The 72,089-nt window shown below is 35.4% G+C and overlaps 3 protein-coding genes across 6 annotated transcripts; 2 read left to right on the forward strand and 1 right to left on the reverse strand.

Moving 5' to 3' along the window:
* Positions 1-10,012: 10,012 nt before the first annotated feature.
* Positions 10,013-30,521, forward strand: LOC110927134 (inositol hexakisphosphate and diphosphoinositol-pentakisphosphate kinase VIP2). 4 transcript variants are annotated; one of them, XM_022170748.2, is made up of 31 exons: positions 10,013-10,148; positions 10,253-10,360; positions 10,543-10,602; positions 10,924-10,970; positions 11,457-11,540; positions 12,650-12,713; positions 12,885-13,038; positions 13,750-13,820; positions 13,963-14,067; positions 20,884-20,976; positions 21,175-21,249; positions 22,231-22,316; positions 22,805-23,011; positions 23,113-23,212; positions 23,935-24,005; positions 24,139-24,220; positions 24,367-24,519; positions 24,732-24,774; positions 24,865-24,947; positions 25,698-25,760; positions 25,855-25,929; positions 26,611-26,736; positions 26,839-27,080; positions 27,167-27,211; positions 27,277-27,343; positions 28,016-28,087; positions 28,186-28,439; positions 29,055-29,112; positions 29,185-29,352; positions 29,942-30,016; positions 30,114-30,521. In XM_022170748.2, exons 2-31 carry the CDS (start codon positions 10,274-10,276, stop codon positions 30,372-30,374), a joined length of 3,171 nt encoding a protein of 1,056 aa, XP_022026440.1. In that variant the 5' UTR covers positions 10,013-10,148; positions 10,253-10,273; the 3' UTR covers positions 30,375-30,521. The 4 variants fall into 4 exon arrangements, with proteins under 4 accessions (XP_022026440.1, XP_022026442.1, XP_022026439.1 ...); XM_022170750.2 differs by having other exon boundaries at positions 10,253-10,342; XM_022170747.2 differs by having other exon boundaries at positions 10,056-10,360.
* Positions 30,522-49,550: 19,029 nt separating this feature from the next.
* Positions 49,551-52,242, forward strand: LOC110927133 (serine/threonine-protein kinase D6PKL2). The gene is made up of 2 exons (XM_022170746.2): positions 49,551-50,436; positions 51,262-52,242. Exons 1-2 carry the CDS (start codon positions 49,808-49,810, stop codon positions 52,139-52,141), a joined length of 1,509 nt encoding a protein of 502 aa, XP_022026438.1. The 5' UTR covers positions 49,551-49,807; the 3' UTR covers positions 52,142-52,242.
* A 12,993-nt stretch (positions 52,243-65,235) lies between these two features.
* Positions 65,236-69,480, reverse strand: LOC110927132 (mitochondrial outer membrane protein porin of 34 kDa). Its single transcript, XM_022170745.2, has 6 exons — positions 69,327-69,480; positions 67,895-67,962; positions 66,983-67,093; positions 66,700-66,786; positions 66,395-66,603; positions 65,236-65,787 (listed from the first exon to the last, which is right to left on the reverse strand). The coding sequence occupies exons 1-6, from the start codon at positions 69,373-69,375 to the stop codon at positions 65,481-65,483; spliced, it is 831 nt and encodes a 276-aa protein (XP_022026437.1). The 5' UTR covers positions 69,376-69,480; the 3' UTR covers positions 65,236-65,480.
* Between the last annotated feature and the right edge of the window lie 2,609 nt (positions 69,481-72,089).

Here is a 72,089-nt window from a genome sequence, read left to right on the forward strand (position 1 = left end):
ACCAAATAGCTCAGGTATGAAACAATGGTTTCAACTTAGAGCTCTAAGATCTGATTTTGTGAATTTTACACTAAAGGGGGGGGTATTTATAGGAAAGGTGGAACCGTTAGGATCGTTTTATCGAATATCGTGCCTTGATCTCGTGCGTACATGTGTCCAGGGGTTAAATTCAGTGAACTTGACCCTTGGCCCTTCATTTGGGTGAAAAGGCATCGCCCTTTGATCGAACGAAAGGCCAGATTCTGCATTAAATGCAGAATCTGCTGTCAGACATGTTCACGCGGCCCGCGTGAAAGTGGGTGCAGGTCTTACGCGGGTCGCCTAGCCCCGTCTGATCTGCACCACTTGCAGAATTTACGTATTTGGCCCCTGTTGCGTTTTTAAGCTATTTCCAGCCCTTTTAAGACCTGTAAAGCCATCTTTAAGGCCCCAAAATGATGCCTAAACATTGTGGACATGAAACATGCCCAAAAATATGTCGGATGTCGGTTCGTTTGGCCGTACGATCGCGATGTTCGCTTAATTACGACGGAATGCGCATAAGCGTGAAAGACGATCCAAATGACGCGACGAATGGATTTTTCTCATGCCAAACACTAAGGCATAATATAAGGATGCTTACATAAATTTTTGGATGTCCGGATGTATTCAGAACGTAAGTTATGCGCGAAAGTGCAAACTTATGCACTTTTTGACACTTTTAGTCCCTGAATGATCCAAAAGTTTATTTTAGCATACCAAACCCCTCAAAGCCTATTTCTAAGCTATGTAAAAGATATTTATGGTATGTTTAACTTATGGACATGTTCCGGAATGTTCGTTACAGTTCAAATTGGCATACTTTCGCAGTTTGTCAAGTTTAGTCCCTGTAAGTGAATTAACTTGTTTTTGCTATACCAAAGCCTTCAAAACTTATTTCTAAGTTATGTAAAGGTTATTTAAGGTATGTTGAGTATATGTTGATGTTCCGGAGTATTTGTCGCATTAAACTGAGTACGTTTACGCACCAGTTTGCGTATAATGCTCAAGAAAGTGATGTAGAGTTTGAAATTGAACGAAAGTCAAAACACGAAAAATGTAAAACACAATGAAACAAACATTGGGATCAAATAACATTATTTTATTGATAATTGAACTGTTCATGATGAATACAAGCACAAATGTTACAAATAGAATCTTAAATCCTAACTAAACAAGTTTCGAAATTCATAATAATATTAATATGTTAGACTAAATATATTATTGATCTGTATAACTAAAACTATTATCAATAATATTAATAATAGGTTTAGAAGTACAAAGGGTATCAAATAGACTCTGATTGACCTCATTCAACCGACATTAGAGCCGTCTTATCGAACTCTACGACATTAATTAATATGTACGAGTTGATGGGTTACATTTATATTAACTCATTTATGTCAATATGGTATGTAAATGTCTCTGTCTTTGTTTTGCATTTACAGGAAATATCTATATTATATAGTTTAAATTGTTCAACCCGTGTAACACACGGGGAACTAACCTAGTTCTAAAATATGAGATTTTAATACAACATTAGCTTTAAAAGATGAGATTTTAATACAACGTTCGTTTTTTATTTGAATTAATAGTTTCACATGTAACATTCTAAAAGATGCGATTTTAATACAACATTAGCTTTAAAAGATGAGATTTTAATACAAATTATTTTTTTATTTGAATTATTTAATACAACATTAGCTTTAAAAGATGAGATTTTAATACAACATTCTTTTTTTATTTGAATTATTTAATACAACATTACCTTTAAAAGATGAGATTTTAATGCAACATTCTTTTTTATTTGAATTAATATCATATTTATAGCTTTGAAAGATAAATATACATTCCATATTAGATATAACAAATTTAGTTACTTATAATTAACCGGGTAGATATGTAATACATTACTATGAACTAGGTTATATATACCTGTGTATTACACGGATGAAATAAAAGAAATATTTCAGGTAAGTAAGGTAAACTAAAACAACCAAGTAACGTAAACTAAAACAACTTATCAAATGTAAACTCAATGAGCTATGTAAATATATTCTATCGTAATGGGACTGACTTTAAGTGGGGTACTAGTATTTACAATTGTCACTTCTTTATTGTATTACAAATTTCTTCGGCTTGAATGGTTGCCATGAGTATGTTTTAATTCTTATTCGCAAAAATAATAACCTAAAACTTTTACATGGTTATAGAAATAGATATTTCTATTATACAATCTTGTATGATACATGGGTCTATTACCTAGTTAGTTATTATATACATATTTGATTATTGATCTGCAGGGCCGGCCCAAGGGTAAGCCAAATAAGGCTTGGGTCTTGGGCCACCAAAACTATAGAGCCTCCATTATTTGATGAAACCACAGTCCATTTATAGAAGATTTAGAGTGTGGGTAATCAACAAATCGATGGTTGGTAGTGTAGTGGTTTTGTGTATGTATGGATGTTAGTGAGACTCAGGTTCGAATCCCTTGTTCACCATTTTTATTCTTTTTTTTTAAATTTTAACACAATCTTTCAAATAATTACAATTGAGCCCTTCAAGTTTAACTTACAATTACATACATTTTTTTGGGAAAAAGGCCACAAGATTTTACTTCGCCTTAGGCCACCAAAATGATTGAGCCGGCCCTGTTGATCTGGTTCTAATCGTATCATATTATATAATCGATTTCAGATATACATATGTATAATCGATTTCAGGTATACATATGTAAATACAATCTTTGTATCAAATTTAGTTTCTTGTATATAGTAGAAAAAAAAACGTTGTTCATGGAATGATATCCATCATTTGATTTATTTATTTATAATAATTTACTGAATTGTTAATATTGTTCATACTTATACTTCTAAGATTTTATCTTTGTCTTTGAAGATATCTATAAGTGACATTATATTAACTTTTTTTATTAGAATAAGAATAATAACCATATAGTAATTATTTAAAAAAATTAAAATCTTTCTATACTAATAAATGAAAATCTTTTTAGTTTTAAACAAAAAAATAGATAAAAATATAAACGTTTGTTTTATTATGATCATATTAAATAATAACAATAATAATTTTAAACAAAAATTTAGATAAGCATAAATGTTTGTTTTAATAAATGTAATTTTATATACTAAATAAAAAACAATATTTTCTATAAACCTCATTTATTACACGTGTGTTGAGTAATTATAATTTAGGGCCAGGATCATTTCAGAACCATAAATATTTACAGAACTCGCAGAACTCCTAATAAACAATCTTTTTATTTATATATTTTTATGTTTAGGATAATTTTATCATTTAATATGTGTATTTTTACGATTACATACATGTTAAGAGTAATTTTATCATTTTTTATATGTAATTTTATAATTACGCATATGTAAACTAGTTTTTACATATATGTAATTAGTTATGACACATATATATAATTTTGACAATTAAACATATGTAAACTACTTTTAATATGTATGTAATCAAAGAAATACATATAATACATGATAAAAAGATACTAAATACAAAAACTTATATATAAAATGATTGTTTATTAGGAGATCTGAAAGTTCTGTAGTTATTTAGAGTTCTGAAATGAACTCAACCCTTATATATTAATAATAAAAAAAATATATATTTAAGAACCTCGTGTATTGTACGGGTTGAATAAATGTAATTTTATATATCAAACAATAAAAGTTATATTTAAAAAAAAAACTCGGTGTATTGTACGGGTTGAATAAATTTAATTTTATATATCAAATAATAACTAAAAAATGTTATCACTTATTTTACTAATAATAGCAAAGTCTTAATTTTTTTTAAATTAGATTTATTATGGATTTTTATAAATAGAATTTATATTTTATCACTCAAATGGTTACTTATTTGCTTCTTGAATAACATGTTTGACCGTTGTATCTTCTTTTCAATAATTAATCTCCACAATCACCGTATCTTTCGCGTACCGAGTATTAGTTTTTTAAATATAATTTTCTTATTATTTGGTATATAAAATCATATTTATTCAAGCCGTGTAATACACGAGGGTTTTTAAAGATATAACTTTTTTTATTATTTGGTAAACAATATTACTTTATTCAACATGTGTAATACATGTGATTTTAAAGATATAACTTTTTTATTTTTTGGTATATAAAATTACATTTATTCAACCTCGTACAATATGGTTCCACAGATATAACTTTTTATTATTTAATATATATAAATTAAATTTATTTATTTAACCCATACAATAAAAGAGACTTTTAAAGATATATTGTTTAATTATTTAGTATCAAAAATCAATTTAAATTTAGGGTAATAATCAAAATATATTTAAAAGCTTACGATTTTTTTATTTTTTATTTTGGAAAAGCAAGGCAAATGCATTTAAAATCAACATATCTCAACAAGATGTTGGGACTAATACATTTAAAAAAATATGTTTAAATCTAGGGTAAAATAAACATAACTAAAATTATGCGCGTACAAAAAGCATCCAAACTATTATTTAATATTTAATTCAATTAATATTTAATAATTTAAATTAAATAATAATTATCTACAATTAAGAATAGTCTACAATAATGACAAGTGTCCCTTTATTGGTTTCTTTTATTATACAGTATAGATGAGTGTGTGTGTGTGTGTGTGTGTATATACAGGGGAAAGTTTAAATGAGAACGCTAAATATTGTGAGAACCGTGAGAACAAATGAAAAAACCGCGAGATCTTGGTCAAAAACAATTCAAATTCAATTTTTTTTCTACAGTTATCATTATTATTATTATTCGAATACAATGTTAGAAATTAATTTACACGTTTAAATTTACGTGAATTCTTAAATAAAAAAATTAAAGTTTGCCATTTACACATGTGTAAATCTGTTATACTTACACATGTGTAAAAAATCTAAAAAGAGTAATTTTGAAAGGAGAAATGAATTATTTGATATTTTAAATTCTTTTTGTGATATTGTATCTTAATTACAATGAGGTTTGTATTAAAAAAATTGGTTTTGATTGGTTTTTTTCATTCGTTCTCGCGGTTCTCGCAATATTTAGCATTCTGAAGATAACCCTCCCATATATATATATATATATATATATATATATATATATATATATATAGGGTTGAGTTCATTTCAGAACTCTGAAAATTACAGAACTGCTAATAAACAATTATTTTACTTATATATTTTTATATTTAACATTATTTAAGGATATAATATATGTATTTTTATGATTACATATATGAAAAACCAAATTATTTATGTACAATAACTAATTTACATATGTGTAACGGAACTAGTTTACATATGTGTAAAGGAACCAATTTACGTATATGTAATTATAAAATTACGTATGAAAAAAATGATAAAAACTATTCTTAACACACATGAAATCATAATAAATGATAAAACATACCCTCAAACAACGTTAAATATAAAATATATTAGTCGAATGACAGTTTATTAGGAGTTCTGTAATCTGCAATTATTTAGAGTTCTGAAATGATCCTTACCCTATATAGGCTACAAAGTCCATTTTCCCTACAAAGTGTAAAAAGTCATAAAACACCATAATGTCGACCATAAAACACACCCAATACCCACAAATAACAAAGTGAATATTACTAAAACGCCAAATTTATGGGTTTTGTGTTGTGTTTTGAATGATAAGACCTTGATTATCGAATGACTAACATTAGTGTGTTTTATGTTGATTATCATGTTGTGTTTTATATTCATAGTTCTACGATGGTGTGTTTGAAGTTTTTATGGAATGTTAGGGTTTGGATATTGTGTTTTAATGATTTTCACTTTGTTATTTGTGGGTTTTAAGTGTGTTTTATGGCTTAAATTGTGGTGTTTTATGACTTTGTACACTTTGTAGGAAAAATGGACTTTGTAGCCGAACCCCATCATATATATATATATATATATATATATATATATACTTTGGAGTTCGGTAATTGATATCATGGTAAATTAGGAATCGAAGGTTCCGTTTGATATATACTTAATAATTGTATTATTATTTTTTTCACTATAATTAAATAATTATTCTAGGTCGGGCATATGATTCTATCAAACTGTAAGTGTTTTTAGACGCATCGCTATAATGGTAAGTGTACTGTTATAATTGGTTTAAACTCATCATTTATCGCACATTGCATCAACATGTAGAAAGAACACAATTTTGTAAATATAACAATTTTATATTCCATTCAAATAGAATTTAATTATCAATTTTACAGTGTAATTCATAAATTATTCAACACTTACAATATACGAGATCTTTTAAAAAAATATTTTTTTATTATTTATTATATAAAATAACATTTATGCAACCCGTGTAATACACGGGGTTTTAACTTAGTAAAATATAAGTAAAAATTTTAAGGTTGAAGGAGAGAATGTCATGTGGCATTAATTGGATTCCTTTATTAGAATTTAGATTAGATTAGATTAGATTAAATTCTATCAACTTTTAATTTTATATTAGAGTTAAATGTCATTTTAGTCCATGTGGTTTGGGTCATTTCAACAGTTTAGTCCAAATGTTTCATTTTTTTTTTCCTGTGAGTCCAAAAAGGTTTCACCATTTATTACACTAGGTTAATTTCATCCATTTTTTTTGTTAACGAGAAGGACAATTCGGACATTTTATATGTAATTTTGTTAACTAGAAGGACAATTCAACCATATAAAATGATCGAACTGCCCTTTCTGTTATATAAATAATGTATGAAGTTAACCCAGTGGACTAAAATGACAACGGTGAAACCTTTTTAAACCCACATACGAAAAATGAAACATTTGGACTAAACTGCCAAAATGACCCAAACCATAGGGACCAAAATAACATTTAACTCTTTATATTATTATTATTATTATTATTATTTGTTTGAGTAAAATGCACGGATAGTCCTTGTTGTTTGTCAAAGTAACACCTTTAGTCCTTAACTTTTAAAAATTATATTCGTGCTCCCTGTTGTTTGCTCGGTTGTTACTCGGATAGTCCCTAGAGTGGATGACAATTTGTTTTCTCTGTTAATTCCATGTAAATTTACAAAATTACCCCTACAAATTAAAAAACAATAAAAAACTAATTAATTTGTGTGGCCCACCACCACCACCACCTCCAATTTCATCTTTAGTTGAGCTGCTAGATCAATTGGGTGGTCGGAGATGTCAACGAAGACTGGGAAGAAAGAGGAGGAGGTGAAGGGTGGGGAACTGTTGTTCTGTGGTATGACGGCGTGGGACACCATTGGCCGCCGCAAAGGGTTACCGGATAGTAACTTGGTTTCTCCGACGAGGCTCCGGCCACTCATGGGCATTGGCATTCGGTTTGTTGCTTCAGGGTGTAGTGAGTGTTGTTGAGTGATGCGTCGTCGTTTTTGTGTTTAATGAGTTTTTAAAAAAAAATGTTTTGTTTGTGTAGCTTCCTGTCATTGTATTGCTTTGGAAAATGTTTTATTAAATATGAAATTGGTGGTGGTGGTAGTGGTGGGACTCACAAATAATTAGTTTTTTTTATTGTTTTTAATTAGTAGGGGTAGTTTTACATAGAATTAAAAGAGAAAACTAACTGCCATCCACTATAGAGACTATCCGAGTAACAACTGAGCAAACCACAGGGAGTATGAGTGTAATTTTTAAAACTTAGGGACTAAAGGTGTTACTTTGACAAACCACAAGGACTATCTGTATATTTTACTCTATTGGTTCTAAAAACAAAAGCTAAAATTGTCTTATCCTAAAAGAATCACCCTAACACCAAGCAAGAAATTCCTCACCAAGCAATGCTGGCTAGATTACACCGGGCTAGAGTTGGCTATGACATTGCCCCGCTGGCGTGGGGATTGAGGCTGGCGTGGGGGGGGGTGTGACATGGCTGACTTTGATTGGCTGGGTTGATGTAGCCATTGGGGTTGCGGTTATGGTATGGTAAATCAAATTTTTTAAAAAAGTTATATTTATTTAACCTATAAATACTCAACCCAAATTACATATTTTCCCATTCTTCTTTAACCAATACCCAACACAAATTACACATCTTCAACCAAACACCCCCCCCCCCCCCCAAAAAAAAATACAAACGAAAATGGTGCATTGGACCAAAGAGGAGTAAATAGCACTAGTGACATCGATTGTTGACGCACAACGAACCCTACAACGCGGTCAAACCGCATATTGGGGTCAAGCGTTTCAACAATACCAACAACACGTCGGGAACATGCGTCACAACTTTAACCCGTGTCAACACATATGGTGTGAGCTCAAACCGAAGTTGGATCGGTTTAAAATTTGCTTCGACCATGTCCCTGCGGGCGACTTGACCCACGACGATCGAGTCAAGATCGTGAAGATCGAGTACAAGCACGATGGGAATACAGATTTTAAGTGGGTTCCCCACTTTAATATTTACCGTACTTTGTAATTTTTATTTTTATTTTTATAGGATTTAATAAGTATTTTTTTTAGGATTTATTAAGTAGTTTTTTTAAGGATTTATTAAGTAGTTTTTTTTAATTTTTTAGAATTGACTTTTATGTAACTTTTTTTTTAAATTAATACAAGTGCTATTTTATTTTATTCTTATAAAGAAGCAAGTTCAATATGCATACATGTGTTGTAACATGTGCTTAGGGAGTTTTTCAAAAAAAAAAAAAAAAAAACTAGAATTTTCCTTTTTAACCTTCAACTTTTAATCTATAACAATTTAATTTTCAAGTTTAATCTTTGTTTCCTTTTTATCCCTAAACTTTTAATCTTTGATAATTTAAGTTTAAAGTTTTAATCTTTGGTAATTTAACCCTTTTGATTAATTTGATTTTTCCTTTCTAATTCAAAAGTTTCTATCTTATACGATTTAACCCCTTTGATTAATTTGATTTTTCACTTCTAATTCAAAAGTTTTCATCTTTTGCAATTTAACCACTTTGATTTTTTTTTACTTATGTGTGGTAATCTTGGTTTTGGGGGTTTTTCAAACAAAAAATGGTTATGCATATGGTTGTTAAAACGTTGGCTTTTGGAGGTTTAAAAAAATTGATTTTTTTTACTTTTCACCCAAAAGTATTTCATAAATTACTTTTAACCCAAAACTATTTGTTTTTTTTTTTTACTTTTAACACAAAACTTTTTACTTTTTGCAATCTATCATCACAACTTTTTTTTACTTTCAGCTTTGGTCCTTTGTAGCTTTTGTTTTCCGCAAATTTTTCGCTTTATGCTTTGTTCTAAATTTTGTGACTTAACACATCGCAACGTGCGTCTTTGGTTTAACGTTTTTACGTTTCGTCTATTTTTTCCCGTTTGACAGGTTCAACATAACGTGCGCGTCATAAATCGACTTAGTTATAACTAAAGAATTCCCGCCGCATTGCGGCGGGTCGTAATTCTAGTTTTACATAATTATCAACTATAAAAAAATTAAATGGCAATCCACACTCCGGCCTGGTCATGCCGCTACCACCTCACTTTTTTGGATGTGGACTGGTGGAGCCACATCTGTCACGTGTCGAGCAATGTCCCTAAACCAACCCCCTTCAATGAGGGCTTGGCCCGGGGTTTTACCCGGGTTCGAGTCCGAGGGGGGGCGCGTTTTACCTATTCCACGGGGTTTTCACGCATCTGGGGTGTGCTACGCTTTCTAGCGGTGGTCGAGTAGTCGGCCTTTGGACATAGCTCCGAAAGGGTGAGTTTACACGTGAAAAGCAGTTAGCCGTTAAAAAAAAACCAACTCCCTTCACACCCCATAGTCTAATAAGTGTGGTATCAACGTACCGTACCGTAACAAAATAAATCGATACTAACTGAATTTCGGTTACCTAACACGTGTTAATCCGCACACACATATTATTTTATATAAATATAAAGAAATTTAAAAAAGAAAATGATATGATTACAAGGAGAAAAAGGATTCATCCTTTTCCCCAAAAAGTAAAACATATCTTTTTTCACGGATATTCCACAAATACAGATTAATTTACTTTATTTCGGCTGAAGTCGGTCTTACTCGTTTATTCTCGTGCTATTTGATAGCGAAATCACAAAGATCTGATTTGATTCGTGTTTCTTTCAACAAACCTTCATTTTCGCATTGACAGTACACTCATATACACGTTTATAGTATACGTGTAGTAGTTTCTCTACTCGTATATCAATAAATATCTCTATCTAACCTATAACCGTTTCTATTTTTGAATCTAGAGAGAGAAAGAAGAAACAGAGATGGTAGAGAGAGAAAGTAATGGCGTCGGGAAGAAGATAATAGTCGGTGTTTGTGTTATGGAAAAGAAGGTGAAATGCGGCCCCGAGGTTCTGTTTCTTTTTATTGATTTTTTCACACAAATCCAGTTCTCAGATGGATGAGTTTGTTGTAACTTTGCATAACGAATGTGTTATTTCACTATTTCACTGATTTGTTCAACTGTTTTTCACTTGATTTGATTCGATTTGTGTTTTCAGTTTTCATTTGTTTGTTTATTAACTTTTGTTAGGTTTTTTCGGCTCCGATGGGGCAAATACTGGAGAGGCTGCAAGCATTTGGTGAATTTGAAGTAAGTGATGAACTAGTGGTTGATTGTTGAGTTGTGATTTTGAATTTGAATTTGTTTTGTTACGCTTTTGAATGAATAGAAGTGAGATTCGGATATTCTGGTGTTATTATAAAGTAATTGTAAAGTAGGAAGGGGTACACTTTAGGTGTAGCTATCGGAATCTTTAAGAAAAAGTTGGTGTTTAGAATTTAGACTTGATGCTATTCGTGGTTTTGTTGACATGCAAATATGTTATAAGTGATTTGAATGAAATTGTTGATAGTGTCGGTTTGTAGGCTAAATTTTTCGATGATGACGTTGTTTTGTTGTGTAATCGTGTAGATCGTCTATTTTGGGGACAGAGTTATACTGGAGGAACCTATAGAGAGGTATATTTAATATTTTTATATAGTTTTGGTTTGAAAATGTCAACTGATTATTAGTGGATTATAGTCTTGATTATATGGCTTACTGTTAAAAATTATCATTTATGTACACAGTATTAATGAAAATAGTTTTAATGAAATATGTGTTTTTAGCTTTTTGGCTAAATTTCAAATACGCTAGTCCCGCATTTCATTATCTATAACCAAAACATTTCAAATATATGTGTTTTTAGCTGTAAGCTCTTCACTTATCTATAACCAAAACATTTCATTGGTTTTGCTGTTGGAAACTGGAGGATAAAAATGTTCACTATATAAAATGACATATAATTGCTCTCCGGTCGCAAGTCAGATAGCAAGTCAATAATCAATATTCATCATCTTGAAAACATATTGGTTTTCTCAAATAAGCGTTTTGGGAAACAGTATTGTTAGGATATTCTGCTTTTACGTGCTTGCTCTTTCATAGCCTTGACTTTGCTGTTTCAGGTGGCCAATATGTGACTGTTTGATTGCTTTTCATTCCTCTGGATATCCGCTTGAAAAGGCTGAAGCTTATGCTGCACTAAGGAAGTATGTGGTTTTCGTTTTTTTTTTTCTGTTTTAAATATCTCCTCTTCTTGTCGGCATGTATGATTAGAGCTGCCTGCTCATGCATACCCAAGTAACCCAACTAGTTTAGGGATAAAAGTCTCCTCATGCTAGTTGGACCACCGTTATTGTATGATTATTCATTAGGAAGTTTTAGCGAAGTCGTTGGATTAATATCGGTAGCGCATGTGCTACACAGATATAGGTATATGAACCCATCAAGAGTTCTGTGAAATTTTCTGGCATTACTGATGGTCAAGGTTTTTTCTCCACTAAATCGACTTCTAGAAATGTCCTGATTGTTGAAATCCAGGATATCGTTGTTTCTTTAAAACAGCCGTCATATTTTTTTTTAAACTGACATCGTAACTTGTCTTTTTTCCTCATTCTTCTTGAGTTTGCTAGTTGTTAACTTGTTACCTGTTTGATTATTTACCCTATTAATTCTAGATGAAAGTTTATCATGCCATCATGATAAAGCACTTTATTTGAACGCAATGCCCTTTCTTCTTTATGTATTTTGATCTCGCCCAAATAGCAAAACATGCCTGAAGTATATCTCTTAATCCTTTTGAGTTTAGTTTTTTAGTAATTAGTATGCTATGCAGTTAATGCGGTAAAATATCGGATATCGGTCAAGGACCGATATTTGAAATATAGGTCATCTCGGTGAGATATCGGTGGGATATCGGTAATTTTAATATAATGCAGAATTTATATATATAATAATTTAACACCAATAATTCAGTGATATATCAGTGATAATATTGGTACCGATATTTTGACCGATATTTGACACCGATATTTTACTAAGGGACCGATATGACCGATATAACCCCGTCATATTGGTGATATATCGGTCAAATATCGGTCAATATCGCCGATAATATCGGTACCGATATTTTGACCGATATTTGACACCGAGATTTTACTAAGGGACCGATATATCACCGATATTAACTGCATAGTTAGTAAGGAGGTAACACTAGTTTTCTTTATGAATTTACCATGTGTGATTTGCTTATTATATGCCGATACCTTTTGTGACATTTTACGTTTTTTCAAGTTACCTTTTACTTTTTTTTCTTCAGGCCTTACCTTGTAAATGAATTGGAACCACAACACCTGCTTCATGACCGGAGGAAAGTATACGAGGTATGGTGCTTAATGACCTTTTATAAATAGCATGTTTCTATACATGATTTTGGATATACTTATGATGTTTCTATGTTCCCTATGAAGACACCGATTGAAGTGTTGTCATTCTCTCTTATTTTTTATTTTTTAAATTTGAAATTCTTCCTTTTTCCGGAAAAAAAAATCAAGTGCCTTGAAATGTGTGGAATTCCAGTTCCAAGATACGCATTTGTAAATAGGGACAAGCCAGATCAAGAGTTGGCCTATTTTGTTGAGGAAGAAGATTTTGTTGAGGTTCATGGGCAGCGATTTTGGAAGCCTTTTGTGGAGAAACCGGTTCATGGTATGCGTCTGCCGAAACCCTTACGGTTTACCTTCTTTAACTACTGTTTTGTTCTATGCAGTTAATGTGGTAAAATATCGGATATCGGTCCGATGTTTGAGATATAGGTTATCACGGTGGGATATCAGTGGTATATCGGTAATTTTAATATCATGAAGAATTTTTATATATAGCAATTTAACACTAAAAATTCAGTATACTCTTCTACCAATAACAAATTAACCTTTTGCAACTTGTAAAACACTAACAATTTTTAGCAAGTAGGAACTCATTAATACTTAAAACACTAACATTTAACACCAACAATTAACAATTAAGACTTGAAACACTAATAGCGGCAATAAGAAGAAGGACGAATGGTAGAACTAAGAAGAAAGGTACTGATATCGGGAAATTAGTGATATATTGGTCAATATCGCTGATAATATCGGTACCCATATTTGACACCGATATTTTACATGGTGACCAATAACTGATATATCACCGATATTAACTGCATAGGTTTTTTTTTTGTTTCTATGCTTTTCATATGTGCCTCAAAATACGGTTATTCTTATCTTTGTAAGCTTTATGTAGAACTCCGTTAAACTTTTTTTTTTTTTTTTTTTTTTTTTCTGTAAAGTGAGAATTATGCATACTTTTGTAAAAAATTGTTTTACACTGTCCATAACTAATAAGCATTGCTGCTTTTATGTTTTACATTGCTTAAAGGTGATGACCACAGAATAATGATATATTACCCCAGTTCAGCAGGAGGTGGCATGAAAGAATTGTTTCGAAAGGTGTGCTTTCTATATCTCTATTAAGTGATTGTTTAAGCTGAACATTTAGGTGTGTAACATGTTTCCATGATCTTCCATATTTCGCTTTGTGTGTTTAGTATTTAATTCATGATTAGTTCTCACTAGTGTGGCTTTCCTTCAGGTCGGCAACAGATCAAGTGAATTTCATCCAGAGGTCAGAAGAGTTAGACGTGAGGGTTCTTATATATACGAGGAGTTTATGCCAACTGGTGGAACAGATGTTAAGGTTGTTTACATTCTTGACAAAACATGTCTTCATTTTATATTCTCTAGGGGTGTAAACGAGCCGGGCCGAGCCCGAGCTCGACCAGGCTCGAGCTCGGCTCGTTAGTTTTTTATGAAGCTCGAGCTCGGCTCGGTTCGAGCCTACTTTTTTGAGCTCGAGCTCGGCTCGACTCGGCTTGAACTATTTTGAGAACAACCTTAAACGAGCTAAAAGCTCGGCTCGAGCTCACTTCAACATCACTTAAACGAGCCAAAGCTCGGCTCGAGCTCGGCTCATCAATGTTATCATCATTATTAATATATAATATATAAAAAATTAAAATTTTGTATAGGCTCGTTTAGGCTCGCGAGCCTAAACAAGCTTTGTATTTCAGGCTCGAGCTCGGGCTCGATAACAAAACGAGCTCTATTTTAGGCTCGAGCTCGGGCTCGGGCTCGTTAAGGCTCGGCTCGTTCGAGTTTTTAACCGAGCCGATCACGAGTAGCTCTCGAGCCTCTGGGCTTGTTTACACCCCTAATATTCTCTACTTTTTATATGGATAGTATGTGCTACTCTGAGGTGGCCTGCATTTAAATACTGGACTAAAGCTTGTGCCTGTCTATATATGTAACTTCTACCTCTGCTGCATACTCCTTAAGGAAAAGGAAAAATGATTAAGCAGGGGGCTAACCGTTTGTGTTGCTGTTTTTGGGTAATCTGAAGTTTGCTGATCTCTAGTGTAGATAGGATGGTATGTGTGGTTTTGGAGAATCTTCCAAGGGTAGGGACCCGGTATGCAACAACAAAATTGAATACTGGTTTATGTGTAGGTAGTTCCTATTCTATCATTATTATTGATTGTTCCGGCTTTTTGGTTATTAGACATTATTAAAATAGTTAATGTTAATACTTTAGTATTAGAGGGATATAAGGTGTAACTTTGTTATCTGTTTATATACTTGTGATCTTCTCGTTATCAATTGCAATATACAATACAGTTCCCAAGTTTATCTTGGTATCAGAGCAATTTTTTCGCCAACCCTAATTGCACTTTGTCCGACGATGCCTTATCCACAATTGAGAAAGCATCTCACAATTCCCATAAGTTTGGCTTCACGTTGTCTCCCACAAACTATGGTTTTTGTGAGAGAACGGTTCATCCCTTTCTTGTCGCAAATAATTTAGTTGGTTATGTTGATGGGACGATTCTTTGGTCCCCACAACTGATACAACAGGCTGCAACATCTGACAAGGACGCTGCTCGTGTATCACAACCCAATCCAAACTATGCGACATGGGTAGCCAGTGATGCCCATTCCGTGTGCTAATAATATCTACCATCTTGGAGGCTTCTTTCACCCATGTTAAAGGTACATCTCGTGGACTCTAGCTCCCCTTAGAACGAGCGTATGCACCTAACACGTCTTCTCGGGAATACACTCTCAAGACCCAACTTTTGAAAATCGTGATGTAAGGTGATGAAACATTTTCTGCATATCTTGATCGTGCAAAGGAATATGCCGATAACTTCACCAACATTGGAGAACCTTTTAAAGAAAAGGACTGATAGATACCGGAATCGAAAGCTGTAATTTGATAGAATTGACAATTAACTTGGCCCGATTCGAGAAGGGCAATTCTCCGATTACAAGTAAAACTCAGATAAACATGCAAGAAACCAATTATTTAAACTGATTTCTTGGAATGGTTGAAACTGTTCCCGCTCAACAAATTAGGTTCGTATCAATACTTCCGGCCTGGAGAAACAACTTGTCCTCAAGTCGCGTAAGCGAACTGAGTTGTTAACAGACCTTGATGTTCATGCTCGGGTTCCTCGTGATCATCAACATGTGACGGAGAGTCACTTTGATCATTAATTTGGTGGCGGTTTGGTGGTAGTCGGTGGTGGGGAAAAATTAATTGCAGCCGAAAGCGATACCTCAGAAGCTTCTCCTATCTTTTAATACGTCAAAGAATGATTCATGATTAGAAACCTTCTTTCCCAAAAGTGTATTGCTAAGGTCCAACACGTGGAACATGAGAGTCTTACGAAGCTTATAACAAATAATAAGATTTGGTTGAGAGTCCCAACACCTGTCCAATTTTGATTCTAAATGGTCTAGGCCCTCCACGTGTAGGAGCACTTATAACTTTCATCAATTCTTTGGCATCCAATTTTCCATTTGTCACTGTCTCCTTTAATTTCTCTCCAAACATTATACTCTTCACGATGTTCAGCGTTTTCATAGCATGAAGATAGGATGTAATTTCAAATTTCAGATGGAGATTTCTTGGCTGTTTTGGATGTCATTAAATTACTCTCCGCCATCGTGATCTTCCGATCCTCTACTTTTTTCACGATTGTCGCCACCTCCGATTACTTCATTGCCCGTTGAACTACCCCTACCCTTTTCCATGTTCATATTGGATCCGCTATGGTCCTCCTTGTTGAGAGGATCATCGTTACCGGTAGTACGCGCTTCAGGTGCTATTGGCAAGATCATCCGATTCTTGATTGCTTTGACATCGTTTTTCAATGGTACATACATCTGAGCCTTGAGTTCTTCAACATCAGCCTTCAAGGGTGTTAGAATGGCATCCGAACGAGCTACAATGAGTGCTATTTGGGCAGCAATAGATGCACCTAGTTCTCCTTGATTGCAGCTTCGGATAGAAGTCACCATCGATTTCCTGACAATGGAACCAATGTTAGATACTGGAAATCGAAAGCTGTAATTTGATAGAATTGACAATTATGTCGGCCCGACCCGATTCGAGAAGGGCAATTCTCCGATTATAAGTAAAACTCAGATAAACATATAACAAGACAAGTATAAAAATGCAAGAAACCGATTATTTAAGCCAAACTTTAGGTGGGAACAGTTATGATCTCAAACTGATTTCTTGGAATGGTTGAAACTGTTCCCGCTCAACACATTAGGTTCGTATCAAGGACCTTGTGATGCTTGTGATTTCAGGAACTCGTGATGAATATATAGGTTTGAAACCTTATCTGCTTGGCCGGCAGGTTCCATTGCTTTTGATGAGCTTCATGGTCCGCTTGCTGACCATGATAATCTGCTCCGGCCGTTCAACCACCGCAAGCTTTTGTTGCAGCCGTTGAAGGTAACCCCACAACTGGGTCTACACAACCAGACCTGTTACAAACCCTTAACTTGCCTTGTTGGTATCACAGTTTACGAGTTCCCAGGACCAATCGGACCGAGAAGAACGATGATCACACTTATACGTAAAATCACCGCAAACATCGCACCACTTCATTATGAATCGTAAAAACAGAATTGAACAAACAGCAAATAACTAACCGAACAAAGAATCGAACTGGAATTTCAATTTGCAGAAACTTTGATTCCAAACTGTACGGGTACAATTGACAACTTTCAGACCCTTATATACTTGACGAAGGGATGCGTGTGAATGGTTGTGTCGATCAGCAGAGGGATGTGTCTATCCCTGATAACCGTTTGTGCGGTTATTCAAAACACACACCCTTTCAATCAAGCCCAACTAAAACACAACCTACTGGACTTTTACTAATGACCCAACATTACTGTCTATGGCCTGCGGCCCAATACTAAACACAAATAATAAACATAACAGTAACTCTGTTTTGACCCATTAACTAATAAACACAAATAAAAACAAACAGCCCAAGTCGGATCTGGAGATTCGTGATTATCGATCTTCATTCTCCCTCCTAAGTATGAAACTCCGCGATCTGCATGCTTTCTTAAGCCATCATCGTTGCCGGCGACCTCGATGGTTATCACCAAGTCCGCCTCATCCTCGCTCTCAACCGCTTCCGCTTGTGCATCCCTCGTGCTTGCTCCATCCGCAACCAATGCATTTGTGTCACCGTTCTTTTTCATCAACTCGAAATACCATTCAATCAATTCGATGTAGTACACGTAAGCAACCTTCACCACATGTGCGTCATTTGCTTCGAAACCATACTCGACCACTACCTTGGCCCAAAGATCATACTCGATCACTTTCTTTACACCACCCTTGACGGTCACAATTCGATGTAGCAATATCAAACTAACTTCTCTTCCGTCAATTAGTGTCAGTGGCATAGTGTCTTCTTTGAAGATTCCAAGGAAGCACATGTGACCGTCACTAATTGACGGAAGAGAAGTTAGTTTGATATTGCTACGTCGAATTGTGACTGTCAAGGGTGGTGTAAAGAAAGTGATCGAGGATGATCTTTGGGCCGAGGTAGCGGTCGAGTATGGTTTCGAAGCGGATGACGCACATGTGGTGAAGGTTGCTTACGTGTACTACATCAAATTGATTGAATGGTATTTCGAGTTGATGAAAAAGAACGGTGACACAAATGCATTGGTTGCGGATGGAGCAAGCACGAGGGATGCACAAGCGGAAGCGGTTGAGAGCGAGGATGAGGCGGACTTGGTGATAAGCTACAAAACAAGGGGAATTCACGTTTGGGCTTCCACATGTAGATTCTCTATGATGATTTTCTTGTCTTCGAGTTCTCGTGTGTTCATAAGTGGATCGAATAATTGAATGAGATCACAAGCATCCCATTAAGCGTTGTGAACAACATCCCATAAAGATGCCCACTCACAGTAGTAAAAACCATTCAGAACAACATAACATAAAGATACCCACTCACAGAAGTAAAAACCATTTTAGTAACCTGTTCATCGGTCATTTGATAATTAAAATCAAAATTCTTGTTCCGGGTGATTTACCCTCGCACGTTCTATAATCCTTGTTGTTTGATAATATTCTCGTAAAACTTTTGGCCACCAAGGGTTTCTATGATACGTTAAGTACCTTGACTTGTCGCAATCCGACTTCAAACTTAACGATTAGGGTAGTGTGTTTCTCCGATTTAGGTTTCTCGAAGCGGCGAGCCGGCGGCGTGCGAAGTGTATAGAGAGGTAAACAACAGTGCGATTGCCCGTCTTGTTTGTTTCAATGAACAACACTTATTACCGCACGTACAACATTTAGCCCCTGCTGTGAAATCTACCACCATTCACATGGTTCTTTCTTTCGCGGTAACATAACGACGGCTTTTCATCAATTGGATGTTCAAAATGCATTTTTGCTTGGGGATTTAATTGAACCACAAGGCTTTATTGATTCTTAAGCAGGCCCCATGTGCATGGTTTAATCGGTTAATAAAGGCCTTGGTTTTCAAGGATCGCAACTGATCCTTTCCTTCTTATTTTGTCTTACCTAGGAACTATTCTATACATGCTAGTTTATTTTGATGACATAATTCTCACAGGGAACAATCCTAGTGCAATTGATGGCGCTATCAAGAGTCTTGAGTAAAACATTTGCTATTCAAGATTTGGGCTCTATTTCATATTTTTAGGCATTAAGGTTCTTTCTAAAGGGCCAGACATGGTTTTATATCAAATACATCTTGGAATTGCTTCAACAGGCTTGTCTCTCTCAGGCCAAACTAGTCTCTCACCGATCACCACCACTGCTAATTTATCTCTCGGTGATAGCCCTTTGTTTGATAACCCCAGTTCGCTATCGCCAGGTTGTTGAGGCATTACAGTATGTCACCTTATCGAGGCCTGACATCACTTATGCGGTTAACTAAGTGTGCCCGTTTATGCATTCCCTGACAGAAAATCACTGGGATGCGGTTAAACGCGTTTTTCAGTATCTTCAGGGTACTTCTTACTGTTGTCTCTTAATTGAGCAAGCATCCAGGAACATTCGTCACGCCTACAATGATGCTCACAAGTCGTCTATGATTGCTTCTTGGATGCTGACTGGGCTGGTTGTTCCGATGACCGTCGATCCACGAGAGGGTTTGCCATCTATCTGGGTTTTAATCTTGTCTCATGGTTCGCCAGAAAACAATGAACTGTCTCAGTTGATGCTAAGTATAAAAGCCTTAGCTGACATAGTGGCTGAACTCACTTGGCTTGAAGCACTTCTTAAAGAACTTTAGGTTTCCATGAGTCCCAGTTTTATGGTGTGACAACTTAGGTGCCACATACTTGTCTGCCAATCCTGTATTTCATGCTCGCACAAAATATGTTGAGGTAGATTTCCATTTGTCAGGAAAAAGGTTGTTGAAAGAAAACTCTCTGTTCAGTTCATTTCTACAACCGATCAGATTGCAGATATCTTTACCAAGCCATTGTCATCTCAACGATTCACTGATCTACAGGCCAAGCTACAGGTCGTGACCCAACCTTAGCTTGTGGGGAAATATTAGACAGTATTTAGATAGTTACTGTTAATACTTTAGTATTAGAGGGATACAAAGTGTAATTCTGTTATCTATTTATATCCTAGTAATAGTAATCTTCTCATTATCAATTACAATATACAATACAATTACCAAGTTTATCTTTGGTGATGCATAGGTTTTTATATTCCAATTCAATAACTGTTGCTTTTTGACAAGATCATCGGAATTTATGATCTGATATGGTGCTACTTTTTGCCATGGGATTCCTCTGTCTGCATGATGTCTTAGCATCCAAAAACAATAATGAGTTTTTATAAAACTGTTTATAGCCTCCTTGATTTTTATGTGGGTGTTGGTACTCAATAATTCAGGTTTTTCAACGAGGGAATGATTTCTGAATTATAGAAGTTTGAAGGAATGCGCTATACTACGAGCGTGCATTTTTTTTATGTTTTTTATGCTACAAAAGTTTTTTAGGGTATTCACATAACCTATCTTTCTGACCATGTAAGTCCGCCGATTGTCACCAACGTCTTAAGATTTTATTGCATTTGTTTTCTTGGTGATTACATTGTCATCATGCATCCTTGTAAAATCTTGCTTACTAGGTACTTGTTATGCTGTAGGTGTACACGGTTGGTCCAGAATACGCACATGCTGAGGCAAGAAAGTCTCCTGTTGTCGATGGAGTTGTTATGAGAAATCCGGATGGCAAAGAAGTAAGTGGTACATGGAGCATAAGTGTATCTTCTGTAAAAGTATTAACAATTTACTGGTGAAACGCTTTTCAATGACAACTTATCTCTAGGAATTTGCATGTTCATTACATCTTATGTCATTTGCTTGTGCATTTTGGGGATCTAGAGAGTTGATTTGATAATTGATAGTTATTTAAATAAATTTGTAACCTTTGGCAGGTCAGGTATCCGGTGCTTCTTACACCAAATGAGAAGCAAATGGCAAGAGAAGTTTGCCTTGCGTTTAGGCAAGGGGTATGTTATATTATTTGTACCTTTTAGACTTTCCACAGGAAAGTTTTTTTGCACTTAAACATGAAGAACATATTATTCCATATATAAATTTGCAACTTTTTTGTGCAATACCACTTGTACATTGTGCTTCAAGAGTTTTTCAAAAAAAAAAACCTTGATTTCTTACTTTTAACCAAAATCAAATTACCTTTTTTAATTTTAACCTTACCTAATTTGTTTTTTTTTAACTTTAACCAAAAACTTTTCATTATTTGCAATTTAACTACGCAACTTTTGTCACTTATACTTTTCATCTTTCGCAAAGTATAGCTCCAAATTTTTCGAGTTAATACGACGCAACGTGCATGTGTGGTTCAACGTTTTTACCTCTATTTTTCCATGTTTGACAGGTTCGTCGCAACACACATATCCTAGGTCGAGTCAGTGTTGGTCGTCGATGACGGTTGTGTGACATTAGTACTATCTGACACACCGTTTTACGCTGGCTTTGGGGGTTTTCCAAAAAAAGTGTTTTTTTACTTTTCACCAAAAAGTATTTCATAAATTACTTTTAACCCAAAACTATTTGTTTTTTTTTTTAACTTTTAACCCAAAATTTTTTATCTTTTGCAATATATTCTCATAACTTTTTTTTACTTTCATCTTTGGTCTTTTATAGTTTTCATTTTCCGCATTTTTTTGCTTTATGCTTGGTTCTAAATTTTGTGACTTAACACATCGCAACGTGCGTCTTTGGTTTAATGTTTTTACGTTTCGTTCTAAATTTTGCGAGTTAACACGACGCAACGTGCGTGTGTGGGTGAACGTTTTTACATCGTCTATTTTCCCCCGTTTAACAGGTTTAACATAACGTGCGGGTTATAGATTGACTTAGTTATATCTAAAGAATCCCCGCCGCATTGCGGCGGGTCGCATTCCTATTCCTAGTTCTGTCTATTTACCAACTTGGTTGATCTGGCATACTCATGTTTATTTCTGCAGGTGTGTGGGTTTGATCTCTTGCGCTGTGAAGGCCGTTCATACGTCTGTGACGTAAATGGGTGGAGCTTTGTCAAAAACTCTCACAAGTAATAAGCATTAATTATACATATAGCTACATGGGCTTTGGGTTTTTTTTTTTTCATAAAAGAAGTATATGTGCTGTGTCAGTGTAGCTGCAATTCATGCATTTTGTTTTATGAACAAATTGACAATATATAATACATTTAAACTAAAAGAGTAAAGTACACGGATGGTCCCTGTGATTTACCAAAATTTTGGATTTCGTCCCTACCTTTCCAAAAGTACACGGATGGTCCCTATGGTTTGCACACACATTTAGTCCCCAACCAACAAATCTAAAGGTTTTAGCATGTCCAAGTTAGGGACTAAATGCGTTACAAAGTGCAAACCATATGAACCATCCATGTACTTTTGGAAAAAGATAGGGACTAAATGCCTTACAAAGCGCAAACTACAGGGACTATCCATATACTTTTCTCAAACTAAAATTTGGTTTACGAAGTGTTCCCTTAATTATTGTTTTACTGATTTCATGAAATGCATGTAACTACAGATATTACGATGATGCTGCTTGTGTGTTGAGAAAGATGTTTCTAGATGCGAAAGCTCCCCATCTTTCAACAACTATTCCGCCGGTTTTACCTTGGAAAGTCAACGAGCCAACTCAGCCATCCGAGGGCCTAACCCGTCAGGGAAGCGGGATCATTGGCTCATTTGGGCAGTCTGAGGAGCTGCGTTGTGTGATCGCTATTATTCGTCAGTAAGATATTAATATATTATTATTATCCTTGGTTTTTGTTTTCTAAGTTTTGTGAGTACTTCTTTTGTTATTTTGTAACGAGATGTGTTTTTGTTGGACAGTGGTGATAGAACTCCAAAGCAAAAGGTGAAGTTGAAGGTCACTGAGGAAAAATTGTTGAATTTAATGCTGAAATACAACGGTGGAAGACCTAGAGCAGAGGTGCTTTTTATATGCTCAATCTTATTATCATTTTGTTCCTAAATGATTTGTTCTTTACTCAAATTTAGTCTTCATAACATGCTTTAGGATCAGAAAAAAATAGTTAATGAGGATTATTTTAACTAAAAGTTTCAAGCTGTTTGTAAACTTTTTTGTTGGGTAACAAATAAATAAGTAAAATATAATATTAATAGAATATAATATTAATATAAATATTAAAATATCTTTAAATAAATTTGGTTCGTATCTTTGCACACTTAAAATTCTTAATATGGAATATTTCAGTAAAACGTTTATTAAGGATAGAGTTATTATTTATAAATAATAGTTAAAAAGTTACCATTAAAAGTATATATAATAATACATTATTAAAAGAACAGATATTAACTATAAATCAACATAACATTATTTCTCAAAGGTAATTGAAGGGTTTACCCATAAAGAAAATAAAAAAAAGGAAGATTCCTTTGATTTACTACTTTTCTTTATGACATTTCTACCCATATTCATAAAAAAACTAACAAAAATCCTCGATACACTACATAATGGTATTCTTGTAAATAACATGAACATTAAGGATTCTGTGGCTACTGTGACACCAACAAGTTGTTATTTAATATGAATAATAATAATAATAATAATAATAATAATAATAATAATAATAATAATAATAATAATAATAATAATAATAATAATAATTTCTGTCGTTTTTTTTCTTGCAGACAAAACTCAAAAGTGCAGTTCAATTGCAGGATTTATTAGATGCTACACGTATATTAGTACCTCGTATTAGGTATATCCCACGTGCAATGCATTTTCTTTGGAAACTTTTTCCATAACAAATAATGCTTTTACATTATGTTTTTTTTCTTTATCTGTAAAATAAGTGATGTTATATATCTAATGGGATACTTTGGTTTTTACAGACCCGGTCGTGGAAGTGATAGCGAAACAGAAGATATCGAACATGCGGAAAAGCTTCGTCAAGTTAAAGCAGTTCTTGAAGAGGTATACATTATAAACTTTACATGCTTACTCCAATTTTATATTTATTTCCAATTTTTCCTTTGCTTCTTATCATGTTAAATAATGTTTCTTACCCAGCTTCATATGTTCTATTTGTTTTATGTAAATGACAACTGTTCTGTTTTCAGGGTGGTCACTTCTCTGGCATATATCGCAAGGTTCAACTCAAACCACTTAAGTGGGTTAAAGTTGTAAAAGGTGATACTGAAGAAGAACGACCAATAGAAGCTCTCATGGTTCTGAAATATGGAGGCGTTCTGACTCATGCTGGCCGGAAACAGGTATTTACTTCAACATCTTTAATTCCCTACAACACACGCGCACAGTCGCACACACATCTGTATGTATATGTAATGTGGCTTGGTTAAGTTCAGAAAATAGTGGTTTTGATCATGGCAAACAGAATTGAAAATAAATTATTGTCTTTATAAAGTAGGAGCTTTATAATTTTCATCTAAATATATGTGCATTGCGTATCTATTTCTTGTGATAGGCTGAAGAACTCGGCAGATATTTCCGCAACAATATGTATCCAGGTAAATACTTATTTCAAGAATCTATGTGTTAACTTATTTACATAATTATTATATATATATGAGAAAGTTAATAATATGCTATTATTTCAGGTGAAGGTACCGGACTGCTTCGCCTACACAGTACATATCGGCATGACCTAAAAATTTACAGCTCCGATGAGGGCCGTGTACAGGTATCACGAGTAATTTGCACATTTATTTTTTACCATGTTCGGATCACGACTTTGTCGGTCATACTTGTGCTTAGGGCTGTAAACGAACCGAATGAACACGGATAAGGCCTTGTTTGTGTTCGTTCATTAAGCAATAAGCATGTTCATGAACAGTTCACAACCGCTTCCTGAATGAGATTTCTTGGTCATGTTTGTTCATTAAGAAAATGAACATGTTCATGAACATTTACAAACAAATGTTCTTGAACATAAATGAACACAAACGAACGTTATATATTCATTCTAAAATAAAATCTGCATTTTTCATCAGAAAGAGATTACGAAGAATTGAAATGGTCAAATGAGGAATGTTAGCGGAGGTGTATAGTATAACTATGGTTTCAAAATTTTTAAAATAAAAATATAGAATAATTAAAAACCCTTTAAATGAACGAACACAAATGAACATAAACGAGCAAACATAAATGAGCACATTACCGAACGTTCACGAACATACAAGAACGAACGCAGCCTCTGTTCATGTTCATTTGTTTAACTTATCAAACGAAGTTTCTTGTTCGTGTTTGTTTATTTATTAAACGAACGAACATAAACGAACTTCCCGCCGAACGGTTCACGAACTGTTCGCTGAACGTTCGGTTTGTTTACAACCCTAGTGTCCTACTAGTTGTGCTGTGCTAACTGCTAACGTTTCGCTTGTGTTCACTGCCCTTACGAAACCTATTCATTGGTTAAAATCTCTCAAAATAGATGTCAGCCGCTGCATTTGCCAAGGGGCTCTTGGACTTGGAAGGACAATTGACACCTATACTGGTTTGTTACCTTCTGCTTTTTATTATTGATAGCTTTACCGTTGCGTTTTTTTAGTTTTTTGGCTATGACTGAAAAGATGAAATTCTTTGTGAAGGTTTCACTTGTCAGCAAGGACTCTTCAATGTTGGATGGGCTCGAAAATGCAAGTATTGAAATGGAAGAAGCTAAGGTTACTTTTGTTCCTTTACATGAATACATTAGCTTCTCATGCTTCATCATATTCATATATAGACTTATACATCATTTTTCTAGTATGACTCGTGAGAGAACATCATAGTTACATACAATCCAGTTTGACCTAAAAAATTAATGTACACGGTTGGTCCCTTTGGTTAACCAAAATTTTGGATTTGGACCCTAGATTTCCAAAAGTACATGGATGGTCCCTGTGATTTGTACTTTGTAACGCATTTAGTTCCCAACTTTTTGCCAAAAGTACATGGATGGTCCTTGTGGTTTGCACTTTGTAACGCATTTAGTCTCTAACTTGGACCTGCTGAAGCCTTTAGATTTGGTAGCTAGGGACTAAATGCAAGGACCATCCGTGTACTTTTCAAAAGCTAGGGACCAAATCCAAAATTTTGGTTAACCACAAGGACCATCCATGTACTTTCCTCAATCCCATACTAAACCAAGTTCGGTTATTGGGGTCCATATTACTAGGTATTGTTTTATGCGGTCTTATATCAAAGTAAACTTTCTATAGCCTTTTCTTTTTTCTCTTATCGTGTAAACAGATCAAGTAAATATAAATATGAAAGTCATTTTGATGTTAGATATCACACTCACATGATTAATTATTTCATATTCCTTTTCTTTGTATAAATTCATTTTTTGTCTGCTTTTATAGGCTAGATTGAACGACCTGATAACGTCTGGAGTGAGGGCGGTGCAGGCAAACGGATCACTAAAAAAACCCTGGATGGTTGATGGGGCTGGACTTCCACCGAACGCTTCCGAGCTTCTACCTACACTGGTAAATTTTTACCTATGTTACTATAAACCTTTTTCTACTTTAAGCTGTTGGGTGAATTTATATATTATATAATACTGATTTCACATGTATTTTAATTAATAGGTGAAACTGACTAAAAAGGTTACAGAACAAGTGAGACTACTAGCAAAAGATGAAGACGAGAAGCTTGCTGAGACAACCTCATATGACGTAATTCCACCATATGATCAAGCAAGAGCACTTGGTAAAACTAATATAGATGTTGATCGAATTGCGGCTGGATTACCTTGTGGAAGTGAAGGCTTTCTTTTAATGTATGCGCGGTGGAGAAAGTTGGAACGTGATTTGTATAATGAGCGCAAGGAGTAAGCTTTTTACATACAGCAACAAGTCGGTTAATCCAGATGTGTTTAGATTCATTAACATTTTGCTTCTGTTTTGTTTTTAACAGTCGATATGATATTACACAAATTCCAGACGTTTATGACTCGTGCAAGTAAGTAAACATCACACGTTCACCTTTTTATGTTGGATATAACTTCTTTTTACAACGTTCTACAGGTATGATCTATTGCACAATGCACATCTTAATATAGATGGACTGGATGAACTCTTCAAAGTTGCTCAGGTACATTACTTTTATTCAAAGTTGCCTGGAAAAACGGTTCAGTCGGCTAGCGGGTCAATAGGGTTTGTGTCAAGTTGGGTTCGGGTCAAAAGGGGTCGTTTTGAAGAAAGTATCAATTGGCGGCTAGTGGCAACGGCGGGAAGAGGTGATGCTTGGCGGCAATGTTGGTGGTGGTGGCCGCAGTGATGGTGTTTGAGGAATTGAGGCAGAGGCGGGGGTAGTGCGTGATGGAGACGGTGGCAGTGGCGGCGGCGGTAGTGATCGTGTTGGCAGCGACCTGTATGGGCTGGTGTTGGTCCCAGTTGGACCCGTTCTAAGCTAGCTAGTTTCATAGGAGAGGTGCACAAACCAGTTAATTTCCATAATCGGTTATGGCGATTAATTTCTGTGAATTTTTCGGTTAACTGGTCTACTGGTAAAAAAAAAAAAACGATTCCTATACTAAAACTCTATAACTGGATACTAACCGGCGGTTATAATTAACCACTAACCGGTAAATGTTCTACCGGTTAATAACGGGTCATGGGTGCCAGGTGTAACCACAAGTAGCATGTCATATAATTGTTATATATGTTAAGATTGTTTTGTTTCTGGATCCATATTGGATCAAATTCATTTTCTTGTCTTGCAATATTATTATCATAGTTTTCTGAAAGCATCCAATCATCTCAGTTACTTGCTGATGGCGTTATTCCAAATGAGTACGGCATCAACCCGAAGCAGAAATTGAAGATAGGCTCTAAGGTTAATCCCTTGGCACCTTATCTCTGTTGCATAATAATTTTCCTATTATCTTTTTGCACTTGAGTTGTTATCTTGTAATATCTTAATTATATTTGTAGATTGCTCGACGTTTGTTGGGTAAAATCTTGATCGATCTGAGGAATACACGTGAAGAAGCCATCAATGTTGCAGAATTAAAGAATCAATGTCAAAGCTCAGCAACCACCGTCAAGAATATGAAAGAACATACTGATCAACAACCAAAATCTCTCATTAAGAATGAAGAATCAAGAAGAACTAGCTTCACTAGTGATAGGTCAATGGATCACGATGAAGATGATGACAAGGAGATAAAATACCGTTTGGATCCAAAGTGAGTACATAGTCCTTAAATTTCATTCCAAATCTTAGGGGTTGTTTGGTGCCTCTGAATCAGTAAGAGGTAAGCGTGTTTGGTTCACAAATAACACCTCGTAATGGTTCAGTTGACCTCTTAATGATTAAGTGATAAGACTGATTTACCCTTGCCCTAATAAACTTCCTTAACCCTAAAACTTTAGCCACCAGCGCCGCCACCACCACCCGCCACCGCCAACAACCACCATCACCAACCACTAGATACATTTCATTCAACACAAAATAGTTCAGAGGGGTAAAATAATCATTTTGCACAGTTATTCAGAGCTTTAGCCAAACAGCACTTACCGGCTCAGCACTTACTGGTTCAAACCTCTTACTGGTTCAGCACTTACTGGTTCAAAGGTTGCCAAACAACCCCATAATCTGAATAATTGAATTATCATCATCATACTCAGTAAATCCCACCAATAGCAAAACTAAGGTAGGGTCTGAGGAGGGTAAGATGTAGACAGTCTTACCTCTACCCCGAAGGAATAGGTAGGATCTGAATAATTGAATATAGATGCAAAAGGTAGTAGTACTTGAAGACCTACTTTTAGCACTGATAATTCCACACAAATATCTTCAGATATGCTAATGTGAAGACACCTGAGAGACACGTCCGGACCCGCCTGTACTTTACATCGGTAAGTAGAACCATAATCTAAATTAAGCTTGTTTATGTTTTGGTTTTTATTTATTTTTTATGTTAATGACAGGAATCTCATATCCACTCGTTGATGAATGTCCTTCGTTACTGTAACTTGGATGAATCTCTTCAAGGGGAAGTGGGCCTCATTTGTGATAATGCTTTGGAACGCCTTTTGAAAACAAAGGAGCTTGATTACATGAGCTATATCGTATTAAGGATGTTTGAAAATATTGAGGTTGGTGTATACCAATTAAAAAAAAAACGCAAATTAAGTTTACTCATTGTTTACTACTTAGGGGTGCTAAACGAGCTGTGTTCGCGGGTTGACGGCTTGAACTTGACCCGAACCCAAAAATTACAAATGAACCCGAACCCAAAAATCGTGTCATACACATCAACCCGAAGACGACCCGAATATTCACGGGTTGACCCGAACATGGCCCGTTCAACCCGATTTTTTTTCTGTAAATTAATATATTAAAATAAACTTACCAAAAAACACAAATATATAATACAATTACATTTAAATTAAAAAAGTCTTGTCAATTTCTCTTTTTAAGTTATAATAATGGCATAAAATACACACCCAATTTAATTTATGGCATAAAACATATTGTAAAAAAATATGATATAATATAAATGGGTTAAATGGGTCAACCCGCCAACCCGACTGGGTTGCGTTGGGGTTCAACCTGAAACTGACCCGAATCCGTTTGACTAAACCCAAACCCACAAATATTGTGTTAGGTTCATGTCGTGTTTTCCGGTCGTGTCATAAATTCACACCCCTAGTTTACGTGAATAAAATTGTTCTCCCCCTTTAGGTAAATTTAGAGGACCCGAAAAGGTATCGTCTTGAGATGACTTTCAGCCGCGGTGCAGATTTATCCCCCTTGGAGGTAATCCATTTTCAACCAAAACTAATCACCTTTTTTCATACATCTTTTTTTTTCTTACTTTTTTTTTTTTTTTTTTTTTTTTTTTTTTTTTTTGTAGAAAACTGATGTTGAGGCGGCATCACTACACCAGGAGCACACATTACCAATAATGGGTCCGGAAAGGTTGCAAGAAGCAGGGGAATATCTTACGTTGGATAAAATGGAAGACATGGTGCGGCCGTTTGCCATGCCTGCAGAAGACTTTCCCCCGCCATCTACACCGCAGGGGTTCTCAGGTTACTTCAAAAGTGCAGGGATGTTAGAGCGTTTGGCAAACCTTTGGCCCTTTCACAAGCATGCAAATAAACACGTTGATTAGGTTGTCTGAAAACAGAAGACAAATCAAGTTTTGGGGTGGATTTTGTAACACTCAGAAAACTTTTTATTAACAGAAGTTTGCGGCTGGTTTAACAAGGTAAGATGTGTTGCTCTGATTTTCGTTTTATAAAGAAATATATTTTTTTTTGATGTCACATGCACATTCAACTTTTTTATTAGTAAATATGTTAATTGCAACTGAATGCTATAACTTACAAGAAAGACAAAAACAGAAATTAGTTTATGGCCAAAAGTAATGACCTACCCAAGAGACAAGAGTAGACGTGGGCAAAGAAAACCGGTTTGTTAACTGAAACCGTAACTGGTTAATAACCGGTTAGGGGTTGTAAATGGTTATGGATATTTAGGATAATAATCGGTTATTACCCGGTTTTTAACTGATGGACCGGTTAACCGGAAAAAATGAAAACCATGAAAATAGCTGGTTAATTAACCGAAAATAGCCGGTTATTAACTTAACCGGTTATTACTTTAACCGGTGAAAGCAAAATTTAAAAATAACCTCCTAAACTGGTTAACCGAGCCAGTTAAGGTAATTAACTGATTTGCGCACCTCTACGGCTCTACCCATGAGTGACTCGTGCCTTGGATTTGTTGTTCTAGCACTTTATGGCCTAGAGGTGCACAAAATAACCGGTTAATTAACCGTAACCGGTTATTAACCAAAACCGTAACCGGTTAATAACCGATTTAGGAATAACCGGTTCAATAGGTTATTTAACCGTAGGTTAGTAACTGGTTATAAGTGTTTAGTATAACAACCGGTTATTAACCGGTTTTTTTAAACCGGTTTTTTAACCGATAGACGGGTTAACCGAAAAAATAACCGAAAATTCAAAAAAAAAAAGGCAAAAAAAACGGTTAATAACCGAAAATAACCGGTTAATTAACCGAACCGGTTAAAGTAATTAACCGGACCAGTTAAAAGAATAACCGGTTAAAGTAATAACCGGTTAAAGCATTAACCGGTTAAAGTCAAAAAGTCAAATTAACCGGTATAACCGGTTAACCGATCTAGTTATTAAAATTAACCGGTTTGTGCACCTCTATTATGGCCCATTTAAGGACTAACCCGTATAGAAATTAGTTTAAAGCCCAAAAGAAATGACCTAACCCGAGAGAAGTGTGCCTTGGATTTCTTATTTTATCTCTTTCTGGCCCATCTCTGAATACCTGAAAGGCCCAAAAGAAATGACCTGACCCAAGAGTGCCCCTTGGGTTTTTTTATTCTTGCTTTTTGTGGCCCGTTCAACTACATGCATTATGCGTACATAACCGATTTTAGGGTTGAAAACCCCAACCCACCCAACCAATTCGGATCGGGTTGAAACCGATTCTCAACACACAAAATCCGGCCAAACCGGTTTTTTGGTACACCTCTATGTATACAGTGTACCTGCAATTAGTTTAAGAAAGTAGTAGTTTAAGGACTAACCCTTAGTTTAAGGCCCAAAAGAAACGAGCTAACCCAAGTCTTTTTCTGTCCTTTTATGGGCCAATTCAAGTATTCAACTATATGATCCAAAGACCAGACACTTGAGATAACATACTAGCAGCATGCCAGCATATGACGGTATCAAGTCCCCTATTTTCCTGTTTAACTTGTAAAATAAAACTTGACAATCCTCTATATACATTTTCTTGACATAAACAAAATAACTACATATTTCACTCTAAAATTCCTTTCTTTGAATGGCATCACAGCAATAATATAACTACATAAATTGTTGATGAAGCGAAAAAAAAAAAAAAACATAAATTGTAGATGATTTGTTGCTTGCTACAACATAAATTTAACTAGGGTTGTAAACGAACCGAATGTTCAACAAACAGTTCGAGAACCATTCGGCGGAAAATTCGTTTACGTTCGTTCGTTTGATTAATGAACGAACATGAATAAGAAATTCCGTTCGGTTAGTTAAATGAACGGACACGAACAAATGTCTCGTTCGTTCAACTGCATTCGTAAACGTTCGGTAATGTGTTCGTGAATATTAGATCATATCTGTTTGTTTATGTTGCTCATTAAAGATTAAAGATTTCTTTTATAATTTATTTATTTTATTTAAATTTTTTATATTCATTAATTCTTATTTATCTCCTTTCACAAATAAATAAAATAGGAAACTCTGTCTCCAGGGCCGGCCCTGAGAATTCGTGTATCTTGTTCGAACTCGAAAAAAACATGCCCTTGGGCCTTAAAGAAATTGGGTATTAGGCGGTCGAAACCTAAAGACAATGGGCTAATAACTAATCTAAACCATAAAAATAGTTTTGTAAATGGACCTATGTTGGTGTTTATATGAGTGAACCCTATTAATTTATTTTTTTACATATAAATATCGGATTTTTTTAAGACTAACATGCCTTCGAAATATCGGGCCCTGGCCGGTGGTCCTCCCCGCCCACCTTCAGGGTCGGCTATGTCTGTCTCCACTTTGTTTATGCACCGTTCTACTTTTCTTTTCATTATTCACACCAAAAAACCCGATTGCCCTTCATTCAACTATTAGGCTTTCAAGGTCTAACGTCGCTCCCTCTCACCATCCACCTCTAGCCACCGTCGTCTTCGTCGATTGTATCTGTGTTCATGAACCGTTCGCGAACACGTTCCTTTTCTTAATGAACGAACACGAACAGGAAATTTGGCTCAATAAGTGTTCATGAACCGTTCATGAACACATTATATCCTTAACGAACGAACACGAAAGACCTTGTTCGTGTTCGTTCGGTTCGTTTACTGACCCTAAATTTAACTAAAGAAATGTCAACTTCTATTAAAATCAGATGGTTTGGCGTGTTGGGGTTTGGTGGGTTAAAATCCACTTATCCTTTCATTTGCCTCTATTAAGAAAGAACAAACCCATAATTCTGATATGATTAGGGTCATTTTTCATCTTTTTTTTTTTAATATTGTACTAGGTTATTTGTTTGTGCGTTGTCACGATACATTATCACGCATATTCGATCAGTATCGGTTCGGTTCGTTATAGTATTGATACGATACAGACACATGGTATGGTAAATAACGAAAACGATAAATACGAACACCAGTACAGAACCGATGTTCGAACGGTACGATCGGTTCAACTAGTCATGAACTGGTACCAATATTCGTTTATCATCGTAGACAGAGTTGTATTAAATGAATACATGTATCAATATCAATGTTGTTCGGTAAGGTATAGTAGCGATACGATATTAGTTTATCGAAAGAAGAAACAATAAAAATAAGTACCAATATCGATGTTCGGTCGGTTTCGGCTCACTACGATAACGGCACAAAATCTGTTTTCAAACAATAAACTATAAAAATGAATACAGATACAAGTACCGATGTTGTTTCGTACAATATGGTAATGAAACTGTGTCATCTTATCGAAAGCAAAAGCAATATAAATAAATACCAATATTGGTACTTATATTGTTCGGTAGGTTTGGTATGATAGCGGCATAATATACGTTCTTAGTAAAATTTATATCGCAAAGTTGAAAGAAAATATCGGTCTCGGTTCGATTTGGTATGATAACAGGTTATAGAACGCAAGTTGTTAGGAACAAAAATCAAATTACATGTTAGGAATCCGGTCAGTATTGGTTTGTTTCGTTACGGTACCATCACTTGTTATAGCAAACGAAATAAAAAACCAAAAAAATAAGGTTGTGATATGCCCAATAAAATTTACGTGTTTTACATAGATTGAAAACCATAAAAACGAATATATGTATCGGTTCCGATACCAATACTTGTACCGATTTGAGTCATAATCGGTTTGGTTCGTCACGACACCGATACCAAAAAAATATTATATTTTGAATACAACTTCGTAAAATCATATCACAAAGTTCTAAAATCTTGGTTTGCAACTATATATAATCCATTTAAAATCATAACATAAGCAATTAAACTACCCTAAACCAATATATCAAACGTACAAAGTGCACTAAAAAGCTCACAACAACAATAATATTTTAATTAATGCAAAGTTTTTGAATACCATAGTTTAGTTAATTTTAAATATTAAGCAAGTGTCATGAGTGTATTAGTTGCCTTTATATAACATTGTTGTTAAGAATATACCATATCTAGTTGATCTTGCAAAGGAATCTGAGATAATTACAACTAATACCTCTTCGTTTAGGAATGTTAGGAATTAACACTTCATTTAGAAATGTTAGAGAAGAGGATTGGAATGAGATGTGCAAAAGTCATCAACCTAATGCACTCGACCACGAGATTATAAAGGTTGTGCCACTGAGTAATCTCATTAATCTAAAGTAAAATACGAGGTTTTAAAAGGTTTCATAGTCGTTTATAAGATTTGACGAGAATAAATCATAGCTTACAGTTAGACCATGTGGTATGGTATAGAGGGGTGGGTGTGACGTGGGGTTGATGTGGCAGATTTCGTGGTCGTGGGACACCACACCTCTGTGGCGTTGTCCCTAGTGTGAAAGATTCTTATGAAGATGTCCACAGTGAAACACAATTAAGGTTTTTTATATTATTTTAATAATAATAACTTCATTTACCTTAAATTTTTTTTTCTCTAATGATATATGCTCGTTGTTTAAAAAAATCTATTTAAAACCAAATTGGTTTCAAAATAAAGTATTTAATGGTCTCGTATATGGCTTTGGCAAGTACTTGTATCGGTAACTTTGTTGGAACATATTTCGCACTTCGACTACTTAACAACGATAAGAACTATATATTTAACTTGTTTTTTTTTTGTATTTTACAATTGTGTTTTTTAAACGGCTTAGGTTATTTTTTTTAATCACGTTTTTAGTTGTTTTTATGTTTTTTTAATCATTATTATGTAATGTTTTTAGTTATAAATTGAAATCGTATATTTAAATTACATTTCTTTGTTATTTACACGTTGTTAAAACATAAAACTATTATTTGTATTTAAAAAATAAAAATGATGCGACAATGAAAATTCAACAGTGAAACCACACTCCCGAACATAGAGATCAATCATCAATGGAACAGATGTGTCACTAATTTACATTTATTTACAACTAGGGCTGTAAACGAACCGAACGAACCGAACGAACACGAACAAGCCCCGTTCGTTAAGGAAATAAATGTGTTCACGAACGGTTTATGAACACTTACCGAACGAGATTTTATTTTTGTGTTCGTTCATTAAGGAAATGAGCGTGTTCACGAACACAAGCGAACACAAATAAATTTGGCGAATGCGATAAAGGATAAAGATGGATGGCCCAGAGAGTAGCACTAGAACTTGAATCCCTTATTGTGGAACGAAGGTAGATCATATTCGTCGATGTAAATAATGAGAAAAGAAAGGAAAATGGTGCATAAACAAGGTGAAAGAGGGTTTTCTAGTTTAATTGTTAGGGTAATGATATAAATAAAAGTTTAATAGTGTAAAAAAATATAGATAAAATATATGAAAGTATAAAAATCTTTAATTAAAACATGAACATAAACGAAGGCAAATGAACGAATGTTCACGAACACCTTACCGAACGTTCACGAACACAATTGAACGAACAGACCTTTGTTCATGTTCGTTCATTTAACTAATCGAACGGAATTTCTTGTTCATGTTCGTTCGTTTATTAAACGAACGAACATAAACGAACTTCCCGCCGAACGGTTCACGAACTGTTCGCTGAACGTTCGGTTCGTTTACAGCCCTATTTACAACAATACAAATTTCATGGCCGGGAATAGTGATGTTTGGTGGTTGGCGAAAATGGCAGCCACCCTTTTTTTTCTAATATAACAGTGATAGTAATTTATAGGTCTTGTCAAATTATAATTGTATCCTAATTTTAAAATTACGATTATGCCCCCCTCAAAATAAAATTTGTCTTTTTCTCCTGCCTAAATTTATGTTTTTCCCTTCAGTAAAAAAATACGTTTTTGCCCCAGTTCAAAATAAAGTTATGCTTTTTGCCCCAGCTAGAGTCCTGTCAAATTACGATTTGGTTCTCAGTTTAAAATTACGAGTTCGCCCCCGCTTCAAAATAAAACTTTCGTTGGCGGGAATAGTTGTGTTATGTGGTTGGCTAAAAGTGACGGCCACTTTGGTTTTTTTTCATATAATAGTTATTTATAGGTCCTGCCAAATTACAATTTTATCCTAAGTTTAAAATTATGATTTTGTCTCCGGCTCAAATTAAAATTTTCATTTTACCCCCTGCTTAAATTTTCGCTTTTGTCCTCAGTTAAAAAATACGCTTTTGCCCCAAATTCAAATAAAATTATGGTTTTGCCCCCAGCTAGAGTCCTGCCAAACTACGATTTGGTTCCTGGTTTAAAATTACGATTTGGCCCCCAGTTCAAAATAAAACTTTGGTTTTGCTCCAAGCTAAAAATTATTATTTCGCCCGCAGTTAAAAAATTATGATTTTGCCCCCAATTCAAAATAAAAAATTACTTTTGCCCTCAGTTAAAATAATATTTTACCTCCATTATAAAATTATGTTTTTACCTCAGCTAAAAATTGCAATCTTGCCATCGTTTTTTTTTTGGGCAAAACCATGGCAGTGTTTTATTTTACTTGGTTGAGTCAATTTTGTTTTTATTCGAGCGAAACAGCTGCCTAGCACTCGCTAATTAATCCTGACAAATTATTCTTTTGCCCCCAACTCTAAATTACACGCTTGCCATCATTTTAGTTGTTTTTTTATCATAACTATGATACTGTTTGTCTTTAATTGGTTAACTTGATGTATCTTTTTTTATATCGTGTTATAAGTAGCATGTATATCTACCCGACATAAAGACGTACATGTTATTAAACTATGAAATATTCGGTTTAGCGCCCCGCAACGCGGACGACGCATAATTCTAGTATGCAACAAAACTTACAAGGTTTAAATAGTAACCAAGTTAGGTCACTCAAGTTTCAAAAGTGTTCTAATCAGGTCACTTAACATGCAGTTTTTCATTAAAATTAAGGGGTTTTTTTATCCATTTCATAGGTAACCATGATGATGTGGATTTTTATTTCTGTTTTCCCTTTTATTTGATACTAACGTCGAGTGATAACATGGAGTTTAACTTGTTTTTTTTAATTTTTAATTTAATTAAAGTGTTTTTATTTTTAGTAAATATAATTCCATATATTAAAATAATCTGACCCCAACATTTTATGCTTCATTTTTTTCTTGACACATGGAAAAAAGGACATGCTCGATTTGAATGTTAAGTTACCTAATTGGGACAAAAACGATACTGTTGGTATATCCGTTTGTCGTCTACATCTTGTATCGAGTCTTGTTTAGAATAGGTTAGTTCAGAGCACGGAATCCTAGAAATGTGTGTTTAGATGTGATTCCGCTCCAAATGACATTTTGTCATTTGGAGCGAAACCCCTATGTTCTGATTCCACCCGAAAGGTCATAGTTCTGATTTCGCCCGAAATCTTAAGTTCTGATTTCGCTCATAATGTAAAGTTCTGATTTCGCTCCTAATGATCATGTATGTTGGAGCGAAATCAGGTCAACTATATATAGTTGTCAGTTGGAGCGAAATTAACAGGAGTTTTAGGGTGATTGTCTTCCGGTGTGCCACGAAGTGCTGCCGAAGTGTTGCCAGGATTGTAAACGTTATTGAATCAATAAGATCAACAGTTTAAAGTGAAGACTCGGTGAATTGAACCTGATTTGTTTGTTTCCGTCGCTCAAATTAGGAAAAGTTCTTCTGATAGACTCAATTGGGTACGAAAACGATCCTACAGATACGAGTGACCTAATTAGAACATTTTTAAAACTTGGTTACCATTCTACGACATTTTCCCTTTAAAAAACATCCCATCCACTCTACATGTGATAGAGTCACTAATCGGCCGGTGAACCATCACTAGTGTTCTAGTGTCACAGCCCCCGATCCCAACTCCCCAGGAACGGGCGGCCGCGAGCCAGTTTCGGTTTTATCGTGTTATTTATTCAATTTGGCAGCGAAAATTTTCATCAGGACCGTAGTTAGGAAATATTTTATCAGAGTAAACCACCACATTTTATAATATTAAACATACGGGTAAAACCCCAAGTTTTCAGTACACATAAGAGTAGGGTTCCTACGGAAAGTGTGTTTTTCCTAGAAAGTCTAGGAAGCGATCTGGTCCATCAGATTGGTGTGTTTAAGGGTTGAGATTAAATCAATGGCAATCTTGTAATATTTAACTATATTTAATTGATTGTTTTAAATGATAAGGGGCAATTTCGTCATAACAGTGTTTAAAATCAATCAAAAATAACCGTCAACAAGTCACATTTCCTTATTACATGCGAATTTCCCTCTCTCTCACTTTCTCTCTCTAAACCCACAACGAAATCAATCAAAAATCATACCAAAAATACCTATAATCATGGATGAATATAAGAGATTTTCCATCTTCTATATACGTAAGATCAAACGGACATTGTGTTCTGTGTTTTAGTTGGCGATTAGGGTTCAATTGTGTTCTACATTGAAGTGTTCAATGTTTGCAGGGAAGAGATTCAAAAAAAAAGAGGGATTTGAACAAGATGGATGGGAGCAGACTTGAAGTCGCCGGAAGAGAAAACACAGTCGCCGGAAGCAACGCCGGAAGAGAAAACACGGTCGTAATCTGCTTGTAAAACACATTTGTATGAATCTGAATTGCTGTTAAAACACAGCTGTATGAATCTGAATGATAAAACACGTTTGTATGAATCTGCTTGCTGTTAAAACACAGATGTATGAATCTGAATGCTAAAACACAATTGTATGAATCTGCTTGCTGTTAAAACACAACGGTATGAATCTGCTTGCTGTTAAAACACACCTGTATGAATCTGAATGCTAAAACACAACTGTATGAATCTGCTTGCTATTAAAACACAACGGTATGCATCTACTTGCTGTTAAAACACAATTGTTTGAATCTGAATGCTAAAACACAACTGTATGAATCTGCTAGCTGTTAAAACACAGTTGTATGAATCTGGATGCTAAAACACAACTGTATGAATCTGCTTGCTGTTAAAACACAACTGTATGAATCTGAATAATAAAACACAGCTGTATGAAGCTGCTTGCTGTTAACCCGGACCACAAAACAATGCTCTCGTTGAGCGAGGGCCTGCACTCACTCCGCTCTCAAAACACAGTACCAAGAACATGCTGATAGATTCCAGCAAGAAAACGAAGGAATGATTGATATTAAGTGAAATCAGAAATCGAAAACAAAAAATTCCGAAATTTATGGATAGTTAGTTATTGAAGATAATTTCCTAAAATAAAAATAGATTGTGAAAGTACATAAATGCCCTTTTAGATAAAATCCTTCAATGCCACATGTCGCGTTCTTATTGCTTCCTAGACTTTCTAGGAAAAACACACTTTCCACCCAACTCCTACTCTACCCTATTTTATTTAAGAAAAACATCTATTTCTTTTTAGGTAACTTTATTGCCACTTTTCCAAGCCTTCAGTGCTGTCCAGCTGGCTTCTATTTGGCTTTCACATTTTGTTACCTGAAACGCGTTTTAAAAACATTTTGTCAGTGGGAAATACTGGTGAGTGGATCCCAGTTTAATCAAGTTGAAATACCAATCATTTTACAGTATTGAGGGCACATCCGCAATTACATTTGTTTCCAAGAATTAACAATTAACATCAGTGGTACTGTCATACTCAACTTGTGGAATGTTTTCACGCCAGTAACAAATTTTGTATACAAAACCCCAACATACCCACTATAATTGTATTCTTACAAATACTCAATAACTGCTTTGTATATATTTAATTAAGTGAGGTTTTGTAAAAACATTTAACAAAAAGAGGATTACTCACAAAAATGAGTACATAAAAAGAAGGATCACTCACATTGCTGGTTTAGGGTTTTCAGTAAGGATTTCCTGGGAATAATCTAAAAATTACACAAATGCACGTGTGTTAGTATAATAACCCATTTTAACATTAGTAATACCCTCCCCGAGACGGCATTCCAACGACTACGTTGGGCAGAACCACGACAGCCGTTACGGAACCCTAGATCAATCGGGCAGAGTATCTAATACGTATCCAGGGGTTATAATACTTACATCGTAGCAGAACCTCGCTATTTAGGGGGTATTAGACTCGGGTATAATGCCCACTATTCAGAAATTGTGATTAGAAAGAAAGAAATGAACGATCGGAAATGAAATCCCGAGGCCTCCTTATATAGGGCTAAAAACGGAGTCTCTCGCGGCCCGCGTAAAACAAAGCAAGGCCTTACGCGGCCCGCGTGGTCTAGGGGTCTAGGCTATAGCTAGTCCGGGTCACGAGTAGGCTCAACACGCGTCGGACACGTGGCCGCACCGGGGCTCGCCTGATCATCCAGTTGTCGCGGCCTGCGTAGACCTTAAGGGTCCTTTACGCGGCCCGCCTAAACTTAAATTTCTTTGTTTTTTATTTATTTTTAATGTTATGTTATATTTCGGGCTCGGTTTTCACATACGGGGTGTATTTAAAGACATATTAGGATATTTTAAGATATTTTAGGATGTCGGAAAAATAATCGAGGGTGTCGGTTTACGTTAGGGTTGTTATATCCTCCCCACCTTGTTTTAGAGCTCGTCCTCGAGATCTACTGGAACAAGTGCGGATATTTCTTTTGCATTTCTGATTCAAGCTCCCATGTGTACTCAGGTCCTCTTTTGGAGTTCCACTTTACTTTGACCAGAACTAATCTTTTATGCTTAAGATTTTTAACTTTCCTATCTTCAATCTGTAGAGGCCTCTCTACAAACTTGAGTTGTTCATTTACCTCTATATCTTTAAGAGGTACTACGAGTGATTCATCAGCTAGGCACTTTTTGAGATTAGATATATGAAATACATCATGTATTCCTGCCATTTCCTCTGGCAGTTGTAGCTGATAGGCTACAGGTCCTATTCTTCTAATAATCTTGAAAGGTCCAATATACCTGGGACTTAGCTTTCCTCTTTTGATGAATCTTACTACTCCTTTCCAAGGAGAGACTTTTAACAATACCTTGTCACCTACCTGGAATTCTAATGGTTTACGTCTGTTATCAGCGTAGCTCTTCTGTCGATCACGTGCCGCTTTCAGTCGTTCCTTGACTTCAATGATCTTATCGGTTGTTTTCTGCACTATCTCAGGTCCATATAGTTGTTTTTCCCCAATTTCTGCCCAACAGACTGGGGTTCTGCACTTTCGTCCATAAAGTGCTTCGAATGGTGCAGCATTAATACTTGTGTGATAACTGTTATTATAAGAAAATTCTATTAAGGGTAAGTGATCGTCCCAATTACCTCCGAAATCAATTACACAAGCTCTAAGCATGTCTTCCGTGGTCTGAATTGTCCTTTCACTTTGCCCGTCCGTTTGAGGATGGTAAGCTGTGCTTAGATTCAACTTGGTTCCCATTGCTTTTTGGAAACTTGCCCAAAAATGAGAGGTAAAACGGCTATCCCTATCAGAAACAATTGATAAAGGTATTCCATGTAATGAAACAATTTCATTTACATACAATTTGGCTAATTGTTCCATACTGAAAGTTTCCCTCATTGGTAGGAAATGAGCTGACTTGGTTAGCCTATCTACAATCACCCAGATTGTATCATTACCTTTTCTTGTTTTGGGTAATTTGGTAACAAAATCCAGTGTTAACAATTCCCATTTTCACACTGGCATTTCTAATTGTTGCAGCAATCCTAAGGGTTTCTGGTGTTCAGCTTTAACTTGTGAACAAGTTAAACACTTAGAAACATAAGCTGCTATATCCTTTTTCATTCCTATCCACCAGAAATTTTTCCTTAAATCTTGATACATTTTATCACTTCCTGGATGCATCGTATATTTAGACTTATGGGCTTCTTCTAATATACGGTGGCGTAGGTTTCCTTATTTAGGTATCCACATTCTCTTTTTATGGAATCTCCAAATTCCATCTGTTCCTTGTTCTAATTCCTTAATCATTCCTTTTAATTTTTCAGTATCTTCCTTGATTACTGATTCTTGTGCTTTTCTAATCTGTTCATTTAAATCTACTTGTAGATTTAATTTAAGAGAACGTACCCTTTTTGGCTTTTCGTGATACTTTCGACTTAAAGCATCAGCTACTACATTGGCTTTTCCTGCATGATACTGAATATCACAATCATAATCACTAAGCATTTCTATCCAGCGTCTTTGTCTCATATTTAACTCTTTTTGCCCGAAAACATACCTTAAGCTCTTATGATCTGTGAATACGGTAAATTTACTACCATAAAGATAATGTCTCCAAATCTTAAGGGCAAAAATTATGGCTCCTAGTTCTAGATCATGGGTTGAATAATTCTCTTCATGATTCTTAAGTTGTCTAGATGCGTAAGCTATAACCTTTTGACGTTGCATCAACACGCATCCATAACCTAACTTAGAAGCGTCACAAAATACTACAAAGTCTTCTGTTCCTTCTGGTAACGCTAGTATGGGTGCATGGGTCAATCTTTGCTTAAGGATTCTAAAGGCTTCTTCTTGTTTTGGTCCCCATTCAAACTTAATGGATTTACAGGTTAACCTGGTTAAGGGAATGACTATTCTAGAAAAATCTTGAATAAATCTTCTATAATAACCGGCCAATCCTAAGAAACTTCTAACCTCGGTTGGTGACTCAGGGGTTTTCCATTTGGTAATCGCCTCGATCTTTGTTGGATCCACATGAATTCCTTCATGATCAACTAAGTGTCCAAGAAATTGTACATGTTTTAACCAAAACTCGCACTTGGAAAACTTAGCGTACAACTTTTCCTTTCTTAACAGACTTAAAAGTAAGTGCAAATGCTTTGCATGCTCCTCTTTACTCTTAGAGTAAATTAGAATATCATCTATGAAGACAATTATGAATTTATCCAAATATGGCTTACATATTCGGTTCATCATGTCCATAAATGCGGCTGGGGCATTGGTTAAACCAAATGGCATGACAGTAAATTCATAATGACCATACCTTGTTCTAAATGCGGTTTTAGGAATGTCCTCTTCCTGTACCTTTAATTGATGATATCCTGATCTTAAATCAATTTTAGAGAAAAATCGAGCTCCTTGAAGTTGATCGAACAGATCATCTATCCTCGGTAATGGATACCGACTTTTAATCGTGACCTTGTTCAATTCACGGTAGTCAATGCACATACGCATTGATCCGTCCTTCTTTTTAACAAACAATATCGGTGCTCCCAATGGCGATGAGCTTGGTTGTATGAATCCTTTCTCCAACAATTCGTCTAATTGTTTCTTCAGTTCCTGCATTTCAGCGGGTGCCAAATGATAAGGTGCTTGGCAATCGGTGCTGTCCCTGGTAGCAGATGGATTCTGAATTCAACTTCCCTGTCTGGCGGTAGCCCTGGCAATTCTTCTGGAAAGACATCTGAAAACTGGGACACTACTGGAATGTCTGTTAGTTCTTTTCCTTTAGTGTTAGTGATTATAGAAATCAAATACACTATAGATCCTTTTCTTATATAACTTGCAGTTTTCATCACAGAAATGAACTTAGTGGATCTAGATGGTTTATCTCCTTTAATTGTGATCTTTTCACCCCTTGGTGAATTTACTTGAATTGACTTTTGATCACATAAAATACTGGCTTTATTAGCCATTAACCAATCCATTCCTAAGATGATATCAAATCCTGCCAGATTCATTGGGTAAAGGTTTGCAATAAACTTTTTATTAAAAATTTCTATTCTTGCTCCCTGCAAGACTTCAGAAATCCTAACGGTTTCTCCATTTTACTAGACATTCTTGTGGTTGTTTAGTTAATGATTGATTTAGAAGTTTGCAAAACGAAGTATTAATAAAACTTTGGTTTGCACCAGAGTCAAATAATACTTTAGCAAAAATATCATTAACTAAAAACGTACCAGCTATGACGTCCGGAATCATCTTGGCTTCATCTGCAGTTAGAACGAATGCTCTAGCATTTTTAGGATTCTTGTTGTTTGCAGCTGGAGCCAATTTCGGAAAATTTGTCCTAATGTGACCTTTTTCTCCACAATTGAAACACATTCCATTACTGGATTTCTTCTTGCAATCTTCTTCCTTGTGTCCTGGGGCCTTGCAAAAATTGCAGTAAGTAGAGCATCTTCCAGAATGCTTCTTTCTGCAGGCTTTGCAGTACGGTGCAGAGGTAGAACCTACATTCCTACGGTTGAAATTCCCAGAACGGAATTCTTGAGTAAGCCTTTGGGTTAGGTTTCTTTTCTGGTCTTCTTCTCTAGTACGAATTAACTCATCTGTCAAGGTATTAGCTAGTTCTACAGCTTCTTCTATGGTTTGAGGTCTAGCTGCCTTGACTACATGTCTAATTTCTCCGATTAATCCCCAGAGGTAACGGGAAATTAATACCAGTTCAGGTGATGCAAGGGTTGGTACTATTCTAGCATATTTAAAGAGTGTAGTAGTATAACCCTTACTATCTACCCCGGTCATTCTAAGATTCAGAAACCTGTTTGCTATCTGTTCCTTTTCATTGGGAGGGCAGAACTTCCTTTCTACCATATTTTTGAACTCCTCCCATTCCATGTTATATATCCTATCACTTCCTCTTGACTGGAGGATAGTGTTCCACCATTCTAGAGCTGAGTTCTTAAATAGATTCGAAGCAAACATTATTTTATCTTCCTCAGCACATTTGCTTATTTTTAGAACAACCTCAGTTTTCTCTATCCAGCGTAGAGCTGCAATGGGTCCTTCATTGCCCGAGAATTCTATTGGTTTACAGGACCAGAATTCTTTGTAAGAACAACCATATGGCATGGTTCTTCTTCTTTTGGGAATGGGCACCTGAAGTACGGGTCCATTGTTCACGCTGTGTTCCGGTTCACTTGGTCGCTTACTGCTATGCTTACTTTTATTATTCGCTTCTTGAACCGTTTGAATAATAAATGGCATTGCATCTATAATTCCTTGTGCCACTATATGCTGAACGACACTATTATCCATTTGGTTTCCATTGTTGTTCGGATTCTCATTATTCAGATTATCATTATTTGAGTGGTTGTCGTTCTGGATATTATCATTCTGATTTTCCTGATTCACTTCGTTGTCCATCTGAATTTTAAACAATTACCACATATTAATATCACAATTAATATTTGAATATGGCCAATCACATGACACACACTTTTGGTCAAAAGCGTCGAGCATTGCGACTTTTACTCTATTCATATATTATGCATCTATTACACACCAGTACTGAAATTAAAATTACAATACCGACTGAAATGTAAAGCTACAATACTAGTAATATGCATCCGTAGTTTTTTTAACACATACACACATATATATTATTATTATATTATATTATAGAGTAAATTACAAGTTTTGTCCTTTATGTTTGTCCCAAATTTCAGGCGCTGTCCTTTACCTTTAAAATTGATGAGTTTTATCCTTAATGTTTCAAAATGTTGCATGTTATGTCCTTTATGACAAACCCAGTTATAATTTTCAGTTAAATTATGTCATGTGCACTGCACATGAGGGTAGAACGGTCATTTCACCTCCCAATTTTCTTTCCCCCTTTTTAATACCCTAATAACACTTCAATGGTTTCCCCTTAACCAAATCAACCCTAACGCACATCCCCCAACCAAAACCCTCTCTTAATTAAAGCCCTAATCAACATTCTAGTATGGATCAATCGATCCCCCAACAAACCTAAACCCAAAAATCACAACCAAAAGCAGAATCATTCCAACAATTTTTCTTTTCAATATCAAAACTCTCTGGGTCTTCAAGAGGCATCCCCTGCAATAAAGATTTTCATTTCTACTTCAACTTTCAAGAATTCAACAACCCAATTCAGGAAATCGCTAAAAGATCCCAATCCATTCTTGAAACAATTGGGTCATCAGCAGAGCAGTTATGGGACAGTAAACAGATTAACTTTCTTGATGACGATGATGAAGCTTATGATTGGTTAGTTTTAACGAGAGTTGTTTGAAAGGTTTGATGTTTCTGTTTATGAGTTTAAGAGGATTATAAGTAAAGAAGAGGAATCTGGTGTTAGGGTTATGAGATCAATTGATGATGATGGGTTCAGTTGGTTAAATGCAGGAAAAAGAAAGGGAGGAGAGGCCTTTTTGCAAGCTGAAGATGTCGGTACAAGTGTATCTGTATATGGCGGAGAGGATATCGGCAGAGAGGATATCAGCAGAGAGGATATCAGCGGAGAGATATTCGCCGGAGATACGCGAGAAGGACGACGTCTGAGAGTGTGGCGTTTGAGTTAGGGTTTCGATGACTGCAATTGGGGTTAGGATGATAACAGTGGTGGAGGGTGGTGGTAGGGTGAAGGCGGTGGTGGCAGGGTGAAGGCGGTCCATCTTGAATCTGGATAGAAGAGAGAGGGAAAGATAATTTAGGGAGAGATAAACATGTAAACATTTTTTACTTTTACACAACAGTTCCTTTCCATAAGTTATTTTATAGAAAAGTCCCTACAGATATGAAATGACAACAATACCCTCATGTGCAAGGCACATGACCATATTTAACAAAAAAACTTGACTGAGTTAGGGCTAAAGGACATAACGTGTATGATTTTGAAACATTAAGGACAAAACTCGTCAATTTTAAAGGTAAAGGACATCACCTGAAATTTGGGACAAACATAAAGGACAAAACTTGTAATTTACTCTATATTATATTATTATTACTACCGTTCCCACCATCACATTCATGGATATGGATTTATCCAAAAATCCATATTGCGTTCGTCGTATTTCCATACGAGACGTTCTCCCACCTGTCGCATTCTCTCACTGCTTTCTAAAATTTCCTCACCGAAAGTCCTTAGTTCTTGTACATTTGTGCACTCATTGGGGGTGCAGGTTCTAGGACTAGGTTTGGAATCTAGGGTGCGGGTTCCTGGTACGGGGGTATAGGAGACTGGTATGGGTAAGGATTTTCTAAGATCTCTCTAATGTAGGCATCACTAACGTAATAGGGATCTTGAGGATCTAACCCTGGGTAAGCTCCTAAATTGGGTATTGGCACATTTTCCTGAATCGGGTAGCGTTGCACATAGTCCCTAACATCGTCCCACCAGGGGTCGTAATTTGGGTCTAGGGGATTTGGTGTAGGTACCCTAGGTATCTCCTCTGGGTTGAAATCAGGCATTTCTACTTGATTTCCAAGGTTTTCTATTTCTATGGGTTGATCAGGAATTTGTGGTTGTGGTTGGGGTGCTAGCATTTGCTCCAGGTTTGGGTCAGCTGCAGTGGTTGCTAAAATATGGATATTGGCTATACCCCTATTAAGCATATCCCGGGCATATGCATCGGTTTCTCTTTTAGCTGCGGCTAACACTCGCTGTTCCTGCAACTTTTTCATACGCTTTCTACGCTCATGTGCTCCCCTACTGAACCATCCCTTTTTTTCTGAGGAAATGGCTCTTCAGACTGAGCCTTAAACAAAAAGATTCCTTCTTCCGTATCAGCAGAGTACCCTGAGAGGGCAGGCTGAGAAGAGGAGGTGCCTTCGCTTCTAGGCGAACCAGACAATTGATGATACGTGTCAGATGGTCCTTGGTCGCTCATACTGTAAACTAACAGATAGTCAGATAACACATAACAAGAAAATACAATTATGCACGTATTTCAGTAATTTATTTCCTAACACTTTGAATTTTGGTGTCAGCGGAACACTTTTGTGGCTGAATCAGTGGCATAGCTCTGATACCACCTTCTGTCACAACCCCCGATCCCAACTCCCCAGGAACGGGCGGCCGCGAGCCAGTTTCGGTGGTATCGTGTTATTTATTCAATTTGGCAGCGGAAATTTTCATCAGGACCGTAGTTAGGAAATATTTTATCAGAGTAAACCACCACATTTTATAATATTAAACATACGGGTAAAACCCCAAGTTTTCAGTACACATAATTTCATAGGGATATACCCTATTTTATTTAAGAAAAACATCTATTTCTTTTTAGGTAACTTTATTGCTACCTTTTCAAGCCTTCAGTGCTGTCCAGCTGACTTCTATTTGGCTTTCACATTTTGTTACCTGAAACGCGTTTTAAAAACATTTTGTCAGTGGGAAATACTGGTGAGTGGATCCCAGTTTAATCAAGTTGAAATACCAATCATTTTACAGTATTGAGAGCACATCCGCAATTACATTTGTTTCCAAGAATTAACAATTAACATCAGTGGTACTGTCATACTCAACTTGTGGAATGTTACCACGCCACCCACTATAATTGTATTATTACAAATACTCAATAACTGCTTTGTATATATTTAATTAAGTGAGGTTTTGTAAAAACATTTAACAAAAAGAGGATTACTCACAAAAATGAGTACATAAAAAGAAGGATCACTCACATTGCTGGTTTAGGGTTTTCAGTAAGGATTTCCTGGGAATAATCTAAAAATTACACAAATGCACGTGTGTTAGTATAATAACCCATTTTAACATTACTAATACCCTCCCCGAGACGGCATTCCAACGACTATGTCGGGCAGAACCACGACAGCCGTTATGGAACCCTAGTGGTGGGGACGGGTATTTAAGTTCCACCTATGGTGGGCCCGGATGAGTTTTCCCCTGCAGGTCTCAAGTTCGAGTCTGGGTGATGGGGGTTTCTCATTGAGGGGATTTAAATTGGGGATCTATTGTGCGAGGAGGCTCTCTAGCGCGAACCCGGTTAAGACAACGTATGCTAGACCTCTCGACATTCGCGAATAATTCATAACTTTCAAAAAAAAATTATGACCCGGTTTAGACAACGTATGGTAGACCTCCCGACATTCGCGAATAATTCACACCTTTCAAAAAAAAAAAAAAAACTAATCGGCCGGTGGGTAGGGACTATCGATTAATCAGGAATTAATTGGTCGTGATTAATCGACGTACAGTCAAGATTTTTACAATCATTGTAACACATGAGGTTTTGATATAAGAAAAATAATTAAAAGAATGATCAAATCATTATAAACCAACTCTACATGACTAACATCAAAGCAATCAAATCTTTAGTACCAAACATGTCAATACAAAAACACTTGGAGGACAAAATTGCTAAACCACCTTTCCTCACTTTATTTCCTCAAAATACATTTTTATTAAATCATGCATTTTGTCATCTTCTCTTGAGTGGAACAGATACTATATAAATATTCAACTCTAGACTCAAACCCCAACTCACTTCATTGGGCATCTCAATGCAAAATGGCATATTCAAAATTTGAACAACACACACTTCTTTGATTCCCCATGCTACCTCCTCATTTCGCGCCTCTCACTCTCTCTCCTCCTCCTTCTCTCTCTCCTTTGACCACCTCGGCGTCGCCACCATTCCCTTTGACCACCACCACCACCATTACATCACTTTAAACCCACATCTCCCTTCATTCACACATTTCATCAAACACCTCACCTGCATCTCATCCCTTTATTATGAGCAAACTAAACAAACCCACTTCCGATGATTCCACCAAATCCCCCGATCTGGGTATCCAAGATCTCAGCATATCTTCCAGCCCCAGAACCGATTTGAGCGTCAGCACCTTCAGCGGCTCCAACAATTGCTCCACTTGCATTGAAGAAAAAGACTCCGTACACTCCGAACAACACTCCGAACAACAATCAGACAACGAAGAACTCGAAGCAAAATATTACAGCAAAACCCCATCAAAACCCCATAAATCTAACGACATCAGGTGGGATGCAATCCAATCAATCAAAGGTCAAGAAGGAGATATAAGTTTTTCACACTTCAGGCTATTAAAAAAGCTTGGGTTTGGTGACATTGGGAGTGTGTATTTAGCTGAGTTAAGGGGAATGGGGTGTTTGTTTGCGGTTAAAGTGATGGATAAAGGGATGCTTGTTGGGCGGAAGAAGTTGGTTAGAGCTCAAACTGAACGAGAGATATTGAGTATGTTGGATCACCCGTTTCTTCCGACGTTGTATTCGCATTTCGAAACGGAGAAGTTGTCGTGTCTGTTAATGGAGTTTTGTAGTGGTGGTGATCTTCATATTCTCCGGCAACGACAGCCCGGGAAACATTTTGATGAGCAGGCTGCAAGGTTGGTTTTATGAGACTTATATGTTTTGGTTTTGTTAATTGGTTTTATTTTGTTTGATAAATAAACAACAACCACCACCATACCCAGTAAATCTCACAAATAGCAAAGCTACTTATAGGGTCCGTGGGGAGGGTGAGATGTAGACAGATCTTGCCTCTATCCATAGGGATAGAGAGGATGCTTCCAGAAAGACCCTCGGCTCGAAAACAATATGTTGCCTATTTGCAATTTGCATATGGGTCTTCGGTCATTGTCTAATTAAGATAAAAATTTTCGTGTTATGAATTTACATTGAGATAGTTGGTAAACGGACAACAAGCTGCGCTGCTACCCCTTTTTGAATAGCAAAACTAAGTCTTTTAAAAACTACGTCCATAGATCTCGGGTGATAACATTACTATGCATGACCCTTTGAAGTCGACTAAGTAGGTCCACGGTTTAATTTGTTTAACATTTTACATTTTTTATATAATTTTTATTTATTTTAGGAATATAAAGTTATGTATACATATTATTTTTATGAACAATCCTTACCTTTTTTTAAAACCTTTTTACAAAAGTATGATTTTTTTCGTCTAAAACGCAAAAACGAATAATAAAATTGTGGAAACCGGCCGGTTCATCCAATGCAACCAACGCAGACGGTTCAGTTTGTATTTTCCCAAAACCGTAGTTGTTGGTTAGGCCCAAAATTTTCTTCAAAACTGTCCGAAGCGGACCGTGCACACCCCTAGCTATAACGCAGATAAATTAAAATTTTAGTCATATAATTCATCTTTTTATGCTAAAACTGGTGCATAACTATGCTTTTCTTTGATTTTTCAGATTTTATGCTTCTGAAGTGCTTCTGGCTTTAGAGTATCTTCACATGATGGGCGTGGTATACCGCGATTTAAAACCCGAAAACGTTTTAGTTAGAGAAGACGGTCATATTATGTTATCTGATTTCGATCTATCCTTAAGATGTTGTGTTAGCCCGAGATTAGTCAAGTCAACAAACGAGCCATCTTGCACTGCGACGTCGTACTGTATCCAGCAATCATGCATCGAGCCCTCGTGTAGGGTACCCTCTTGTGTGGAGCCGACATGCTTTCAACCTTCATGCTTCAAACCGCGTCTTTTTAGTTCTTCCAAAACATCACATTCCAAAACAGAAAAAAGTAAAAATACCGTCAGCTTAGATTCGCGCCCTGTGCTTATAGTTGAGCCAACTGCTGCAAGGTCCATGTCGTTTGTCGGGACCCACGAGTATTTAGCACCCGAGATCATTAGAGGCGATGGTCACGGGAGTGCTGTCGATTGGTGGACGTTCGGTATATTTTTGTACGAGTTGCTTCACGGGAAAACACCGTTTAAAGGCAACGGAAACCGAGAGACGTTGTTTAATGTCGTCGGTCAATCGTTAAAGTTCCCCGAGGGGTCAAACATTAGCACTGCGGCAAAAGATTTGATTCGGGGTCTTCTCATTAAGGATCCGCAAAAACGATTAGGGTACAAAAGAGGCGCAACCGAGATTAAACAACACCCGTTTTTCGAAAGCATAAATTGGGCTTTAATCCGCGGTATTCATCCTCCGGAGATTCCAAAACCCGTCGATCTTTCGTTCTTTAGTCAAACCGTTAAGTCAACAGCGCCTCAAAACGACAAGAAAGCTTCCGATTCAGATAGATCATCAGGGCCTTACTTAGATTTTGAATTTTTTTAGTTTGTTTTCATGATAAAAATTGGTGCATTAGAACATTAGACCATTAGTTGATTATATGCTTGTGTTCACTTTCTCAATGAAAATTTTGGTTTCCTTTGTTATTTATAAGGGGGTGTTTGGTGTTGCGTTTTCAAAATAGATTATGCGTTTTCAAGACTGCGTTTTGAAAAAAAACAGAGTGAATTGCAAGTTTTGTCCTTTATCTTTAGGTCATTTTGCAAGTTTTGTCCTTTATGTTTAAATTTGACGAGTTTTGTCCTTTATGTTTAAAAATCAAGCACGTTTTACCCTTTGGGCCTTAAAAATCAAGCACGTTTTGTCCTTTATGTATAAAAATCAAGCACGTTTTGTCCTTTATGTTTAAAAAATCAAGCACGTTTTGTCCTTAAAAATCAAGCACGTTTTGCCCTAAAGGGTAAAACGTGCTTGATTTTCAAACATAAAGGACAAAACTCGTCAAATTTAAACATGAAGGACAAAATTTGCAAAATGGCCTAAAGATAAAGGACAAAACTTGCAATTCACTCAAAAAAACATGTAGGTACATGCTTCTCCAAAACTGCGTTTTGGAGGCAAATAATCACTTTTTCATCCAAACACTTTTTTAGATTATTTATGTTTTACAAACGTAATAATCAAATAATCACTTCAAAACGTTATCCCAAACACCCTCTGATTCTTCCACTTTATGAGCTCTTTTTTAATACTTTTTGTCTTTTTAAGCTTGTAAACTAATAAAAAAAACATTTTAGGCCCACATGTAAGCTCTTTTGCCCTTTAGAAAATTGTCAACAAGCAAAACATAACAATTTTTATATGCTTTTTCTTTATCCCCTGTCCTCAAAAACTCTCTTTTTTCATATGCTTTTCTCAGCTAGAATCTTGATGGACCATCTTCCTTTTTCTTTTCTTTTTAATTTTCTTTTTGGTATGAGAATATGTAGAAAGTAACTTTGGATTTGACCCATCATGTTAGAGTTGCATACCAACAATTGAGTGATGTCTATTTCATGGTGAATTCTGTTGGGTTGGATTGATGATTTGAACATTTACTGTTGTGCACTTTGTAAGCTTTTCCTTGTGGGTAAGACTGGCTTTCTGAATTATTATTTTATTTTATTTTAACCATTGATGATGGCACTATTTGAGTTCTTTTTGTAGTTGAAATGTCTCTCTTAGTTTTGTCACAGAATAAACACAATAATATCTTGGGGGGGTTAATGAAAACATTCTTTTGGGTAATTTCATCATATTTAGTTGATATTTTTTTTCCTATAACCCGAAATATAGAAAATATTTTTTTTATTAATTTCATATATATCTTTACAAACTTGAAAATTTTCATATATACCCAACAAAAACAAAAAAATATCATATATGTCCTTACAAAAACTAAAATATCATATATGCCCTTACAAAAACTAAAAATATTATATATGCCCTTACAAAATAGTTAAAATACCAAATATACCCAATTTATTAAAAAAATAATAAATAATCATCTTACACTTATTTTTTTAAGTTCTAAGTTTATATATATATATGCTCATCTTTTAACTTCATTTTTTTATATAACACAATTCAAGCTTAAATTTACTTTTACCAATTTTTTTTATTTTTTATTTTTTCCATAAACAATAGTATTCTCCATATATATATATATATATATATATATATATATATATATATATATATATAAAATTTTTAATCTAAATAAATTAAGCTAGAAAAGAGTAAATATAATATTTGAAGTAAAGGTCATACATGGAGTTAATTACATAGTTAGTCCCTGTGTTTTGCATAAAGTAACATACTTAGGTACTAATAGTTTAAAATCACATTCTAGGGTATTAACTTTTCATTTTGTAACGTTTGGATGTATTAACGTTATTTGTAGGTTTAAAATCACATTTTATTAGTACCTAAGTATGTTATTTTGTGCAAACCACAAGGACTAACTATGTTAATACCCTAGAAGTTAATACCTCCAAACGTTACAAAATGAAAAGTTAATACTCTAGAAGGTGATTTTAAACTATTAGTACCTAAGTATGTTATTTTATGCAAACCACGGGGACTAACTATGTAATTAACTCTCATACATGAGATTTCAAAGTTAGAGAAAAATAAGGGTAAAATTGTCTTTTATTAAATTGTTTTTAATGAATTGGGTATATATGATATTTTAACCACTTTGTAAAGATATATATGATATTTCAACTACTTTGTAAGGGTATTTTTTAGTGTTTTATACTTTCTGAAAATTTTAACCTTTGATGGCACTTTTGATGCTTGTAATTTGGTTCTTTTGTAGTTGAAATGCCTCAAATATTCTTGTCACAAAGTAAATGTAACCATATTTTGGGGTTTATTAAATGAAAACAATTTTTTGGTAATTTCAGGTAATATTTTTTTTATCTTCAATAACCCAAAATATTGCTTGTATTTATGGTGATCCTCAAGATATTTTTTCTTTAATTTTATTGTTATTAAAAATATTTTAGACATTTAGTTATTAGCTTTTATACAATAACTAGAATTACGACCCGCCGCAATGCGGCAGGAATTCTTTAGTTATAACTAAGTCGATTTAGGATGCGCACGTTATGTTAAACCTGTCAAACAGGAAAAAATAGACGATGTAAAAACGTTCACCCACACACGCACGTTGCATCGTGTTAACTCGCGTTAGAACGAAATGTAAAAACGTTAAACCAAAGACGCACGTTGCGATGTGTTAAGTCACAAAATTTCGAATGAGCTATAAAGCGAAAAAATTTGAAAAATCCCCAAAGCCAAGGTTACAACAACGGAACAACCATATGAATAACCATTTTTTTCTTTGAAACCCCCCCAAAAGCCAAGATTACAACACATAAGTAAAAAAAATCAAAGTGGTTAAATCGCAAAAGATTGAAATTTTTTAATTAGAAGTGAAAAATCAAATTAATTAAAGGGGTTAAATTACCAAAGATTAAACTTTAAACTTAAATTGTCAAAGATTAAAACTCTAGGGTTAAAAAGGAAACAAAGATTAAAACTTTAAGCTTAAATTGTCAAGGATTAAAACTTGAAGGTTAAAATGGAAAATTCCATTTTTTTTTTGAAACTCTTCCAAAGCCAAAGTTACAACCACCTTATGCTTAAAGTGGTTGCTTATTTATAGGTTATAATGTGTTTATGCAAATGTATTTTAAACTAAAAACTATGCAAATGTATTTTTAGCTAAAAACAAGCATCTAATAGTGGTTTTGCACCTACTTTTCTTTGGTACTACTTGAATATTGTTTATTTTGACTAAATATTCCAACCAATAAGAAAAACTACTATTAAAAGACATAAATTCGTAATATGCGTCCACCAAAAAAACCCCGCCTCTTGGATGTCTTCAAATGCAACATGAACGACTTCCATAGCCAAAATAAATAGAAATGACGCCATTTGATTTCCTTGCCACAAATATCTCCTTTGAAAACTCAGCGGCACGACTCTATGTTAATTAAAACTAGGTATAAACCACAGGACCCATTTGTGTAATTAACTCAATTAAAAAAAAAGTAGATCCAAGGTGGGGAGGAGCACAAGCCAATCATATATCACTATTGCATTGCACCAATTAATTGCATTTAGTATTTTACAATTCATCAAACTTTAAAGTTAATTTTACTTTTATAGTTTAATGGTCCAAACATTTACTAACATTTACTGATGGCACTATTCATCATCAGTTTCTAATCATATGTATAATAGACACCCTAGCAGTTGATAAACATACCCTAATCAACCCAATCTATTTTTTAACGACGAATTTCTTGCTCCTTTTGAAACTTGAACTCCAAATCTCACACTTAGGTGTTTTAAAATGGTAATCCAATCCACTTCTAATCCAATTCCATAAAGGACGCAACATATAATAAATACTGTCAACTCAACTGAAAGAGTCACAAGCCTTTTCAAAATCAATTTTAAAAAGGAGATGAGTATTCTTTTTATGCCCCGCTTGCGGTATGCGCATATAATGTATATATGTGTGGACCATCGGAGGGAAAAAGTGAAAGTGCACTAATTTTAACGTTATTTTACTAATTTCGTGAAAGTGAAAATAACGTTAAAAGCTGAGGACGGTTAATCATGCATCATGTGGTGGCATTGAAAGCTGAAAGACAAAAGGGTACTTGCATTAATCGATCTTTGTCCTCAGACTCTACATTTGCTTTGCTATTGGTGGGATTTACTGAGTATGATGATGATAATGATGAGACTATTATTCTTTTTAGCATGCCAATCAATAATCTCATCCAGAATTAGGGGCCTATCAATAATATTTCGGCCTTTAATTAAAGGCGATAGTTCCTAACTAAGAATACCATCAGTCACACCTGACAAACGATTAGTCAAATTTTTTGCGATAATCTTGTATTGCAAACCAACTACCCTAATAGGGCGATAATCCATCATAAGAATGGGACTCTCTACCTTTGAGATGAGAGAAATAAATGTATAATTGCACCCGATAGGATGATACGAAGAATAAAAAAAACATTCAAAATAGTATTTCACCAAAAACTAGTAACTTGACCCACAAAATGGTGTCAATTATGAAGTCATTAAATATTACATAGTAGATTATTTCATGATGGCTCATAATATCAAATTAACTCGTTGACTTTCTAACCTTAGGGTGGAGGGAGTGGTTGGTGAGTGTTTAAGTTATTTTCTAGTCAATAATATTATGTCATGTCAAGTTCTCATTCTACTCTCTATTTTGCACTCAATCACTAGCAATGGTCCACATGGAGAGTGGTAAATAATTTTAAAAAAATGTGATTGGTCGAAAGGGGTTAGGGCCATCATTCACCCTCTCTCTCCCACCTTTCTCTTTTTTTTGAACGGCCAACGAATCCTCCAAATGGGTTACTGGCGAAATTCACCACATCGGGATACACTCGCTTTCCGAACCGGGGAAAACCCTCACCTAGGGCCGAAGCCCGTGAACACTCGCCCGAAGGCACGACAGTGCGGTGAGGTAAAACCCGCTCAGTTCAAGGATCGAACTAGTGATCGCCGCCTACTCGCCTAGTCTCCCATCATCACCAGGTGCCGCAGAAACTAAATGCTAGGGGCAGGAATTGAACTTGGGTCACTTGGAACACAAGGTCTCTCCCTTACCACTCCACCACTAGCTCATTGGCTCTCCCACCTTTCTCTTCTTCACCAAGTCGGTGAGTAGTCACCGCCCACACCACCTCTCTCCTACTCCCCCATCACCATTCAATCACCGACAATGGTTCCCCAATCGATAAACCCCCCTCCCCGCTCCACTCACCGAGACCACTCGCTCCACCCTTATGAATGATCAAAAACTTTGCTTTATGATATCCAATCAATGATAGCCACTTGATGAACATACAATCAACTTTTACATACTCATGCATTCATTAAAGTTATGTATGTTCGACATCCCTTTACTATATAACAAATTCTTTCTAAGGAACTTACACAATTTTCATCTACAAATCGATATAAAGATACATGACTAACTATTGTCTCTTCCAATGCATGCACATCACCCTTCAAAGGGCATGCGTGCCTCCATCCTTCAAAGGGCTCCTTCCATTAGGCATGCATGCTTGTTCCTTTGTTCTGCCCTTTCCAATACTTGTGCTCCTTTTACCCTTACTTCTTTTTTGTTCACATGTCCCAAAGCATTTTTATCTTTTACTCTAGATGTGTTGGGTATAATAATATCATGGGTTTTGAACGAGGATTGGTAATCCCAGTCTTATGTGCGGTTGTAAATTCATGTCTCATACCTAGCCTAATACCCGTCAGGTATCAAGTATACATGTTAGTTTGTTAAAGATTACTAGTTGGGATTTCCAGATACATATTCTATTAGCAAAAGAGGAAGGAAAACAATGTTTACGGGCAGGGATGGAGAGGTATGGTATAAGGAGGGGTATCACGGGCTACGGCTCAAACTAGTATTTGTAGTGTAATTTTTTCGGTTTTATATAAAGGACAACCTTTAGAAAATAGGATACTTTTATTTATTAAAATTCCAAGTTTTTATAAGCCCAAACCTTTTACAACACCAAACTTGTATAAAATTAAGCCCAAATGATAGAGTTAACCCAAATTAAGTATAACTAGAATTGAGACCCGCTGCAATGCGGCGGGGATTCTTTAGTTATAACTAAGTCGATTTAGGACCCACACGTTATGTCAAACGGGTAAAAAATAGACGATGTAAAAACGTTCACCCACACACGCACGTTGCGTCGTGTTAACTCGCAAAATTTAGAACGAAATGTAAAAACGTTAAACCAAAGACGCACGTTGCGATGTGTTAAGTCACAAAATTTAGAACCAAGCAAAAAACGAAAAATTTGCGGAAAATGAAAACTATAAAGGACTAAAGTTGAAAGTAAAAAAAGTTGCGAGGATAGATTGCAAAAGATAAAAAGTTTTGGGTTAAAAGTTAAAAAAAAACAAATAGTTTTGGGTTAAAAGTAATTTATGAAATACTTTTTGGTGAAAAGTAATCAATTTTTTTTGGAAACCCCCCAAAGCCAAGGTCACGACTAGGGATGAGCAAATACTGATACCGTCCCAATACCGTCCCGATCCCGACCAATACCGATCCCGAATTTTGTGTAAACTTGGTACCGATACTGGTACCGAAATACGTCGGTTCGGGACGGTATCGGTACGGTATCGGTATTTCAAGGGTAAAAGTCGGTATTTTACCGATACCGTACCGTATCGATACCGAAAAATCACAAAAGTGGATACCGTTTCCGGTACCGAAAACGGATCGGGATCGGGACGGTATTTTATACCCTTTGCTCATCCCTAGTCACGACAACCATATGCATAACCATATTTTCTTTAGAAAACCCCCAAAGCAAACCCCGTGTTGCGCACAGGGCGTAAAACGGTGTCAAATAGTACTAATGTCACACAACCGTCATCGACCACCAACATTGACTCGACCTAGGATCTGCGTGTTGCGACGAACCTGTCAAACATGAAAATATAGAGGTAAAAACATTGAACCACACATGCACGTCGCGTCGTGTTAACTTGCAAAATTTGAAACAAAACATAAAAAAGTTGAACCACACTCGTACGTTGCGTTGTATTATGTCGAAAAATTTAGAACTATGCGTAAAACGAAAATTTGCCAAAGATGAAAAGTATAAGTGACAAAAGTTGTGAAGTTAAATTGCAAATAATGAAAAGTTTTGGTTTAAAGTTAAAAAAACAAATTATGTAAGGTTAAAATTGCAAAAGCTAAAAACCTTTGGGTTAAAAGTAAAAAATCAAGTTTAGTTTTGGGTTAAAGTTGAAAAATAAATTATGTAGGGTTAAAATTACAAAAGCTAAAAACCTTTGGGTAAAAAGTAAAAAATCAAGTTTTTTTTTGAAAACTCCGAAAGCACAAGATACAAGTGGTTATGCAAAAAAAAAAAAAAAAAAAAAAAAAAAAAAAAAAAAAAAAAAAAAAAAAACCTTTGGATTAAAAGTAAAAAATCAAGTTTAGTTTTGGGTTAAAGTTAAAAAAACAAATTATGTAGGGTTAAAATTACAAAAGCTAAAAACCTTTAGGTAAAAGTAAAAAGTCAATTTTTTTTTTTGAAAAACTTCCAAAACACAAGGTACAAGTAGTTATGCACAAAAAACTTGCTTATTTATATATGTAATAATATAATTGAAAGACAATAAAATATCCTTTTGTTTTGAGTATGGACGGCAACGTAAGAAACAGAACATCACATAATTGTGCAGGGGCGGACCTAATGTAGGTTGGGGTGTAGCACGGGCTACAGCTCAACTTTTTTCCGGTAGTGTAAAATTTTATTTTTTTCTCGATTTTTATATTAAGGACACCCCTCAACAAGTACTAGGACACCCCTGAAAAAAAATTACAAAAATCAAGCCTAAATAATACTGATTATATTAGCCCAAAAAAAATGATAGCCCAATAGTAATTAGCCCAAATAACCAAATAATAACCCAATAGTGTATTAGATTGTTGTGCTAATTGTGATTGTGAGTTGTGAATATTCTTTATTTCTTTTCTTCTTGAGTTCTTGAATTGTTTAATTTCGATCTAAAAATTAAAAATAAGCCTAGCTCAATCTAATATCTAAAAACTTATTGCCAATATTAATTCATAAAGCCTAGCCCAAATGTGATATGCTCAATATTGATTCGTTAACCTAAATACTAATAACTTAAAAAAAAACTAGTTTATAAAATTTAATTCGGTAAGGCCTAAGGGCCTTTTTTTGGCTCACCCAGGGCACTTAAATTTTCAGGATCGGCCCCGCCCCGTAATGCAGGTAAAAAAATTCTGTTCTATAAATGTATCGTAAAAAAATTTGGGATACCCCTGAATATTTCTTCTAGTTCCGCCACTGTAATCCCAGACTCCCAACGCCCCTGTTGCTGCTTTGTTGACTGATAAAAAAAATTAGGATACCTTTAAATTAATGAGCTAGCTTCGTCACTGTTTACAGGTATAGTTCAAGTAAACATGCATGCAAGATTTGGTAATCAAGTTAGATATGACATAATACCAATACTCGTCTCATAAGCAAAGGTATTTTTTAAAACAAGTTCTATACTCGAATAAACATCCCATTACTCGTCCTTTTATGCATGCATGGGCCAAAGGGCCAGGGGGTTAAACCCTTTTGATTGAAATAAAGTTTTTCATCTTCTAACCTTTTTCATACCCTACTTTACTAATGAAATTTGGTATGTTTGTTTTTGTTTATCCTTTTATGTATACCCTCTGTATCATGCAGTGGCGAAGCTTTAAAAATTTTCATCGGGGGTCAGAAGTCAACGGACCTAAAAGTATACCTAAAAAAATTGTTTTTTTTTATAAAACCGGAGGGTCGAAAACGTATATACCTAAACAATTCTATACATAACCCTCCAGCCCCTTGATAGCTGCGCCACTGGCGTCATGTATGATTTATTTTCAAGTTTGCATTCTTGATGTTTTTAATCTTTTTACTTTTGTAATGGTAAATAAAAGGATAATGTATTCAACTATTGGATTTTTTTTTATTAAGATTACTCTTGAAAGATATAATTTTGACATGACAACAATAACAACCCTTAAAAACTTGAAAAAAGTTTGTATTCTTAAAACGTGCTTTATAGGATATCATAAACTACACATTTCAAAAAAACTTGTATTTGTGATATACTAATAAATTTCACCGCTCCTTGCGGCGGCGTTGGCATTAAAGGAACTAGAATTTGTGCCGTCTAATTAAAACGTATTACATTTGATTCGACTCATTTACGAACAAAAGTTAAGTCAAAACGTAGGTAAACTGAAAACGTATATAAAAATATGCACGAAAACAAATTATATTTGACCCAACTTATTTGTGAAAGAAATTTATGTCAAAACGTTAACCGCTAGAACTTATACCGACACGTACATAAAAATAAGTGCGTAAGAAAATTATGTTTTTTTTAAGTTAAAGAGTGGTATGGCGTGTTGCGGCGGTGTTGAAACATAAAGTAACTCGAACTTATACCATAAAATAAAAACATATTATATTTGACCAGACTTGTTTTAGAACAAACTTTATACCAAAACGTAGACCAACTGAAAATATCCATAAAAAACATAAAAACGTATTATATCCGAGCCTGGCCATTTTCCAAAAAAGAAAAAATTACGTCGAAATCTAAATCAATTTGAATTTATACTGACACGTACATAAAAATAAGTATGTAAAAATTGATTAAAAAGTTTTTAGAAAGTTGAGAGATTGTAAGTGTCAATGCTAAATATTGAAGGATGAAGGTAAAAAAAAAAAGACCAATCACTTAAAGTTTTTAGAAAGTTAAGAGCCTATAAGGGGCTGTTTGGCAACATCTGAATGGTTAAGTGCTGAACTAGTAAGAGATCTGAACCATTAAGTGCTGAACTAGTAAGAGGTCTGAACAATTAGGAGCTTGTATAATGCTTAACCAGTCAGAGGCAAATGTCTGACCAATACAGATTAGAGGTTTTAACCATTCAGAAACTCTGTATAAATCTAACCATTCAGAGGCAAATGTCTCAACCATTCAGACATCTACTTGTGAAACAAACAGTCTGAACCATTAAGTGCTGAACCAGTAAAAGGTCTGAACCATTAAGAACCTCATTAAGAGGTAAACAAACAACCCCTACGTGTTAATACTAACTAGTGATATTACAAGTAAAAAAAGGATTAATATCCTTGTATTTCGAAAAAAACACGGACACCTTCACCACCATCATTAGCCATATAAAGACATATATAACCGTTTTACCCGTTTTGACCCGAATGTATTTTATGGGGTTTTTTTTTTCCAAAAATGTGAGAAGTTTAAACTCAAAAGCTATTTTAACTGGTCATACAACCAAACCCGGTTTCATTTTGCCACTCTTGGTAAACAACCATTCTTTTTCTTCTTAAAAACATGATTTTAACAATATGTCATGTTAAAGAGGGACCCAATTATTAACAATAACAATAATGACATATCGACTTCCAAGTTTCAATAAGCTTTTTTCTATCATTTGAGTATCATAGATGAGGTCCAATTGTCAAATTGGCTTTTCCTTTTAAGGGTTGGTTAATGTAAGAGCATTCACATCCAATCCACTAAAAATATACATACATTTCACTAAAAAACAACTCCTATATCAATATATTTCCACTAAAAACAAATACTTTTTCTCTCTCCTTTTCAATATATATTACATTTTCTCTCTCCTCTACTCACAACCACTTTCAAAATATATTAAAAAATTATACAGGGTAAACAGTGTCCCCCTAAATATACAGATGAACAGTAACATTTTCTCTCTCCTCCACTCACAACCACTTAAACCACTTTTTATAATTTAAAAACTCATCTCTCAAGATTTGATGGATAGAATGTGAATGCTCTAAGTTTCCCTTTTTTTAAAGAAAAATAAACGCATATTTTATTACACCTAAAGAGAACTCTAACTCGGCCAAATATTGGGTCTTATTACACCTAAAGAGAACTTTAACTCGACCAAAAAGTGGGTCTGTTTGGTATTGGGGTAATGAAATGGACAAGAAAATGGAATGGACGAGATAATGGAATGGTAACGGAATGAAATGGGTCATTCTATTCCATTGTGATGTTTGGTTACTTGTATGCGAATAAAATAAATCATTACTTTGTACAATTTGTTAGACAACAAAAAGACGAAGTAACGAAACACAATTGTATTAAAAACGATAACAATATTTTTATAATAATAATAATAATATATTATTGGTAAAAAGATTAATACTATAACTTTTGATATATATTAATATTAGTAATAATAATAATAATAATAATAATAATAATAATAATATATTTCTTTCCATTCCTTGAAGGAATGAAAAAAAAAAAAAAAAACACTCGTTTACCAAGGAATGGAAATTGTTATATTTAGAAGGAGTTACATTCCTTTGGAATGCTCAATTCCATTACCACATGATAACCAAGCATGTTTCTTTTCATTCCATCAGAATAATCTATTCCATACCACACTCTATTCATTCATACTAAACGCTACCTAATAGAATAACAGACTAAAGACCAAAGATTTTTTTTATAAAAAGCTATATTTTAACCCTTAAAGTTTTGTATACGTTCACAATCACCGTTTGATCTAATTTTTTGTCTGAAATACAAATTTATTTTATTTAATTTTTCTTGAACTATGAATTTCTTTTAATTCTTGTCATACGTAGGATTTGAACCCGAGACTTTTTCCTTCAAAACCCAAGTGTTTAAAGGCTTTATCTTTATCGATAGACCACCACCCCCACTATTAAAAGGTTATGCATATGTATTATTCCCCTACTAAGTTAACTTTTTTTTTTCTTTTTATGTTGCACGTACCATATATTCTTTTGCCTAACGCAGTTTTCTTTTTATATTGCACGTACCATATATTCTTTTGCTCACTGCCTTTATTGTTTCCTCCCCTTTAAAAAGAACCTTGGGTTTGCTTTAACCAAATAACAAATATAATTTAAAAGAACTCTAGAAGTGTTTTAAACTTTTTATGATTAAGGGGCTGTTTGTTTACCTTTTAATAAGGCTCTTAATGGTTCAGACCTCTTACTAGTTCAGCACTTAATGGTTCAGATTGTTTGTTTCACGACCAAATGTCTGAATGGTTCAGACATTTGCCTCTGAATGGTTAAGATTTATACAGAATCTGAATGGTTAAGACCTCTAATCTGAATTGGTCGGACACTTGCCTCTAAACGGTTAAACATTATACAGGCTCTTAATGGTTCAGACATCTTACTAGTTCAGCACTTAACCATTAGATGTTGCCAAACAGCCCCTAAAGAAAAGTTGTAAACATAAAGTTGCGAGTCACAAAATTACGTTGTATGATGGGAACGCTTTGGTATGCGTAATGAATACTATGAGAGCGAATCATATTGTAACCAGAAACCAAAAACAAAAAAATGAATATGACGGTGGCGACAAGTGGGTAGGGGGGTTAGAGAGAGAAAAAGAAAGAATTAAGAGATATAAATAGGTAAAATCTTTTAAACATATAAAAAAGGTTGTTTTATTTATTAATTTTTCTCTTATGTAAATGAATTAAAGGACTAAACTACCCTTTTGTGAGTTGGTTTAACGAAAATAAACAAAATAGGTTAGAGCCAAAGGACATACCGTGCAAAATTTTGAAACACTAAATACAAAACTCGTCAATTGGGAAATAACATTCGTTGAAACTGAGCTTAAAGAGAAAGGACAGTTTTATGATTTACTGTAGTAAAAAGGTAAATAAGTTTAGTGTATATTGCATATGGTATAAGGGGACCAGGAACTCACTGAAATTTGAAATAGAGTTAAATATCATTTTAGTCTCTATGCTTGGAGCCATTTTGCCAGTTTAGTCCAAATGTTTTATTTTATCTGTAGGTCCAAAAAGGTTCCACCGTTGCCATTTTAGTCCACTGGTTAATTTCATCCATTTTTTTTCGTAACGAGAATTTGTTACTTCTACTTTACTTTCTCCCTTGCCCAAGTCAACTCTCTTTAACAAATTATCATATAGCTTTGCATATTAAAACCTCCATTTCAACAATCAACAGTTGATTAAAAGGAAGATGAACCTCTGCAAATGTATCTACCATCCATCCATCATGCTGCCTTTAACAATGAATGGATCAAGTAGAAGAAAGTATTGGTCCTTATAACAACGTTTGGGAATTATTTCTACCAAACCTCTATAATACGTAACAGAAAACCTGCATCCACTGTTGCCTGCCACGTGTACATTTCAGGGGTTTAGAGCCAAGGCAAGACCAAACTTTGCACTCTTGTCAACAGCTCTAGTGTCCACTTCTCCTGAAAGGGTGAAAAAGGACTTTGGACGCCACTCGTGCTGGATCACTGCACTCGCCTTTCCAAAGTTGTTGACCCGGGCTTTGACTGTGGTCAATGGGTCCAATGAATGCTGGGTGCCAACCAAAATTGTGTTTTCATTGGTTGAGAAGATGCGGTTCACCTCTGCACCTACTAATGTGTTGGTCAGGGGCTTAACCACATGGTAGTAGGAGGCGTTGAGTGTGTCACCCTTGTCGTTCCTGTATAACCCACATAACAACAACATTTATGCATTCACTTTGGGTGACTTCCGACCCGGTTTAAGTATATGAGTTGTTACCATATTAGCCGACTATGGCACAACCCTATGAATAATAGAGTAAAATGCCATTTTCGTCCCTAAGGTTTAGCTAGTTATGCGACTTTCGTCCGAAGGTTTGTTTTTCCCCATCTGGATCCAAAAGGTTTGAAATCTTGTCATTTTTATCCAGCTCGTTTAACTCCATCCATTTTCTCCGTTAAGTCAGGGGTATTTTCGTCTTTTTTGTTAACTTAAAGGGCAATTCGGTCTTTTTCAGCGGTATATGGTCTTTTTACGCAAAGTGAAAATAACTAAACTGCCCTTTAAGTTAACAAAAAGGATGAAAACACCCCGACTTAACGGAGAAAAAATGGATGGAGTTAACGAGCTGGAGGAAAATGGCAAGATTTTAAACCTTTTAGATCCAGATATGGAAAAACAAACCTTTGGACGAAAGTCGCAAAACTGGCCAAACCTCAGGGACGAAAATGGCATTTTACTCTGAAAAATATTACTTTTTTATCATTTAAAAAAAACTTTATAATCAGAAAGCATCATCAACTCACATGGTCAAAGAAGCTATAAGATCAGCATTCGATAAGCTAAGGCCAGCATTGTATTTGATAAAGTTCCCAGTTTTAGTGTCGAAAGAAACATCGGCTCCAATGGAGCCACTGTTTGTTCCCACCACACCGGAAAAGCTCACGATGGGATTCGCACACCCCCCAACACTTGCACAGATTCCAGCATAGTCATGCAAGTATTGAAGTTCAACCTTGCAAAATAAAATACAACATTTCAATCAGAAAAACCTTTCAAACATATTTTAACGAAAAAATGCCACATCAGTTGAAAAAATATATTTGCATACCTTGCCAGAGCTTTGATCAGGGACTTTAAAGCTAATTATTGTTTTCAGCCCAGGTACAGGTTCATCAATTGTGATAGCTGTGAAGAGCTAGTAATAATGCAAATAATTCAGCTAATATTATTCATATAAAGCTGTAAGGTATGTAATTAACTGGTACAAACAACATCATGTTATAGGAGGACATTTTTACGCAAACACAACCTCTTAGATATCATAAGTTCACCAATAAATTTTATTTATATATCTTGTACGCTTTATCGATTGTACAACAGGAGTGTCTTACATTGGAGTTGGTGTCCACGTTGATATCAGTAGTAATGTTGTTCCTCTTCAATTGTGTATTGACATCACCAAGAAATAATTCACCTTTCTTTGTTCCAGATGATGTGATCGCCTACATGGTGTGGAAGTTGAGAATATGACATCAAGAACATAATAAATCAATCATGCCAACAAATCACGACAGACGACACAACCGAAGTTGTATAAAAGCAAGAATATGCTATTTATACATTGTAGAATAGAGAACCATGGGAGTAACTTTTGACTAATATTATACATTACTAAAACATTATGATACAGAAGCATCATATCTTTAAAGAAATATGTCAATTCAGTAAGCAATTTGATGGTACAAAAGCTACTCTTTCCTATAGGTAAGTTGGAAACAAGACCATATGAGTCAACGCAGATAAGCAAGTGGAAGACATGTGAACCCTAAGAAATGAGCTCAATATGTAGACACACTGAGGTTAATTAAAGGCTAAAGTAAATGTCTATGTAGAATGCAAGTTCACAACTAATAATGTAGAAATAGGATGTATGTAATAAGTTAATAACAGTCATAGCTTAGTCAAATTACCAAAACAATTACGACGGGTCCTAACAAGATTCTAACAGAGCATCCTTAGCTTTACTCGTCATTAGGATCAGACTACATGATTATAGTCTCGATACAGCTGAAATTATGAACCACATACCTAACAACTTCCACTTTCCACTAAAATGAAAAGTTATATAATCAACTATTTCTTACAATTGGATTACCATTCATTAATAGTTTAGAACTTGATAATGACATAAACAACAATTACATTGATACACGATAACCTACTGACGCTCTTGTAACAAAAGTAAAGCAGAAAAAACGATTGAACAGATCTACAAATTCACATAAAAATGAAAAGTAACTCACAACTCCAGTAGGTGAATAGGTCGTGACGGTGAACTTCTGATCCCCCTGGTAATCCTTGTATAGAAGATCTGCATCAAACAAACAGATTGATAATCAACTTCTTGTGATCCAGAATTCCAACATGATAACAATCAGAAATGTACGCATACATACACATACGCTGATACGCATATATCAAACTATGGAATCGTATACACATATTCATGTACACACAAAAAAAATACATACATCTAACTACAAAATCACGTCTACACATCGAGAGAGAAAGCATACATATACACACACTCGTATATCGAGCTACAGAATCGTATATACATATTTGTACACATTACACACAAATACACACTCGCCTAATACAAAATCTCATCTACACATCAAGAGAGAACGCATACATATATACACTCATATATCAAACTACAGAATCGTATACACAAATACACATATATGGAACTATAAAATCACATCTACACATCTCGAGTGATTGCATACATACACACGCGCATATATTGACCTACATAATCGCATACATATATTCATACACACAATTACACAAAAACGCATACATCTAACTATGAAATCACATCTACAATCGAGAGAGAACACATACATACACCCGCGCATATACGGGGCTACATAATCGTATATACATATTTATACACACAAAAACACATACATCTAACTACAAAATCTCATCTACACATCGAGAGCATACACATACACGCGCTTATATCAAACTACAGAATCGTATACACATATTCATATTCACAAAAACACATACATCTAACCACAAAATCACATCTACACATCCAGAAAGAACGCATACATTGAACTACAGAATCTAACTATAAAATCACAGCTACACATTGAGAGATAACTGAGAACGCATACATATACACACGCATATATCGAACTACAGAAACCGTATATACATATCCATACACACTAAAACACATACATCCAACTATAAAATCACATCTACACATCTAGAGAGAACACATACATATACACGCGCATATATCGAGCTACAGAATCGCATATACATATCCATACACACTAAAACACATACATCTAACCACAAAATCACATCCACACATCCAGAGAGAACGCATACATATAGTCAAGCATACATTGAACTACAGAATCTAACTATAAAATCACAGCTACACATTGAGAGATAACTGAGAACGCATTACGCATACATATACACACAAACGCATATATCGAACTACAGAACCGTATATACATATTCATATTCATATTCAGAAAAACACATACATCTAACTACAAAATCACATCTACACATCGAAAGAGAACATACATATACAGGCGCATATATCGAGCTACAGAATCGCATATACATCTCCATACGCACTAAAACACATACATCTAACTATAAAATCACATCTACACATCGAAATACATTACAACAAACCTCTAGCTTTTTTGCCGATATCGGAGTAAAGTCCTGGACCTTTAATCATGATTTCTAGCTCAAAAATGAAGATCCAAAACAAGAAACAGAGTATCAAGCAAGCTATATTCGTATATATTGATGGATTGTGAGAGGTAACCGTTTTGCGAAATCCAAATTGGCTTAAATGCATTTAGTGTACAATTAATAATGCATGATGTACAAGTGACGAGTTTAGTTTGCATATTTTTTGAGAAAATAAAAAATCGTATCACAGAAAAGACGTGGTGTTTTGGTGACACGTGTACTTCGTGCATGTGATTTGGTTTATTTTGGCCGTTGGATTAAGTAAAGCGGTGTATTACATGCTTTTGTAGCCGTTGATCTGAGAGGGGTTAGGAAATTTATTTTGCATGATGAGGGTATTTTCGTAAGTTCGTACTCGTGGATTTGTCATTTGTGTTTGATTTGGGCGAGTCATACTGTCACGTTTTAGTGTGAAGGAAAGTCGAATCCAAACATTTGTATTTTTTAAAACAGAATTCGGCTCGTTTTCAGTTTATATTTAAAGTTTGAGTTTGACTGTTAACTAATTTTTTTTTAGGGAAAATTATCAAAATGTTGGTTGATCAAATGACTTTTCAATTTTGTTATATACATGCGTTCTTGGAACGTCCTTATAGCCTCGGAACCGTTCGCCTATCACGTTGAAGCATCCGTTTCCTTTCAATCCGACACGTGTACGATATGTTGAAGCGTCCGCCTCTGTTAGCAAAATGCGTCAGTCACCGACGTATCATAACCATATACTTTTTGATGCGTCCCTGTGTACGTTTCCGAGGCTTGGACGACGCTTCCGAGGCTTGGCCGACGCTTCCCGAGGCTTGACCGACGCTTCCCGAGTCTTGACCGACGCTTCCCGAGGCTCGGCCGACGCTTAAATAATTAACGAAAAAAAGGGAAACTAAAAAGCCGTTTAACTTTACCGTTGCACACATTTACCCCACTATATAACCCCGCTCACTTATCACTTATCACCACCCGCCGTTTTCAAAAGTTTGCAAACTTTTCTTAGCCATTTCACTATAACAACTCCGACGCCGTCAACGACCCGAAAATGGCCAACTTCTGGACTCACGTTGAAGATATTGCTCTTTGCGAAGCATGGGAGGAGGCTATGACCGATACTCCACGACGAGGACACGATGGGCTCTGGGTTCGTGTTCAACAGATTTTCGCCCAACTACGTGGTCCGGACCACAACCGGACCTTGACGCATTATCCTCTAGGTTCCGTGTCCTGCGGTTGGAATGTGAGAGTTTTGATCGATATTTCAAGAAAGTGGAGACAGAAATGCCGGACCTTGGTGAGGACGATCAGAAGGAAGTGGCCCTCATCAACTACCGTCATGACGAGGGACATGAATTCAAACATGTCTCAGAGTGGGAGGCTATTAGGATATGGTTTTAGAGTATTATGTGTTGTTATTTTGGTTTTTATTTTTATTATGTTATGTTTTGATGTTTAATAGTGTTTAATATAAAAATTTTTGACTCCGTTAATATGATTATAAGTTAAAAAAAATTGGGACTAAAAAATTTGACTAAAAAATAACATGTTTATATCGTTTAAAAATAACATGTATGTTAACGGGATCCCATGTTATAATGTTTATAAGTTATAAAAATTTGACTCCATGAACGGGATCCCATGTTATAATGTTTATAAGTTATAAAAATTTGACTCCATGAACGGGATCCCATGTATGCACAAATATACAAAGCTGCGTCTTTGAGGACGCTTCCGAAGCTTCACGGACGCGTTAGCAAAACTGAGGCGGACGCTTCATCGGACACGTGTCGCTTGAAAAGAGAACGGACGCTTCAACATGACAGGCGGACGCTTCAACGTGATAGGCGGACGCTTCCGAGGCTGAGTAGTCCTTCCAAGGACGCAGGAGGGTGACAAATTTGAAAACACTCTTGGTCAACCAACATTTTGGTAATTTTCCCTTTTTTTTAGATATTTTAGTGTAATTGGGATGACCATCCGCCCAGATGACCATTCGACCGGACGCCATCCGACACCTGCACCACCGACTTAACTCTTCGCCATCCGAACGAAACCAATCGAATGGGCCGGTCACTGTCATCTATAAATAGAGCACTTTAACCTTCATTTGCACTTTTCACCTCTGCCATTCGCTCTCAAGCTCCAGACGAGATCCAAGGCTATTTTGTAAGCTTTTTCACTCAAATCTTCGTTAATCTTCATCTTTAATCACTTCTACTCCATCTTCTTCATCAAAATCACACGAACACTTCAACTTTCCCTTGAAAACCAACTGATTTGGACCTCTTGAAGGTGGTTTCCGCTCAGTTGCTTATGCAAACTGTTGTGGAGCACCATTTAACCAGGATTTGTTCCAGATCTAAAGGATTTTCACAATTTTTATACAAGATCTAAAGGATTTTCACATTTTTATACCAGATCTAAAGGAACTTCACATGTTTCCGGCTCAGGTCTGATAAACTTTCACGTTTTACAACTTATTTCCGGACTTTTCTTCGATTTTTACATAATAATGGATGGAATCGGAACTCAATCAGACTCTCGACTCGTTTCTTAGTCGAGAGCCGGCTTGAAAATAGAATTCCACCGGAGAGATGGACCGATTAACGGGTTAAACATGAAATTTCACTAAGAACAACTCGTCTGTCCGAAGGGGTGGTACCCATCCGACCGAATGGTCATCCGATCGGATGACCATCCGTCCAGATGATC

This window comes from Helianthus annuus, chromosome 7 (assembly GCF_002127325.2).
Source record: "Helianthus annuus cultivar XRQ/B chromosome 7, HanXRQr2.0-SUNRISE, whole genome shotgun sequence".
Classification (NCBI taxonomy): domain Eukaryota; kingdom Viridiplantae; phylum Streptophyta; class Magnoliopsida; order Asterales; family Asteraceae; genus Helianthus; species Helianthus annuus.

Bases quoted from the DNA above. Each gene is read 5' to 3' on its own strand.
- LOC110927134 (XM_022170748.2), top strand. From the start codon at position 10,274: ATGGTAGAGAGAGAAAGTAATGGCGTCGGGAAGAAGATAATAGTCGGT. The intron at 10,603-10,923 runs GTAAGTGATGAA...GTAATCGTGTAG, and splicing joins AAGCATTTGGTGAATTTGAA to ATCGTCTATTTTGGGGACAG. The intron at 25,761-25,854 runs GTTTGTTACCTT...TTCTTTGTGAAG, and splicing joins GACAATTGACACCTATACTG to GTTTCACTTGTCAGCAAGGA.
- LOC110927132 (XM_022170745.2), bottom strand. From the start codon at position 69,375: ATGATTAAAGGTCCAGGACTTTACTCCGATATCGGCAAAAAAGCTAGA. The intron at 67,094-67,894 runs GTGAGTTACTTT...CACACCATGTAG, and splicing joins CCTATTCACCTACTGGAGTT to GCGATCACATCATCTGGAAC. The intron at 66,787-66,982 runs GTAAGACACTCC...CATTATTACTAG, and splicing joins ACGTGGACACCAACTCCAAT to CTCTTCACAGCTATCACAAT.
- LOC110927133 (XM_022170746.2), top strand. From the start codon at position 49,808: ATGAGCAAACTAAACAAACCCACTTCCGATGATTCCACCAAATCCCCC. The intron at 50,437-51,261 runs GTTGGTTTTATG...TTGATTTTTCAG, and splicing joins TTTGATGAGCAGGCTGCAAG to ATTTTATGCTTCTGAAGTGC.